This window comes from Oryza sativa, chromosome 7 (assembly GCF_034140825.1).
Source record: "Oryza sativa Japonica Group chromosome 7, ASM3414082v1".
NCBI classification, from domain to species: Eukaryota; Viridiplantae; Streptophyta; class Magnoliopsida; order Poales; family Poaceae; genus Oryza; species Oryza sativa.
Window position 1 is genome coordinate 16,958,812 of NC_089041.1, and position 52,197 is coordinate 17,011,008.

The window sequence follows — 52,197 nt, forward strand, 5'->3', positions numbered from 1 at the left end:
TTGTCGTCGAAACACATTGCAATCATTAGTAGAATGAGAATGAGAATCATGCCATTTACAATAAGCTCAACGTTTCAATTCCTCTTGAGATGGTATGACATGGCCTTTAGGTAATCTAATTTGTTTTTCTTGCAAAAGATAATAAAAAATCTTATCACATTTGGCCACGTCAAAACTATACTTAATCTCACTTTGCCGATCTTTACGAGGAGTCGGCATTAGATTAGAACAAACAAAAGGCTTATTTTTGTTAGTCCATGACCACTCAGCACCATACATCCCATGATCACCCTCATCATCAGAATCACTAGCCTCAGGGTAATCAATCAAATTAAAATTATGCTTTTTCTCATAGGGTCTAACAAATTTCTTACTATCCTTAACCCGGTTTTCCTGATCCAGAGCCTTTTGCATGAGTTGATTAACATCAAGAAATTGTTGGCCTTCTAATCTTTCTTTAATAGGAACAATTAAACCATTAAAAGCAAGATCAGCCAAATCTCTATCAGTTATATTCAAGCTATAACATCGGTTTCTAACATCCCTAAATCTCTTAATATAATCAATGACAGATTCATTGTATTTTTGCCTAACCATGTCAAATCAGTTAGCCTAAGTTCAGTTTCACCAGTATAGAAATAATCATGAAATATTTGTTCTAATTGAGGCCAAGTATGAATATAATTTGCCGGTAAAGAAGTAAACCATGTAAAAGCAGTACCGGACAAAGATAAAGAAAACAAGCGCAGTTTAAAAATATCAGAACTACTAGCCTCACCACATTGCGCTAAGAATTGACCTACATACTCCCATGTGGTCCTACTATCCTCACCACTAAATTTGGTAAATTTGGGAACTCTATAACCACGAGGGTATGGGATGTTGTCATAATAATCAGGATACGGCTTTTGGTAAACCTTAGCACGATTCCTAGATTCAACCCGAATTTATCCCTAATAATACCACTAATCGATTCCTCCATATTCTCAGGCCTATGTTGATTTGGTGGTGGGTTTGGTGGCCTAATTGGTTATGGTTGCGGCGCAATTAATTATATTGGCCATATCTAGTATCGGGAGGATATCCTCTAGTAGGATCATTGTAAACATTAGGGATATGTGGGGCAGCAGTAGATACATGGGGATCGTGGGCTCGGACAAGGTATAAAAGCCCGTTATTTGCCATTGGATCTACCCCCTGTATTGTGATAATTGCGCTGGTCTGACCGGTCCAGGGCCCGATCTGACCGGCATCCAGAGGCACGGTCAGACCGGTTTGGGGTCCGGTCTGACCGCCGGGGGAAAACCCGGCCTGACCAGCCATCTGGCCGGTCTGACCGGCGGTGAATGCGCGGTCTGGCTGGCCATTTGGCCCGGTCAGACCGACTGATTGCGCAGCCACTCCCTCGCCGGTTGTTTGCATATTCACTCCACCGGTTTTGCTATATATTTGATATACAGGAGGCTTGCTAGTAGTGGTAGAGGCTTTATCTTTGGATGAAAAATCGGCTAAGAAAGAACCGAATTTGTTCCTCAAAAAATCATCAAAACGAGATTTAATAGATGCATCTAATTTACTATTTAGAGTAGCAATGGATGAATCTATTGTACTTGCTATTTGTTGTTGGATAGGAAGTGATACCTCTTCAGTACTTACCACATCGAAATTAGGTTTAGGCAACTGTCCAGGCTTGAGCACCACACCTTGACGAGTCCTGGTGCATGTTCTCATCAATGCCTCCTGTGTGATCGTCTTAATGTACTCCTTCATGGCCTTGCGCGCTTCCCCATCAAGATCCTCCAATGAGATTGGCAACATATTAGATGGTTCCACCTCCGCCTTGGTTGATGGCGGCTTTGTCATGGCGGCGTCAACGTTGAGATGTCGTTGAGCATATTTCCCCAGCGGAGTCGCCAAAAATCGTGTTGGCAACTTTTTGTGACAAATTGACAACCACGATCGCAGCACCTAAAGCTTTGCGGATAGTAGAGTCACCAACCACCCCAATCTAGCAAGCACTAGATCAAGATGGGTTTTTATAAGCTAAACCGACGAGCGGAGCTGATCTAGATGAAACCGTAGATAACTATCCTCTCGTGGGCAAAACGGAAGGTTTTCAGGACAAACCTTGAAAAGGGTATCGCACTCTCGTAGCGGCGGCGGACAATTTACGGCGCAAATCGGCAAAGATAGACAAACTAAACTAGAACTAGAATCAAAAGTAAAATGACGATTCGATTGATTGATTGTAGATTGATTAGTTACAATTGAACCGGCGATGTCCCTTATATAGGGGTTGGTCTTGCCCTCTACAGGCCCTCCTCCATGTCCAACTTGGGATAGAATCCAAAAGAAACCCGAAACATGCCTTCCCGAGCAAGGAAACCTCGAGACCCGATGAAATAGACCCGGACTCGGACTCCGCCGGTAAGACCGGCCACACACCGCCGGTCTGGCCGACCAATTGTCGGCGGTCAGACCAGCCAACCAACGGCGGTCAGACCGGCCCAAGCAGAGGAAAACTGGCAGACTTCCAAACTTTGGCAATTTTCTCTATTTTATTTCTAGGTGCTAAATTTGGGTGTAAACAGGATTCCTATAGTACTGTTTGGGGAGTCGATAAGTTAATTCATATGGATGTCTACTTGCTGGGCTGGTGTGTTGTTCGGCCTGTGGCTGAGTTTAGTTACCTTCAAACTTCTAACTTTTCTGTCACATCAAATGTTTGGCATATGCATGGAGTATTAAATGTGGACGGAAAAAAACCAATTGCTCAGTTTGCATGTAAATTGCGAGACAAATCTTTTGAGCCTAATTACGCCATGATTTGACAATATGGTGCTACAGTAAACATTTGCTAATGATGGATTAATTAGGCTTAATAGATTTATCTCGCAGTTTACATGCGGAATCTGTAATTTGTTTTGTTATTAGTCTACGTTTAATATATCAAATGTGTGTCCGTATACGTCAATTTTTTTTTGCCAAAACAACTAAACACGGCCTGTATTGTCATGATGAGGACACAACTAGCTCGGATATAACCATGACTACCTTATGTATTAATCAACCAAAGGTGTATATATTTTAAATTAGATTTACTTGTTATATATTTGAACAAACGTTGCTACACAATGAGTTATGTGTGTTATCATTTGCAGAGTTACTTGCTTGGGTGAAAGAAAAGAGACCGAGCATAAGGAATGCATGGATGATTGAAGAAGTTTATTGGGGACCAAACCAAGACCTTCTCCAAGTCTTCTTTCATCTCACCACGTCACTTTTGGTCCATAGAAGACAAGAGATAAAATTCTATACGTTTTGGATTCGGATTCGGGCCTCCTGACAGCATCAACTTCAAATGGACCTAGCTGCTGATTTAGAAGGAATTTTGGGGCCCATAGTACTTGATGGAAAGCTTATGGAGTCTACTTTCAGATGGTTTTGGTCCCACGTCAAAATTCCTACCGAGCTGCCAGGAATCTGCAAAACAAGCCACGTATCTCATTCAGTCCGAATCTGATTTAAGTTTTGGGCCTTGTAATTGTGTCGTGGGCTTAGCCCAAGGGGGTGTGCGCCCTAGGGCAACCCTAGGACATCCCTAATCATACTAAATCAGGTGGTGCCACGGTTCCACTTCTACCTATTTGGTAAAATCAGGTGGCGCGGGGCATGTTTGACACGCATCCAAGGCGTCATCAGCGCTAATGACTCAGTGCTGGTGTCTTGTCCACGTCCTTTCAACCCTAGACTGGCTAGCGCTCCCCATAAACCTATTTCATTTATGGCCATCTCCTTAGCCGGTTTTGAGGTCGCGCGCTCACGCTTTTTGCCCCATAAACCTATTTCATTTATGGCCATCTCCCTAGCCGGTTCTGAGGTCGCGCCCTCACGCTTTTTGTGATGATAGTTCATCTGTTCTTAGGCGAGCTTCTCGAAGATGTCTTTGATGAATTGATAATGTATTTAATTTGTATGTTTTGACTTGCAGAAGAAAGTGGAAACTACAAGGACTAAGGTGTGCCCAGATCTTAGGACGGGGCAGTGTGACTTATAAGGACTAAGGTAAGGTGTGCCCGGATCTTAGGACTGGGCGGTGTGCCCAGATCTTAGGACGGGGCAGTGTGACTTATAAGGACTAAGGTAAGGTGTGCCCAGATCTTAGGACTGGGCGGTGTGACTTATAAGGACTAAGGTGTGCCCGGGACCCAGGATAAGTGTAACAGCACTCTCTCTAGAACCGAATAGCTAGCACATCCGACGGGCGGGCCCACTTACACATACCACTCCACTTACACTTTCGTCCTCGCTTTGTGTAAAAGGGTTAACCCAGGAGTGATATGGTTGGAGTGAAGAGGTCTTATAAGTTGGTTCCACTCGTGCTAAACTAGCAAGGTTGTACTAAACATGCACACACAGCTCACATGGGCCACCCAGGCCTCATCCTAATTGGGCCAGGTTATCACATACACCCCCCTCAAAGGACTCGACGTCCCCGTATGCCCAACTTACCCATGTAGCCACACAAGCATATAGGCAAATGTTCAGGAACACGCCACTTCTTAGCGCACGTCCGTACATCTAGTGTTGGCACTATATGCCATGCCATGTGCCTCACACAGAGTCCACATGTGCCATGCGCCATATGTCCGCACGCTGACCCATACACGCAACCGCGAGGGTCAGCTCTGATACAATTTGTAACAGCCCTCCCTCCAGAACCGCATAGCTAGCCCATCCGACAGGCGGGCCTACTTACAAATACCACCCCACTTACACTTTCGTCAATGCTTCATGTAAAAGGGTTAACATGGGAGTGATATAGTTGGAGGGAAAATGCCTTATAAGTTGGTTCCACCCGTGCTAAACTAGCAAGGTGGTACTAAACATGCGCATATAACTCATATGGGCGACACATGCCTCATCCTAATTGGGCCAGGATATCACAACAAGGTCGGGTCTGAGGCAGACCTTAGTATATTTCTCTTAAGATGTAGATCTTGTATGTCTCTACGCCCCTCTGACCAAGTAGCGCAGGACTTACAAGGGCCAAGGTGAGCCCGGAAGCCAAGACAAGACCGGGTCCGAGGCAGACCTTAGGTTACATTCTTAAGATATAGATTTTATAGGTCTCAACACTCCTCTTCACAGAGCAGTATGTGACCTAGATGAGCTAAGGTGAGCCCGAGACCTAGAGCAAGGTCGAGTCTGAGGCAGACCTTAGTCTACATTCTTATCCCGCAAACAGATAAAGGTGTGCCCCTAGCCACATCACCCTAGGGGTAGCTTTTTATTTTTAGGGATGGTTTAAGTATGCCATTTATTTTACTTCTAATCGTTTTGCCGGGTGAATGGGTACCCTGGTTCCCATTTCACCTACAGATGCACAATCCCAAACATTAAATCTATAATGAATCTAAGTAAAAGAGACTCAGGGCCTGTTTGGTAGAGCTCCAGCTCCCAGATCATCTTACCTTGAGCTTGAGCCCAACCAAATGGTCCAGATTAAAAAAAAATGGGAGCGGTGTGGGGTAGAGCGATCTGAAAAAGTGAATTAGAGTGATGGAGCGGGGTTAGTCCAGCTCCACTACTCCACTCCGAACCTAAAGATAGCGCTACACATCCATTTTCTCATAAATTACAGCAAATTACCATCGAACTACCCTTCCATCCCCCCATCCAACACCGTTTCACATGAACCCTTCCCCGAACTCGCTCGAGGAGAACAGGAGGCGGAGAGAGGGGTGCTAGGGCAGGACTCACCGACGCTGGCGGAGGAACCCTCCACCCCGGTTTTTCCCACCTATCTCGGCTGTGGCTGCGCACGGCGGCAGCGGAGTAGGTGCCCTCCCTCCCTGCGTCTTCCTACCCTTTTCCTCCCAATCCCAATGACCCGTGGCCCAGGTTGTCATGCTGAGTGAGGAGCACACAGGGCGGTGGCGGCGCTTGGCTGCGAGGCTGGAAATGTTTTTATTTTTTAGACTTTTTTATGTTTTAATTTTATTAATAGACCATTCCCAAAAGTATTTTCAAACTGAACCTTTTGGCCACACCAGCCCGTCTGGCGTGGCCAAACAACTCTATCACGCCACACTTAGCTGGAGTGGCAGTGCTGCCCTGCCACGCTAGCCTCTTGTCACACCACCACTGCTGGCTTCAGTTTTCGGAAATACTTTTGGGAATGGTCTATTAATAAAAATAAAACATAAAAAAGTCTAAAAAATAAAAAAAATTCGCGAGGATGTTCAGGACGAGCATGACGACTAAGGTTGCGAGCATAATAAAAAAACCGGACTAGGACTGGGCCAGCGGTCCAACCGGAAAAAACCGAACCAGCACTCCCACCGGTTCGGTTTGCTTTAAGACCGCTCATGCAATCGACCCGGTGTCCCGGTGTGAACCGGACGGTTTTTCGAAAAACCGGCGACCCGAGCTATATTGAACCGCTGGTTCGCGAAGCAGATGGGCTGGCTTCTAAAGGCCCACTTGGATTGTTGTGGCCCAACTACCTTTTATTGTATAAAATGAGAAAAATGGTGCGCCACATGGGATCGATGCTTGGCTGATGGGATAGAAGAGCATCAACCACACCACCAGGCTAAATTGGTAACCTTGTTTAAGCAAAATAATGTGTAATAAATGTACTGTCCGGTTTAAAAATTGAACCGGTCGACCCGCCGGTCCAACCGGTGACCCGGTGAACCAAGAGCTCAAGCGGTTCAGTGCCCGGTCCGGCTTTTTCTACTATGGTTGCGAGCGGCGCTCAAAGGTTGGTTTTTCTGATCGAATCACTAATTTTTTGTTTGACATAAATCAAATTCTAAATTTTCCTCACATGTTGAGTTTCAATCTGGTTCATTTATGTATGAATGATTTTACATTTTGATTTATTGCTTGGTATTATGCAATGAAAACTTGGGAAACTTTCATATCTGAAAATTTGCCCTTTAGGTGTGTCAAATTTCAGATTTAAGCACTTGTGACCATGAGCATTTTGTTTCACTGACCAAGTCCAATGTCCATAATTTCAGTTTGCATTTGAGAAGTGATTGAGAAATCTCAGATTTAGCACATGTTTGGTAGAGTTCCAACTCTCAGATCCTAGCTCCGAACTCCAACTCCAACGGAGCTAGCTCCTATAGGAGCTGGAGGTGGCTCTAAAGTGTTTGGCTATCTTGATCAACTCCAAAATTCCTGAAAGAAAGGAGAGGAGAAAGATGTACAATATTACCCTTAAGTATTTTGTTGTTTACTTGATATGTTATTAATAATAGTTGATTGTAGGACTTGCTATGTATATGTTTAAAATTTATAACCAATAAATCAATGTTAGTTCCCGTTAAGAACATGAACACGACAGGTATGTCCGTATGTAAGGTAAAAAATATATATATATGACAAATTGTAGTGTACACTCATCATTTCAATTCAGTACACGATGAATCATGTACTTCAACATCAAGGAAGTACTGACAAGCATACAATAAAGAAAAACTTGAGCTCAAATGCCTATTGATCTGAGTAATACTGGCATCATTTAATTATGAATAAGAAAACTTGGAGCAGAACTTTTACACGAACCCATAGCTGCATAAAGTCACCAAAAATTTTATTTTGGGATGAATTTATCAGGACGTGACAATCAACATGTAACATACCAGGATTTTCACCTAGGAAAAATTTTGAGGAAAAATTTAAAACCTTTTGAAAGCTAAAGCATTTAAGAGCATAATAGTTGATCTTAGAGTTTAAATCCTGTAAATAAAATTAAAACATAAAGATTTGTTGGGTCAAGGTTTAAAGCTAATCCAAAATTAGATTTTATAAAATCTTGGGTTAACAAATCTCAATTCAAATTAATAAGATGGTTTAAACTTTAAATAGAAATTTAATTATTTTGGCTTTGCATTTCAACCTAAGCAAAACATTTTTGAGCTAAATGAAAACAAATGGAGATATAAGATTTAAAATAATAAAAACTCAAAATGGAAATAAATATACTTGGTTGTATGTGCATTTATTATTTTAGGTTTGTTTTTGATATTCTTGGTGCATCTCATAATAGGTTTCATATGCATGTCATGTCTAAAGAAAACTCCTAAAAATAAATTATGCAATAACAAATTGCACTAAAATTCTCATAGATATTAAACAACATCCTAAGTCTACGGTAATTTTAGTTTGAATTAATCACATCAAATGGTATCTCAAATAATTCCAACAACTCATCTTGAAATCTGGAAAACAGCATACCATTTAGCCTATTTTACACCTTCACCAAAATTCAACCATAACCTATCTAGCTAAACCACTTGGTCAGAATGCTAATCATAGTGTTCTCTACCGCCTGGTGCAATGGCTTAATTAAATTCGAAATGTAACCACATGAAATAAGGCCACAAGTTGCTTAAACAATATTTAGACTGCAGTCAACATCGTAACTTAGACCTCTTTACTAAATCACCATGGTAACTCAAAAAGTAATTAAATCTTGGAACTTGGCACATTGAACCATCAAATCCTTGTCCACCTTGCAGCAACCTTGTCTCCCCAAAATTCTAAATTAAATGGAAGAGAGGAGAGGGATTAAAACCACATGATATAGTTTCAACACTTAGAAAATTTAGAGCTTTGTTTCTCCTTCTACACATCTCTCTCTTACATGTGGGGACTATGCTCTTGTGGGACCCATGTGTCATACACTCACAGCCAACACATCATCTACACACCTTTCATTTAATTATTCATTTGTTAATCCAAAAGTGAGAGAGTGAGATAAAAATCAATTTATACCTAAACTACTACTCTACCTCTCACATACACCTAGGATACATCAACTTGGACCCATTTATCATCCAATCTTCAGCAAACCACCTGGTTAGACACACCATTGAATCCACCTTGTATTTATCAAAAGAAGAAAGAGAGCAAGAGAGAGTTAAAAACCAAATTTCACTCACATTCTTCCCCATACCCCATCTTCCATCTAGGTAACATCTACAATTAAATCCCAGCTTCATGCTAGAATGGGTGAAGTACAAGTAAATCCCAGCTCCTCTAGCTTATCAACACCCTAAATTCGTGTCCTTGCCAAGGTTTGACACCTAGCTAACACCTAGCCACCTCAACCTTCACCATTTACCAAACCAACTAGCCACTGTAATCCCCATATCTTCCTCATCGTGTTCCACTAAGAAAACCATCAAGAACTCCTCGAAATCTCCAAGAACATCCACTTCTTTCTCTCATCCGAAGATGTTTGATTCGTCATAAATCTTCTCTGGTGAGCTTCGCCACAATATAATCCTGAGAACGTGATGTACAGACCATGCCTAATTATTCCTTTTATTTTTTCTCCCTTTGCATGGATCGAACACCTTGCGTCGAGCTCGTCGGCGTCCTCGGTGTCCAGAGCGCCGCCGTCGGTCGCTTCGCCGTTCCCGATGATCCGATGCATCTCCGACCGAGCCGCTGCGCCATGAGCGTCGCCAATGTTCCAGGAGAAGGCCTGCCAAGGGAATCGAGCTGAAGATCCGCCGAAAAGGAGATCCTCTCTTTCTTCCTCAAGTCCGGCCGCCGGCCAACGTCGTCCGTTCCTCGCTCTCGGGTTAGCTTCGGCGCAATTCCTCGCATATGAAGCATCCTTAGGTGATCTTTGATCCATTCCCCTCCTCTCCTTGGCAGCCCGAAGACCGGAACGAACCGTCGCCGTGAAGCCGACGCTATCCATCGCCACCGAGCCATCTCCTCCACTGTCACCGCTGTCCAGACCTTTTCAAGCCGCGGTAAAGCTTCGGTGAGCTTCATAGCACTTCCTAATGCCACATTCATACATCCATTTGATCACTACATGGCTATAGGCGCACATGCAGTAGCAGCCCGTGCACAGCCGTCGCTCGGACTCGCCGCCGGCGTTACTCCGATGTCCGCAATCCGAGAAAAGTAGAGGAATGGAATCGCGAGAGCGTTCTCTTCATTTCATATTTTGACCTCAACCCCAAACGAGCCACCTATTGCCGCCGGTGAGCTCGAGATCGAGCTCAGCCATGGCTCTGCTCAGCCTCTGCATCGAATGAATGAGGTAGAGAAAAGCAGGGAATTTGTTTTGAGAATTCGAACAACTGTAGGGACCAATATGTAAACATATTAATCACTAACAGGTGGGTCAAGAACTAAAACGTAAATATGAAAGAAAACGGAGAGTCTTTGTAAACTACTCCCTCCGTTCCAAATTGATCTACATATAGTTTTCTTAAGGTTATTCCTAAATGATCTACATATTTGTGTTCATTTATTAACTCTATTCGTTATTTGTGCATTTGAGTAAATGGACATTGATCCATGCATCCATGCACACAAATATTTATAACCCGCATGCAATATCTTGATTTGCTATTGGCTAGGAAATATTGGAAATGGTGCATGCATCAAGTTTATTGTTAGAGTAAATATAGTATGAGAGAGTTATTAGCTTTTTTTGTCTGAGTGTACCTATGAAATATTTAGATCAATTTGGAATGGAGGGAGTATGTCACAGACACGTTTTTGGACTGCGGGTTGATTCCCCCACACTCGAGGGACTTTTCTTTAAAAGATCTATCACTGACCAGTGGGCCCTATGTGTTTAAAATCTGGAAAAATATAAGGAAAATGACTAGAGAAGATATTTTGCAATTGAAAACTTGCCCAAATTTGTAAAATGCATATAAAATCCATTTTAGCTCATTTTGATATGAATCAAAATTTCTGTGAACTCAAAAATTATGGAATTTAATTTAGAAACATAAAAATTTGCACTTATAGTATAAGAAATAGCACTAATAATTCGCATAATAAACAATGAACATAGAGCAATCTCCAACTTAGAAATTTCATATAAAATTCATCTTAACTTAATTTGGAGTGAACCATGTTCCAGTATGCTCACAAAGCCATACTCTTAATTATCACAAACTAAAACTTGACACTTTCTGTAACAAAAGTATCACCAAATATTTATCTAGTGAAATAACTAGTGTAATGCAAACTAGAAACTATAAAATCCATAAGTAATTCATTTTAACTCCAAATGGGCCAAACTAAAATTTTGTTAGTTTCATAGAGGCATGTACATTAGTTTCCAAACAATTCTTAGAAGAAAACATATCTAGAAACATGACTAAAATTTAAATAATGAGTTAATATTAAAGAACGGTTTAGAAACTTCTGAAATTCATATCAAAATGAATACAACTCCAAATAAGGTGATTCCAGTTTTGTTAGATTGTCAAAATCATTTACTTAGTTTTTATAAAATAAAATATGACACAAACAGTACCCAAAACATATCTAAAATTCGAAATAACTAATAAAGACTATAGCATATGACCTAGTTTGTAAAATTCATAATAAAGTCATGCTAACTTTAAAAGTTGTGAAACCAACTTTGTTGAATACCTGTGAACATTCCCTTCACTGCAGTAAGCCATCAGTTCACAAATCTTGACCCTAAAATGCACCTAAGGACTTTTAGAGCTTAATTAATCTAGTGCTAGTATTAAACTTTGAAAATTAATAACTCCCAAATGCAAAGTGATAAAATAGAAATTCCTTCACCAAAAATCTTATCCACACAGCACCTAACCACACTAGTAAACTCATGCATTTTAAAGCATTTTAGATTTTTACATGTTTTAGCATTTATCGTTACCGTTATTCCTTTTAGGCGGCGAAAATCGTTATCGGTGAGATGATTGGTCTTATAGCTGATCTCAAGAAGGTCTTATACCAATCAAGGCAAGTGTTGCCCTTCCTTTGAACACATTGAATCCCATATTTTCGGGCTAAGTGTTTTGATTGTAAAGTTGCACGGGTATTTCTAACTATAGGTACTTTCAAAACTATAGATTATAGTTGTACCATTAAAAGATGCATGAATTCCCTTTTGAAAATAACCCCTTGCTGTTTTGAACCTTAGGATTAATTAGAGTACTTTAATTGTGCTCATATGAGTATGCTATGCTTTTATAAAGTGCAAATGCTTAGCCTTGCTTAGTAATAAATAAAAACATGGTTATGGATCACTTATTATACTTTTGAAAACCCTTTTGAACAATATGGACAGAGGTGATTCTCTGATTATTTGTGAAATAAAATGAGATAAAATGTGATTTTAGACTTTGGCGGTAAGTGGTATGCATATGGTAGTAGTTGCATACCGATAGAGGGAGTGTTCGCCTGAGTCGATTAAGGACCGAACATCATATCACCCATTGTGTTTACCGTACATCCACATGTGTCTTTATGGGGGGGTCTTGGCCTATTAAGTTAAACACTTGTCTAATCTTGCATTCGGGAGGCTGTTGTAGTATAGGTAGGGGCCACGAGTGTACTGTGGGCTACCTAGAGGAACTACCCATGTGTATGTTGAACCTTAGGACGAGTGTACTGTTCCTAAATGTGTGATCGTAGGATGATAAATTCCCTACGTGTGTGATTTCCGTGAGGGACGAGTGTACTGTTCCGCCTCACAGCATGGGCGTCTAAGTGTGTCCAATACAACGATATTGTGCCACATGGTGGGTTCCCGTTGTGTCCGTCACCACGGCGTTAAGTTTAAAGCGTGGGCCCGCCACTTAACGGTTCTAGGTCATATAACGTGTATGGCATATGGCCTAGGATAGAGGAACACGTATCTTGCTCATGCAAGATTAGACAATACTTAATGTTAAAGACTCGTTATGACCTCTAGACCACATTCAACATGAAGAGTGTGGTGGAGTCTTGCAAACTCAAAACAAACTAGAGTGTTCATATCATGTGGGTAAAGCTGTACAAACTCTGCAGAGTTCTAAAAACTAATCGATTAGCTGTGCTCACAGTCATGAGCGACATAATGATGTGCTATGGGTATAATCTCATGATTTCTAAGGGTGAGTTTGAGGAGAAGGAGATTGGGAAGATACGTAAAACGAGGTGAGCCATTAGCATATGATTAATTGAGTATTAACTATTTTAAATTTCAAAAATAGATTAATATTATTTTTTAAATCAACTTTCCTATAAATTTTTTTTTGCAAAAAGCGCACCATTTAGTAGTTTGGGAAGCGTGCGCGCGGAAAACGAGGTGCTTTCTCACCCTATATCACGCAAACGAACGCAGCCTAAAAGCTTTTGAAACTAAATGTTTTGAGATGATGATGAGATTGATATATGTGATATGATTGCCTTACTTCCCTTTGTGTTGTAAGGGAATGATGTCTATCTAATTATTTTTTTTACTGGAAATACTGCTAGGACTTTACCTCGCAGTGTGATTTTATAAATAGAAAGTTATTTACAAGAGATCAAAAGGGAAACAAAAAGATCAAAATATTACACAGTTTGTAACCAATCAAAAACTATCTGTTTTAGGGGATCCTTCATTCTGCACAAATGCAGAAGAACATCGGCTTTGAATAAAGCCCTCCAAGAACTGAATGAGGGAAGCTCATTTCGAAAGATTTTCCCATTCCTTTCTTCCAAATGTGCCAAGCAGCAATGAAGAAAATTTCCAAAAATCCCTTCTGACTGAACTGAATGCGAGCCAAAACCACCGTCTGAAAAAAGTCCAGATCAGGATTCTATCTAATTATGTTGATATCATGCCATGATTATTATGCCTTACACATTGCTAAAATGCGTTGCTTAAATTACGTTGCAAATGTTTTGTGAACTAAAATTTACTTTATGCTGAAAATTGAAACCACATATAGCCTTTCTTTGACTTAGAGCTTTCATGTATATAGGTTTGATAGTGCTCTTACCAGTACATTATGAATGTACTGAGTCTAGCCATGTTTTGTCTAATTTATGTTTTGTAGGAATAGACTTAGTTTAGTTTGAGTGATGTGGGTTTCGACTGCTTCTTTTAGGATTTGTACTTAATGGGGTAAACCTCTAGTTGGTGTGCTTGAGGATTGGGTAGTCAAGCTTCTGCTGCTCTCTGATATAGTTATATTTGGCCGGTCGGCCTATGTATCTATTTAGTAGTTGTAATCTGAATTTTATTTGCTTTAGATGTAATTTGCTATGTATATTCATGCTTAAGATGAAAGTGTGAATCTAGTGCATATCCTGGGAACTAGATTCACATGAGTATGAGTTAGGAATATTTCAGATGTTGTATATCTTTAGCTATTTTTATCAAGTCTCCTGAATGTGTAATACATCTGGTCGCCACCTTCGAGTGGTTTGACGGGCACATCTCAGGCTGAAGTTGATTGGTATGCTAAAGACCCAGCAATATCTCCAATATTCCTCTCTCGAGGCGTCAGATATTTCATTATGCTTGTTTGATGACTTGAATTATTCATTTCATTTCTCAATTATAATGGAAGGTCTGAAGAGCCTACGACAAAAAAAAGCGGACGACGAAAAAAAAAGAAAAATACGGTGAAAATAGCGAAAAAATACGGACGAAAAAAAATATGCCAGTAACCTTCGCTACGGGTAAAATGAACGGAGTTAACATCGTAATAATTTTCCAAGATAGATAAATTATTCATTGGGTTAATCATAATTAGGGTGAATAGAAAAAACTATTGCGCATTGATAGCATAATATCATTTACAAAATCGAACACAGACTCACTTGGAGATGCATCGTGTCACGACTCATGCGTGGACGATGGATGATGGATGGTGCTTGGACTCTAATATGTCGTGTTTTTCTGACGACGGTAAAAAAATACGTACTTAAAAATATCGATTTTAAAGTTTTTCGTTGTTATTCGTATATTGTCCACATTATGCACCACACACAATATCTGTGGACCCACATAGTGGCAGCGGGTAATCATGGGCTGGTGCGGCACGGCCGGATATGGGCCGGAAGATGGGCCGATTACACTTGCTCTGGATGCGCGAAGCGCGCGTCCCACGCTAGTATCTCAAAGGTGCCGGTTTAATACAACTCCTCGTTAGGCCATTCACAGTGCAGTGAGGTGGCGTGTGGCAATCGTTGTCCACGTTGGCAAAATGCATGTGTTGAGGAGAAATGGAGGTGGGGCCCATGACTACACCGGGTTCATGTACCCTTCTTTGGCTCCGAGAGCGTCAGTACGAAACAACTTTTGTCAGAGAAAAACGAATCACACGCATCGCTCTATGGCAAGAAAGCCAGAGAGGGAGGAGGGGAGGGGAGAAGCTCACTGGAGAGAGGGGGAAGGGGAGAAGCTCGCCGGAGAAACCGCATCCGCGCCGAGCCCGAGCTCCCGCCGACGCCGCACCATCGGTGAAGGAGAGAGCGGCGCCGACTGTGGGGAGGAAGAGCCGCGACGGCGGTGGGGTGAGCGGCCGCCGGAGAGGAGCTCGAGCTCCGCGCCATCCCGCCCCGACTCGCCACCGCCGTCGCCCGCCGCTTTGGCCGGCGCAGCCGCCGCTTGGACCACCGTCGCCGCCCGACGCTAGATCCGGCTGGATCTGGTCATCCCATCACCGATCTGCCCGGCGCCTTCACTGGATACGCCGGCGCTCCGTCCAGTGCTGGGACCGTCCCGCCGCCACTCTGTCAACCGCCTAGGCTGCCGCGTCTTCCACTTCCGTCGCCTGGGCCACCGCGTCGTCCGCCGCCGCTGCCTGTGGCCGCCGCTCCATCCTCCGCCGCCTGTGGCTAGGGATGAAAACGGAGCGGATACGGACGGATAATGCTCATACCGTATTCGTTTTCATATTTTTTACCGGATACGAAAACGAATACAGATAGCTCGAATACGGAAACAAATATGGATTATCTCGAATACGAATAAGAATCGAATATGATCGGACACGAATACGAAAACAATTTTTTCTCGGAACACGAAAACCAACTTCTAATAGAAACAAATATCAACTTATATAATTAGCTCACTTTATATTAAATGTAGTATAATTTATAAATATTTTTAAAAATTTAAATAATATTAATAGTGTGGACTAGTGTTAAGAGATAAACCACTATTAAAATCTAAAAATGTATATTGAAGGTCATAGAGTTATAAAGAAATGGGGTATGTCTCATGGCTTCTGCGGATATCCAAATAGCACTGTTCACCGGATATCCGAATTATTATCTGTATCTGACGGAAACCCCGATACCATATTCGTATCCGTATCCGGGAGAAAATATCCGTATTCGTATCTGTATCCGAACTATCCGAGAATTATCCGATCCGAAAGGTATCCGTATTCGTTTTTTGCCGGAGCGGACGGAAACTATCCGCTCCGTTTTCATCCCTACATGTGGCCGCCGCTCCATCCTCCGCCGCCTGTCACCGCCGCTCCATCCGCCACCGCCGCTGTCGCCTAGGCCGCTCCGACCGAGACTTCGCTCCCGCCGAGACCGCCACGGGGTCGTCCGCCGCCGGCTTCCGCGCCGCCTCGCCGCCGGCCAGCCGCCAGATCCAGAGAGGGAGAGGGGCGCCGGCGGCGCAGTAGAGGAGGGGGAGCGAGTGGGGAAAGGCAGAGAAAGAGAGGAGAGATAAAAAGTGAGGATAGAGAATGGGAGGGACCCACTGTAAAGGAAAACGTAGACCACATGCACTATGGAGTTTGTTGCTTACGAAGTTTTTAGTCTAGATGGAAGTTTTGGCTCCTCAAAAATTAGTGACACACTATGAGTGCCCTTAGCACCCGGAAATCCTATTGGGCAATCGATCGCCTGGGGCGATCAGATCCCCTCCCCCACGCAGTTTTCTTTTTTTGCACTGCTTTACTTTCCTATTTTAGTAAGTTTATACATCTAAAATTTGTATACCTAAAGTTTATATCTCTAAAGTTTATCCACCTAAAGTTGTAGAGCGAATGTTTATAGGTCAAAAGTTTATATACCCGATTCAAATTCAAATTCTGATTCAAATATTTTATATTTTCCTCTTCTAGTAAGTTTATGCACCTAAAGTTTACACATCTAAAGTTTATCCACCTGTTTGTATACCCGATTCAAATTCAAATTCGAATTCAAATATTTTATATATTCTATACATAAAGTTTATGCGTGCAAAATTTACGGTATAAAGTCTATGCACGTGAATGAGAGTATTATTTTTTTTCTATTTTTTTTACTAATTTTGTTTTTTTTTTTAAAATTATGATGAAAGGAGAGAAGGGAGAGGAGTACAGGGGGAAGGGGCGGGTTGATCGCTCTAGCGATCACCCGCCCATTAGCCTCACCCCTTAGCACCTCCTGTTGGGTGCCGGTTTCTAAATTCAGCATCACGTGGAGTTGATAACCGACAACTAAAGGCTTTTTTTTTAAGTAGTGTGTGCGCAGTTACAGAGTTAATCCGTGACCGTGATCATCTCCACTTCGATCGACCCTTTCGTCGCGGCCATGAAATCGCCATCAAAACTGCGGCATCCGATCGGGAAAAGGACATCCCCGTACACGAGCCCGACTCGTACCAGTTCACCACACCACACTACCCCGCCCCACGCTATAAATACAAGCGCTCCTCGTCCTCCTCGACCTCGATCGATCGTATCCCACCACCACCACCAGAGCTAGCGCAGCAACCGTGAGCTCAGTTCAGTTTTCATTTGGTCGTCGTTCGAGTCGTCAGCTAGCTTCGATTCAAAGAAGGCAAACAATGAGGTTCGTGGCGGCGTACCTGATGGCGACCATTGGCGGCAACGCGAGCCCGACCAAGGACGACGTGCGCGCCATCCTCGGCGCCGTCGGCGCCGACATCGACGAGGACAAGCTCGGCTACCTCTTCGACCAGGTCGCCGGCAAGGACCTCGCCGAGATCTTGGCCGCCGGAAGCGAGATGCTCGCCTTCGGCGCCGCTCCGGCCGCCGCCGCCGCCACTGCCGGTGGCGCCGCGGCAGCTGGGGAGAAGGAGGAGGAGGAGAAGGTTGAGGAGAAGGAGAAGGAGGGGGAGGACGACATCGTCTTCAGCCTCTTCGACGACGAATGAGCTATCGACCTTCGTCTTCAGCCCTGCATCTACGTGCCATAGTCTACATGTCGTCAGTCTAAGTTTGTACAAGTAGTAGTAGTATATATACTAGTAGTAAAATGCACATGCTTCGTTACGGGTAAAATGAATGGTTGAATGCTGTAAAGTACACAGTTAACATCATAATAATGTTTCAAGATAGATATATTATTTATTGGGTTAATTATAATTTGGGTGGATAGAAAATCCTTACGTATTTTTTTTATTAGGTATAGATATATATTGATCTTCAATCCTACGATATATTTATAGCCCATATCGCTTTTCAAGTTTGCAGTGTGTACAAGTCTCTCGGAAATGCTAATGAGCGATTGCTCGCCTGGCGACGGGGGTAGCGATCAATTCGCACCCCCTCCCCCTCCCCCTCCTCTTCCCTTCCTCCACCTTGTTTCCTTTTTTGGCACCGCATTACTTTCCTATTTTAATAAATTTATACACCTAAAGTTTGTACACCTCAAGTTTACACATCTAAAGTAGACCCAAAGTTTATAAGTCATAAGTTTATATATCCGATTCAAATTTGAATTTGATATTGTTTATATATAGTATTTCTATAAATCTAAAGTTTATACACCTAAAGTTTATAGACTAAAGTTTATAAGTCAAAAGTTTATATACCCATTTCAAATTTGAATTTGAATTATATCTGATTCAAATTTGAATTTGAATTCAAATATTTTCTATATATAGTATTTCTATACATCTAAAGTTTATACACCTAAAGTTTATACACCCAAAGTTTATAAGACAAAAGTTTACATACCCGATTCAAATTTAAATTTGAATTACATCTGATTCAAATTTGAATTTGAATTACATCTGATTCAAATTTGAATTTGAATTCAAATATTTTCTATATATAGTATTTCTATACATCTAAAGTTTATACACCTAAACTTTATAGACCTAAAGTTTATAAGTCAAAACTTTACATACCCGATTCAAATATGAATTTGAATTATATCTGATTCAAATTTGAATTTGAATTCAAATATTTTCTATACATCTAAAGTTTATACACCTAAAGTTTATAGACCCAAAGTTTATAAGTCAAAAGTTTATATACCCGATTCAAATTTAAATTTGAATTCAAATTTTTTATATATAGTATTTCTATATATAAATTTTTCTAACTTTTGTTTTTTTTAAAAATTTTTGTGGTGTACTGTAGTAGTAAGAGAAGAAGGGGAGGAGGAAGGGGAGAAGAGGAAGGAGGTATTGCCTATATGAGGGAGGGGGCGAATCTGATCGCTGGGCGATCGCCCATTAGCCCCTCCCCCCTCCCCCCCAAGTCTCTATCGTTCTGTACCCATCACCCAAAGCAAGAATAGTGCATTGAGTGAAAGCATGGTTATATCTCTATCCTTACCATACATTATACATATACTAAGTATTTAAAGCTCAACATGCGAGACAGTATTTATTAATACTCCTAAAGTCTAACATACAAGTATACCGTATCAACCAAGTAAACACTTAAAGCTCAACATGTAAAGCATAATAATGACATTTATAATTTATTAAATTCTAAAAATCAACATACACATGTTAAATTGTCATCCTTAAATTATTTCCATAATATTTCAGTCCAAATCCATCCATTGTTTATACAACATTTAACACCATTCAAATATCCCGCAACAAATTGTAGGAGTCACATTAGTACAGAAAGCATGTTTCCAAACGGTCAAATCCTATTTTTCGTGCGATTGAGCAGCCCGTCTGCTCAAAAGAGTCTACGAAAATCATTATTTTACCATGTGGGTGGCGAACCACACATGAGCATTGATTTCGCACGCGTGTGCTTATGTCACCCAAAATAAAATTCCAAAAATATAAAAATCCCTAAAAATCAAAACCCTAACTCCTATCTGCACCCAAATGCTGGCGGTGGCAGATCCAGCCGTCGTGGGACCGATGGAGGAAGATCCGCCCGCAGCTGACCGCTCGAGGTCACTAAGCCAACCGCACCTGCCGATGGCCAGTGAGAGAGAAAAGAGGAGAGGAGGTGAGAGAGAGGAGAGAACTCAGAGGAGGTTCAAAATAACGAGGAGAGGGGGTGAGAGAGATGGACAGAAGGTAAGGATGATGACTTTAAAGATTTTGAAGTGTTGAGAGAGAAAAGGAGGCAAGTCGAACTTCTAAGTGGATCCTTAAGAGACCTGCCTGTTAAAATAGACCCATTTTACATGCGGGTATGTTAAGAGATCCGTCTGCGAAAATCATTTTTTTCATGTATCTTAGTGGTTGTATGCAAAAATGTTCTCGATTTTTGTAGATGTGACCAGTTACGACCCATCTACAATTTAAAGGGGGGTCTTGTTCAGAAAAAATGTTTCTAGTAGTGTCAGTACATATATAGAAATAATTCGGATTTAATTGTTCTCCGACAATAACACGGGAAGAATTATCCTTAATATATGCCATATAGAATGCAGATGTTAATCTCTCGGTTGTGCTGCAAATGAGGCTACGAGTAAAAGAGACTAGGCTGTGTTCAGCAGCCATATTTCCTAACTCATCACCATCGTTTCTCACACGTACGATTTTTAAACTGCTAAACATTGTGGTTTTTACAAAGCTTTTCTATTGGAAAGTTGTTTTAAAAAATCATATTAATCCATTTTTTAAAAAATTAACTAATACTTAATTAATCATGCACTAATAAGTCGCTCCGTTTTACGTGCACGTGGGATAAGTTTTTACGAGGCCTTTGGGTGTCCTCATTTCACAAGAGAGAGTTGAGCTATTGCAGTCAGAACCCATGTGACGATGTTAGCAGCAGTGGCGATGTAGGCCTCAGAGCTGTCGTCTTAACAACGCTATAGTATCAAACAAAAGAACTAAGCCTACTAGAGGGAAAAGGTGAATTATAGGATCAACAAAAACCAAAAACTTATAGCGAAATTAAATGTCGCACTCGAAATCGATGGAGATCAATCAGACCAGCCTAACTGCTCCAGTCTGACCGGTGTAGATCGGCCGGTCGGACTGCCCTTCGTGCCGCCATCGCCTGTCGCCTCCTGTGCTCATGTAATGTAACCTTTCTCTCTCTCTCTCGTGAACGGCGGTGGTGGCGGCGACTGTTGTGCGTGACAGTGGAGGAGGAGGATTGGCGCGACGGCATCCACCAATCCCATCCCCAGTCCTTACTCTAGTCCTCTCCCCAAGTAGTGGCAGCGGCTCTGCCTGGGACGAGCAGCGACGGCACTATTATTATCTACTCCACTGTCTATTAAAGCCACTATTCCTTCTCCCGTTCGGCCATTCCCCATCCCTCCTCTCCCACGAGCAGCACCACTCCTCTGATGGTAAGTAAGATTTTTGTTCTTTGATTCATATTGTGCAAATGCCAAATATTATATATATATGTCATGTGCTATATTGTTCATGTAGAGTTCAATTGACCATGTGACAGTAATGTGTCATTTTTAGCCCAAATTTTGTCAAATTTTTCAATTTTTTTCCCTAGTATTTTCCAAAACCGCTATATTGCTTAGCTGCTGATATAGCCTGCTATAGATTTTCTTAGCTATTGGAGAGCTGATCCGCTAAATGTCTTAGCCCACTATTTAGAACATTGGTTTTAATCAGGCAATGTCATTGTTTTGTCGGCGTGTCCTTCTCAAAGGCTTCGTTTTAGTGGTTTTCTCTTGTTGGACCACTGTTCTTAGGTTGAGTGTCTCGGTCCGCATGTTAGCTCGCTTTTGTCAGTGCTAGGGTTTTTCTATAGTTAATCATATTGTTGTAAGGATGTTGGGTTCGATTTTCCTTATAAACTAAATCAGATATCTTCTTCTAACGGTGAATCACAGGAGCTTCCTGCCTGTTCCATCTAATTTGAGGAACTGCACACCGGTTAACTTGGAGGTTATAATTTTCCTAGAAATTATGGCGGACACCTAGACCTGATATTCTGTGTAATTATCCATGAGGGCATAAGCATGAACATGCAAAAGCAGTACCCATCAGGCTTTGGATGTTTACCCAATTATTGAACTATGTTTAGGATTAGATACAACAAAAAGATCTAAGCATTATTTTCAAACACAATGCTTTCGAAAAAACTTTACAGCGTAATATAATTTTATATAGGGAATACAAAACCCTCTTTGATGAATATAGTGATAAGAGAGTGAGAAGGGCATTTCTTGGATTTCAAAAGATTAACAGAAACTATTTCGTGGGTCACCACCGACCTTTTTTTTTCTATTTTCACATGTAGGAGCATTGTCACCTCATAGCAGTCCATATGCATAAGCATCGAGAGAACAAGAGATTTCATTTCTTTTTCTCAGGCCTGTAGTTTGCAAATGCATAAAAAGCAATGGCAACACATGGTTTTCCAATGAGTTAAGACAATGAAAGAAGAAGTATATTAAACAAAATAAAAAAGGCGCAAGACCATGTAAGAAATGGAGTACCAAAATAATGTCTATTTATGGCCTGAGGTCCTAGGGTGTTGGCGGGCTCAGATGGCCAACAACACAATGAAGAAAAACAGACCAACAGTAGGCACACCAGGCCTCCTATAATGCGCTCCATACATTCCATCAGATGAAGGGTGTTCTGATCTCCCCTCTTAGATAAATGTTTTCAGGGTTTCTATAAAAAAAATTGAGAACGAGTTTCTATTAATTATTGCATGCAAAAAAGAAAAGGGTTGTAGTAATTGGGAATGGGCAGTATCGAGAAAATTGCATGCATATACACTTCTAGTTCTAGCAGTAGAACCTAACAAAAATTTGGAGAAATAATTGAGCCCTGTAGTTCAGGACATGGTAGGCACTCTGCAGTTGAGAAAGGCAGCTATTGACATGCTTGTTAGTGTTTAGATCTGCTTCGCTGTTTGTAACAATTCATGGCAGTAGAACCGATTGGCTCAGGCCACAGTGCAGTGCTCTCTTTAAAGACAGTGAGCAATACACCTCAAGGCTCAGATCAGTAGCTACCCATTTCTTTCGAAGCTTAGGAAAATCTCATGCAATTATATGCTCGAATTGAAACATATCATTATTTCTTTGCTTTGCTTCAAGATCACATGGAGTCATGGACCAGAGATCAAATCGAACAAAAAAAAAGAAAAAAAAATGGGGGTGAAGAGAAACAGAGTGGTTACCCCCAGGGCATGTCGAGTTGTCGACTAATCTTGGTGCCACCGCCGGGTGGAGATCTCGCTGCTCCGGCGGATCCCGAAGGCGGGGAGCGCGTAGAGCCACGCCACGGAGGCGCACAGCGCCACGGCCGCCGCGATCTCGGCCGGCGACGGCCGCTCCGCGAGGCCGGCCCCACCGGCGCGCCACCGCCGGAAGAGGATGTAGAGGGAGGCGAGCGCGAGGGCCCGGAATACGCGGTCGGCGTGGCCTCCCGTCGCCGCCGCCGCCGGCGCAGGTCCAGCCTCGCCGGCGGCGACCTCGTCGTCGTCGTCGTCCATGCTCAGACGACGAGGTGGGGAACGGATTTACCGGTGTAGTTGAGTTCGCGAGGCCCAAGTCCGTCTTTTTTACTTGGGCTGAAGCAATCGGGCCCAAATTTGGGAGAACTATTGAAAACCCAACTTAGGGCCGTGTTTAGTTTCTCCTTCAAAATTTTTTTTTTGACATAAACGAAAACACATTCGAAGTATTAAATATAGATTAAAATAAAATAAATTAAAGATTTCATCCGTAAACTGTTAGAGGAATTTATTAAACAAGTAAACAACAAACGAGCCAACTCGATTTGTGTGTGTTTTTTTCTTGTAGTTGATGCCAACCAAAAATAGCTTTCCAATTTGGACAAATACTTCAGCACGGATATTGTGAATCTTTTGTGTCTCAAATGATGAGCACTTAATAGCCATTGTGTCCACCTATTAGCTGCTCATCACTCCACATGCTATATTAAGTGTTATTTTGTCACGCCCGGAATTTCTATCTAAAATTCTAAACGCTTACACGTATAGAAACCCTTGTCCAGAAATCAGCCGAGGTACATAATAACAAATTGATAATAGAGTACAATTATTACTCTAATTAATAAGAGAATAAAATGTCATTACAGAGGTAGATAGTTCCTCTCAATCAATAAAGTTCTAAGCAACGGAAAATAAAAGAAACAACGCAGGCGACTCCTCTCCACATGCAGCTTGACCAGGGCTACGCCTAATCATCCACTCCATCGGCATCACTGTAGAACTCCTCCTCTGATAAATGATTGCAAGGTGAGTATATGACATACTCAGCAAGCCACGCAGCAAATATGCAAGTGCACAGGATAACAAAGGATGGCATAATATTGTCTCATTTGCATAAACAACATTTAATAAATATTTCAGAATTTAATAAAATAGTTAAATAATATTTCAACAATATTAATCCAACGCTATACAACACACCCTGTTGCATAGGCCCAACCATACTGAACAACCAACCTCGGCTGTACAGTTCAATCTCCAAACCAGGAATTAACTATTCCAAACCAGGAGCTAATCAAGTCATTAACATCGTCATTTATTAGAGTGTAAAGTGTGAGACTAATCACGAAAGACATTGTTAGACCCGCCCATAACAGCGGGCACGGCTATTCGAATAGTTCAAACTCTGGCCAGAGGTGTACCACTGTACCCACAACACACAACCTCAACATCATGTCAACCATGCGTCACGATACTTGACAAGTACCCGAATAGAGATTGTGACAATACCCTCTATATAATACAATTCAAAGCAGTGCACCGTTCCCGGATCATAATCACTCCCTTATGAACAAGGTATGGACTCCCCAGCGACCCCCGTGGGCTTATCTCCGCCACTTCACAGTCTGGTGCTCTACTATGAACCATACTATATAGAAAATAAAGCCGTTGCCCACGCTGGCTTGTGGTTGGCATGGTAAATGTTTCACAGCCGAAAATCGTGAACCGGTCCTTAATTGTCATGAGCACGATCATCAAAACCATGTGCTCACAACCCACCATTATCAGGTTTTAGTTGGCAAATTAATTAATTAACCATTCATGATTAACCATCATGAGCTATCATTAATCCATCATTAAATAATAGTGAATCATAAGTTATCCCCGTAGTGAACTAATGCTTCTAAGCATGACAAAGCAATTATGTCTAATATCTAGCTGAACCATCATATAAAGCTCAACTAGTCAAATTATAATAGCCTAAGGTATCAAGGATTAAAGTAATCAAGAACAAAAGGGCCATAACAAACAATAGGTGAATTCCACCTAATTACATTCGAAAATAAATGCAATAGTTGAATAGAAACAATAGCTTTAAACGGGATCAACATGCTCAAAAGGTTGTTTGGGATTTGTGTGACTTGTCTTGCTGGCCTTGGAATTCCTCAAAGTCTTCTCCTGCAAAATCGGACTCTCCCGGAACGTCGAAATCTAAAGAGAAAAGAACAAAATCAATAAACCAGCACATAAATAAGCATGAATAGTACATGTGGATATTTTTAACATGTAAATCTCAATTTTAGAAAAATTTAGAGACTTGAACCAACTAAATCCGAGCTAAGATGAATTAATTATGAATTTTTGAAGATTAAATCGGATTAAATCATTTATATAGATTTTAATTGAATAATGACGCAATAATGAATTATTTTTGAAAAGGAAAAGGGAATTATTGCGTCAGCGGGTCAGGTTTACGGTGGACCGGGTGCACGGCGGCTGTTCACGAAAACGGACGGCCGAGATCGATCTAAGACGAAACGAACGGCCGGGATCGATCTAATCCATCGCGGTCCACGGGAGAAGACGACGATGACGTCGGCGGTGACGTCATCACCGGCGACAGCTCGGGTGCGCATGCTCGCCGGCGAACGACAGCGCGACGGCACAAACGGAGGACACCTACGCAATGCGGGCGACACAGCAAACCTTACCGAGGCACGAACGGCGGCGGACGGTGACCGGACGACGACGGTGACGAGGATGAGCGGCGATGACGATCGGGTCGACGACGACAGCGATATTCCGGCGGTCCTCGGCGTTGTCGGAGGGGTGGACAAGGTCAGCGGCCACTCGGCGAACACGGCGGTGGCCTTCCCGAGCGACGAGGACGACCGGAGCGGCGGCGGCGCATGGCTGGACGAACTACGGCGACGGCGGCGCACGGGCTAACGCGGCTAGAGCTCTACGAACGGCGGCGAGCGAAGGCGAAGGTGGCGGCGGGTAGAGGAGACACCGGGGGTCCTTATAAAGGGCCTAGGGGCGGCTGTGGAGGCCCGCGGCGACCGGCGACGGCGATGGAAAGATTAGGGTTGGGGGAAGAAAAACGAATCCGAATCAAACTCGAATCCGACGATTTCCAAAGGAAATTAGACAAAGTTCCTATAGAGGAAAAGATAGAGGAGATCAAGGGGATCCTTTCCCCTCTACCAATTTCACCGGAGAAGGAACGGCGCGACCGAATTGGAAAGGGGCGGTGGCTAGGGTTTCGGCCGGCGGTCTGCTGGAGGTGGACGACGACCGACAGGTGGGACCCACCTGTCAGCGACGGGAGCGCGCGCGCGGGCGGCTCAGTTTGGGCCGACATGGGCCGAGGGAGAGAGAGAGAGGTTTGGGCCGACTAGCCAAAAGAGAACTTTTTAAACCTTTTTCAATTTAAATTTTTCATGAAATGCAATTTCATTTATTAAAAATACTTCCTTAGCTCAAATAAATCCTAGAAAAATCTAGGAACTATAGAATTAAGCAAAGTATTTAATAAAATTTTATCTGGCCCCATTTTATATTGGAATTTATTAATTAAAAATTAGATCTTCTCTTCTAGGCTTTTAAAATAAATTCTAATAATTCCAATTAAACAACAATTTATATATTTGGGATTTTTAGGGTGTGACAAACCTGCCCCCCTTAAACGGAATCTCGTCCTCGAGATTCGGAAGAACTAGCGAACAGATGCGAATGAGCTGACTTTAATTCATCTTCTCGTTCCCAAGTGGATTCTTCATCTGAGTGATTACTCCATTGGACCTTGCAAAAACGGATAACTCTATTCCTGGTTCTTCTCTCATCTGTCTCCAAGATACGGATTGGTTTCTCAACATATGTCAGATCCTCTTGGACTTCTATCTGTTCAAGATTAGCCTCTTCGGTAGGTACCCTTAAACACTTTTTCAACTGCGACACGTGGAACACATTATGGACTCCTGCCAAAGATTGAGGTAACTCCAACTGATAAGCGACCTCTCCTCTTCTACTGACAATCTTGTAAGGTCCCACGAAACGCGGTGCCAATTTTCCTTTAGTGTGAAAACGATGAACCCCTCGAAGTGGCGTGACACGAAGGTACACATAATCTCCTTCTTCAAAACTTAGATCTCTGCGGCGATTGTCGGCGTAGCTCTTATGACGAGACTGAGCCACCCGCAGTCTTTCTTGAATGATTTTTACCTTTTCCTCTGCTTCCCTCAGGATATCAGTTCCGAAAACCTGACGTTCTACCGTTTGATCCCACAAAAGCGGAGTGCAACACTTCCGACCATACAGTGCTTCATAAGGAGCCATCTGGAGACTAGCTTGATAACTGTTGTTGTACGAGAATTCGGCGTAAGGCAAATTCTTATCCCAACTTCCACCGAAGTCTAAAGCACAAGCTCTCAACATGTCTTCCAATATCTAATTTACCCTTTCGGTTTGTCCATCTATCTGCGGATGATAGGCAGTACTGAAGTTCAGCTTGGAACCCATCTCCTCCTGAAGTTTCTTCCAAAACTTTGAAGTAAACTGGCTACCTCGATCGGACACGATCTTCTTAGGAACACCATGCAAACAAACAATCCTTGCCATATACAATTCTGCTAAATGACTTCCGGAATAGGTGATCCTTACTGGGATGAAATGAGCCACTTTGGTAAGTCTGTCGACTATCACCCAAATAGAGTCATGACCTGACGACGTTCTGGGTAGACCAGTGATGAAATCCATACCGATTTCCTCCCACTTCCATTCAGGAATCTTCAAAGGCTACAGCAAACCTGCGGGTTTCTGATGTTCTGCCTTGACTCGATGACAAACATCACATACTGCTACATATTCCGCGATCTCGCGCTTCATACTTGCCCACCAAAATCTTTCCTTGAGATCCTGGTACATCTTAGTACTACCAGGGTGAATGGAGTATAACGTATCATGGGCTTCCTTCAGAATTGCATCTTTCAAATCTTTGTTGTCTGGGGGACACAGATTCTCTCACCCAACCATACAGTTCCTTGCTCATCTTCCAAGAAACCGATAGCTTTACCTCTTCTCATATTCTTTTTGATCTCATGAATATCATGATCATTGATTTGGGCTTCTCTAACTTGATCAATGAGAGTAGGCTTTGCTTCCAAAGCTGCAACAAAGCCTCTACTGATAATTTCCAGATTCAATCTTTCAAATTCCTTGCACAATTCCAATGGCAACTGTTGTCCTTCCATAGCATTACAATAGCCTTTCTTACTAAGGGCATCTGCTACGACATTAGCCTTTCCCGGGTGATAATGAATTCCCAGGTCATAATCCTTAATCAATTCCAACCATCTCCGCTGTCTCATGTTCAGATCCGGCTGGGTAAAGATATACTTCAAACTTTTGTGATCCGTATACACCTCTGTTCGAGTACCAAAAAGATAGTGGTGCCAAATCTTTAATGCATGAACCACTGCGGCTAACTCAAGATCATGAGTAGGGTAGTTCTTCTCATGCGGACGTAGTTGACGAGATGCATAGGCAACCACCTTTCCATCTTGCATCAAAACACAGCCTAACCCAAGCTTGGATGCATCGCAGTACACTTGGAAACCCTTCTTTGGATCAGGCAAAATCAAAATGGGAGCTGATATTAAGCGACTTTTCAACTCTTGAAAACTCTGCTCACATTCTTCTGACCACTTGTACTTCACATCTTTCTGAAGCAGTCGTGTCATGGGCTTGGCAATCTTGGAAAAATTCTCTATGAATCTCCGGTAATATCATGCGAGGCCTAGGAAACTGCGAATCTCTGAAACGATCTTCGGTTGTTTCCAGTTGGTTACGGATTCCACATTACTAGGATCAACGGCAACTCCTCCGGCTGAGATGGCGTGACCCAGAAACTTCACTTCAGACAACCAGAATTCACATTTGCTAAACTTGGCATACAACTGATGTTCTCGCAGCTTCTCTAATGCAAGGCGAAGATGTTCTTCATGCTCTTCTTTGGTTCGGGAATAAATGAGAATGTCATCAATAAAGACTACCACGAACTTATCCAGGTATTACATGAACACCTTGTTCATCAAGTTCATGAAGAAAGCGGGGGCATTGGTAAGTCCAAAAGACATAATGTACATTCGAACAACCCATACCGGGTGGTAAAAGCTGTCTTAGGTATATCTTCTTCTTTAATCCTTAACTGGTGATATCCTGATCGAAGATCTATCTTGGAGAAAACGGTGGCACCTTTGAGTTGATCAAACAAATCATCAATTCTCGGCAGCGGGTACTTATTCTTGATAGTCACATCATTAAGGGCATGATAGTCCACACACATCCGCTGAGTATGGTCTTTCTTTTCTACAAAGATAACAGGAACTCCCCATGGAGATGAACTCGGTCTGTTGTATCCTTTCTAAAGCAAATCATCTACTTGCCTTTTCACTTCTGCTAATTCATTGGCTGCCATTCTATAGGGTCGTTTATGGATCGGAGTTGTTCCTGGTACTAGATCTATTCGGAATTCTATATCCCTTTTAGGCGGCATACCAGGTAAATCATCAGGGAACACATCTAGGTACTCCCGCACTATGGGAATCTCTTCCAAAGTTATTTGGTTCAGGCTTGACCGTAGAGGTCCAAAGGGCAATGCATGAACGGTTACAACTTGACCATCATTGCTGGTGAGAGTTACTTTTCTACTGGCACAATCTATCACACCTTTATATCTGGCTAACTAGTCCATCCCTAGGATGACATCAAGATCTTTGGATTCTAACAGAATAAGGTTGGCCAGAAAGGGTACACCTTGGATCTCTATTCTGACAGAGGGGCTACTGTGGACCCCCGTTTTTATAACAGGAATCATTCGTGTAAACAGTACCATTTCCCTGGATCAAGTAGTTTGGTACACACGAGTTCATAGCTGAAATACCAAATGCACATACACGAGAGTCTAGTGCTAATTATTACACCATAAGCCCTCAGGCATTGTCTTAAATCATCGGACCGAGTGGTCCGGAATACATCCAAAAGCAGAAATAGATAAGGCAGCGGAATTTAGGCAGCGGCATGCCATTGCCACAGGCAACGGCCGTACTAAGACCTACTGAGCGCCATCGTCTTCATCTCCCTCCTAGTAGTAGGCATAGGGATCCTCCGGAGCTTCATCTCCCGCTTCTGATTAAGTTTATATTTGCAAAGGTGAGTACCAACCGTACTCAGCAAGCCACCACAGCAACAATGCATATGAAAGGGGTATTTCAAAGGATGGCTATGGTTCTTTTGCACAAAGCAAGTTTTGTAATTCTTTTCACAAGCCTAAAACCTAGCATTGACTGATCAAATTTTAGTACCATGTTTGTATTTAAACAACGACGGTTCTGTCCACCATCCATTGTGATCCCAAGGATAGCTTCCCGCCATTGAGTCGTTATGGTTTTCTGAGGACGCCTACCTTCCCTCTTCTCAGGAAGTGGCTCCAACAGCATAAAAATTCATCATGCAACAACCCATCCCACACAAGTTAATAATTTAGAGACTAGCCAAGTGCAATACATGTCCCGGTGCTCAATAACCGCGAGCACGGCTATTCGAATAGATTTGGTTTACTCACACTGCAGTGGATGTACACTTTACCCACACTCCGCGACTGCCCAACACATGAGCCTTGTCTCAACACATGAGACGCGTCACAGCAAAGCTTTTCGATAACCTCGCATTGGCAGTACCCGCTCCATGAACTTTTCATCCTCATGCACTCTAGGCGTACACAGTTTCTAGCAGTGAGAGGAGTTCTGGCGCACCCGGGAAGGGAAGTTTTACACCCATGTAATTAAGTTATAACTAGGTTCAACTCAACACACGACAGTCCTAGCAATGGCGACACCATTGTAGAGCCCCTGCCTTACACATGAGAAACCACTATGCATGGATACTGCCTCCGCTCGATTATTTACTCCACTAGGTCTATCCCCATTCGAGAAATGTGGTTGTACGGGGTCGTTTCATGCTTAACTTCATGGCTTGGTCCTTAATTGACCGGGGACGGTACTAGCCTTTCCCGGATACCACCCAAATCCACCATCCGCCCCGGTCTAAAACAAATGTTTAATTCCTTTCATGTCACCATTATCATGGCAATGTGGTGCTCATGTCTCCACATGCCGCATCTCAATTACCTTCCCAAAGGTAATTGCCTAAGCATATAATATTTGATAAATATGAATATGCAAGCTTCTAAAGTGGCATCTCTAAGCAAGTGTCATAATTGACTAGGGACTCATACGTAATTATGGTTACAAGGATTTAAAGGTGAACAATAAACAAGGCATGGCATAATCACAAATAGGATGTTCATCATTGCATGCAATCTTATTTGTAAACAAAAATTAATTGCGCAATTGGGATCAACGTGATCAAAGAATAGTGATGACTTGCCTTGCTCTAGGTCTTGTGGGTCTTGGCCTTCACCCGGATCCGCGGCTCCCTCGGTCTCTATAGTTACGTGCGTAAGAACAATTTGAATTCGATTAGAATTCAAACAAAATCCAAATAATGACCGAATTGAAAAACGAGCGCGGGAGGTGAATTCTATATAGGCTACTTTATTTGCGAAGTGGAATTATTCTTCTCCCTAAGATATTTTGTAATTTATAGTCATGTCCTAAGACTCATCGAATTATTGAGTTCTTAATCACATGTAAATTATTACCGCGAAATTGATTTCTTACGGAGATTACTAAAAATAATCTATAATCTATAGGAGTTCATCCAATTATATTTTCATTAATCCTATATTTAAATGCTAGTACTTTAGGTATTTAATTAGTAAGAATTCATCTAACTATATTTTCGTTAATCCTATAATTAAATGCTAGTATTTTAGGTATTTAATTAGTAAGAATTCATCTAACTATATTTTCATTAATCCTATAATTAACTTTCGCAATTTTACGACTATAATTAACCTACGATTAAATTCTTAACTATTTTGAATTTTCTAAACTTCTAAATTTTACTCAAACGCCTATTTATTTTCTCTCTTTCTTTCTTTTCTTTTTCCCCTTTTTTTTCTTCTTTCCTTTCTCTTTTCTTTTCTCTCTTTTTCCTCTCCTCTCTTTCTTTTTCTCTCTCTTCTCTCCCTCCCGGCTCCTTTCTCCCTCTTTCTCTCTCTCAGCTTCTTGCCCTCCCGGGCGGCGACGACGATGGACGCAAGGGGGGGCGGCGGCTTACCGACGGCGGCGACGGCGACGGCGACGGTGGCGACGTCGCCGCAAGGCGCGGCGCGGCGCGGCGGCTTCGTGGCGGCGGCAGCGCGGCGGCTCTATACGACGCCGCGGTGGCGTGGAGGCGGCGGCGCGGCGGCGTGGAGGCGGCGGCGCGGCAGCGTGGAGGCGGCGGCGTGGTGGAGTGGGTAGAGGAAAGGAGGTGAGGATGGAGGGAAAGAGTGGGAATAGTGGGGCTTATATAGGGGAGGAGAAGAGATAAGGGGGAGAGGGGAGAGGGGAGAGGGGAGAGGGGAGACGCGACGGCGGCGCGGGGCGCGAGGTGGGGGCGCGCCGCGCGAGGCGACGCGACGGCTGTGCGGCGCGAGTGCCGCGCCGGGCGAGCGGCAGCGGCGGCGCGCGGCGCGGCGCGGGGCGCATGGCGACACGACAGCGACGGCGACGCGCGATGTGACAGCGATGGCGACGGCGCGCGGCGATGCAACGGCGATGGTGACGGCGCGCGGCGCGGCAGGTGGCAGCGGCGCGGCGCGGGGCGCGAGGCGCGGCAGGCGGCAGCGGCGCGCGGCGACAGGCGGCGGGTTAGGGCTAGAGAACACGATCGAACACCTATAGCGCAATGAATAGTGCTGTTTTCTATTTAACCTGATTTAAGCCTATTCATTTATTTAAAATTGATTCTATAAACCTAAATTTTGTACAAATGAAGTTCACTCAATATTTGTATTTTTCCAACCAATGGGTCCATCCTTGATTAATTTTACCCATATTTTATTTTTATATAATTTTCTTGAATTTAATTAGAGTTAATTCTTATTCCAACACTTTTAAATTTAATTGATACAAATATAGTCGTAATAATATTTTACTCATTTCTATCCTCACCAAATATTATTTTAAATTGCACTTTAATTATTTACTTTGTCAATTTACTTTTCAGGGTTTATTCCTAACTAATTATCCATTATTCGCGATTTATAAACTTCGAAATCAAAATCCAATAAAATAATCGAACAAAATCGGCATGATGCAATTTTATTTAAAAAGTTTTTGAAGGCCCATATTTTTGGAACTTTGATTTTTGTTGGTCGAATTTTCAGGGTGTTACAGCTACGTTGTGATGAGAGTGCTTGGTTACTCGGAGTAGTAACCATCAAAGGACGTCTAAGCTCTTCTACCTCCATCCCATGATTTCCCGCAAAACTCATAGATAAAAATGAATGCGTAGCACCAGAATCGAAAAGCACTGTTGCAGGAACTGAGTTAACAGGGAACATACCCAAAATCACATCTGGAGCACCTTGAGCTTCTGCGGCAGCAACATGGTTGACACGAGCCTTGGCTGCTGGTGCGGAGGAGTTGTTTTGAGCAGGGACGACCTTCGCGCGACGGGGCTTCGGACACTTGTCAGCATAATGTCCTGGGTCTCCACAGTTGAAGCACACACTGGGCTTGCTGCCTTGCTCCCTCTTGGCAGGCTGTTGCTGTGATGGAGCTGCAACAGGGCGTGGAGCTTGATTGCGGTTGTTGTTGCCCGTGTTGTTGTTGAAGAACTGACGCTGCGGACGAGCAACAGATGAAGAACCTCCCTGTGGCATGGACTGGGGTCCCAAAGCAAGTCGCAGCCTCTAACTATTTCCCTGTTGTGCCTTGAAGTGAGCGATCCGGCGTTTCTTCTGCTCCATGCGGTTATACTTGTCCTCCTGACGAATAGCCTTATCCACTAACTTCTGGAAATCATGATAATCCCCAGCCATGAGTGGGTAAGAAAGCTCATCATTAAGTCCTTCCAAGAACTTCTCCTGGCGCTCTTCATCAGTGCGCACATCCTCCGGAGCATAACGAGCCAGACGATTGAACTCATGCAGATACTCAGTGACTGTGCGGGAACCCTGTGTGAGCGACCTGAATTTCTTCTTCTTGAGAGACACCACTCCCGATGGTATGTGCGTCTTCCGGAAAGCAGCGGTGAATTCAAGCCAAGAGATAGGTTCAGCAGTAGTCCTGTTAAGGCGGAAGTGATCCCACCACTCCGATGCAGGGCCATGCAGCTGGTGTGAAGCAAAAGAGACCTTCTCCTGGTCTGTGCACTGAAGCAGATCCAACTTCTTCTCTATGGCGTGCAGCCAATCGCCAGCTTCAACAGGATTAGTGGTGCTAGACAAAACAGGTGGCCTCACGCGAAGAAACTCTGCCAGCTTGTTTTGGGGAGGTGCATGATTGTTCCCTTGGTTCTGCTGGTTTTGGAGTTGCTGCATCATCAAATTCATCAACTGTGCCTGGTGAGCCAGGACTTGAGCAAGCATGGGATTCTCTGCATTGTTGTTGTTGTTGGGGTTGGGGCCATTCCCATTGCTGCGAGTGAGCACCATCTGACATAGACAGGAGCACAAGAAGAGAAACAGGGGAAAACTACTTAGGACAGGGAATTAAATTGATTAACTTAACTTTTATTGATTTTAACTGAGTTTCATTATTACAAAGCTGAAGACTCTCACACCACCTAACTCACCAACATCCTAACACTCGAAAGCAAACAAAGGCATGCATTTACATCCCACCAACGATGTAAACACATGCAAGACCCACACACACAACCAAACTTAAGCAAGCAAACTAACATAACGATCTAAGACAACGACTTAGCAAAACGGTCTAGGTCTTCCGGGCATCGGAGTTGATTGAAGGCTCATTCGGCACGTCCCCATCATCTTGAGTTGGTCCCCACTCGATCTTGGAATGGGTACGCTTGGATTCTTCTTCATCATCATCACTTACGTTGACGACCGGAGGATCCGCTGGGGCTGGGGTAGCTTCTTTTTCCACAACCCGAACCTTTGGTGCCAACTGGTAGCGAGGGACGAATAGAGCTCTCTTCCTTGCGGTAAGACGAACTCTGGCCTTCTGCGGTGGTGCTTCTCCCTTCAATGCAGCTAGTTCCTTCTCCAAACGATCCACCTTGTCTTCTAGCTTGCAAATCTTGTCGCAATTCCGGTCTTCACGGTCTTGAGCGGCTATCACAATCTCAGCGCGGGTTTCATCCTAGCCCACAGCATCTCAACCAAATGCCTTGTGGTAGCATCATTCTCGATCCCCGCAGGTTCAAGGTAGCTGCCACGGTCACTTCCCTAGGGTTGACGAGGATGGTAGCGATACTCGGTGTCGGCCAACCGGTCATTGTAGCTTTTACGGAGCTCTCCTATGGCGATCCTTGCCACCTCCTGACAAGCATGAATGTAGCTTCCTCCTCCAGCCTCGAACATTACTGATGGAATATCTTCACGATTGCTGTTCAAGGCGACTTTGACCCGGCACTTCTCTTCATCACGATCATGAGGGATCTGGGCATACAAAGGGGCAATCCCAAATCCTATGAGGAAGGACATCGTACGCAACTCTTGGACAAATCCTTCGGTACCGAACAAATACTCAGGCTTGTATCGCGGCATCTAAGACAAGTGAAAGGAGGGAGTTAAGTCATTTATCCAGTTAATAGCACAAGTTTTTGGGTTAGCTTGAATAAAAATTAGAAAATCAAAGTAAGAGGTAAATAAATAAAATAAAACAAACTTGCAAGATAAGATGAAACAGTTAGAAACAGGTTCACAAACTTTGCACTTTTGAATAACAGGTTTTAAAAGAAATAAAATAAAAGAGAGTTATAAAATCATTATACTAAGCTTAGTTCATTGCAGCAAAATTAAATAAAGCAATGTTATAAAACTTTTGATGGTAAATGGGCCATTAGTACGGTAATAGATGTACAGTAGTAACAACACAGGAATAATAAATAAATTTTGAATGAGAACAATTAAAGAGGTCATGCATTGCATGTGCCATTAGTTTGATTTAATTAAAAGAGAAAGAGGAGAGAACATTGCTACTTTTCCAATATTTTTAGAGGGCTTCTATAGGTAACCATTTGGCATAACCTAGGGTCAAGGAGGCTCTGATACCAATTTGTCACGCCCGGAGTTTCTATCCAAAATTCCAAACGCTTACATGTGTAGAAACCCTCATCCAGGAATCAGCCGAGGTACATAATAACAAATTGATAATAGAGTACAATTATTACTCTAATTAATAAGCGAATAAAATGTCATTACAGAGGTAGATAGTTCCTCTCAATCAATAAAGTTCTAAGCAACGGAAAATAAAAGAAACAGCGCAGGCGACTCCTCTCCACAGGCAGCTTGACCAGGGCTACGCCTAATCATCCACTCCATCGGCATCACTGTAGAACTCCTCCTCTGATGAATGATTGCAAGGTGAGTATATGACATACTCAGCAAGCCACGCAGCAAATATGCAAGTGCACAGGATAACAAAGGATGGCATAATATTGTCTCATTTGCATAAACAGCATTTAATAAATATTTCAGAATTTAATAAAACAGTTAAATAATATTTAAACAATATTAATCCAACGCTATATAACACACCCTCTTGCATAGGCCCAACCATACTGAACAACCAACCCCGGCTGTACAGTTCAATCTCCAAACCAGGAATTAACCATTCCAAACCAGGAGCTAATCAAGTCATTAACATCGTCATTTATTAGAGTGTAAATTGTGAGACTAATCACGAAAGACATTGTTAGACCCGCCCATAACCGCGGGCACGGCTATTCGAATAGTTCAAACTCTGGCCAGAGGTGTACCACTGTACCCACAACACACAACATCAACATCATGTCAACCATGCGTCGCGATACTTGACAAGTACCCGAATAGAGATTGTGACAATACCCTCTATATAATACAATTCAAAGCAGTGCACCGTTCCCGGATCATAATCACCCCCTTATGAACAAGGTATGGACTCCCCAGCGACCCCCGTGGGCTTATCTCCGCCACTTCACAGTCTGGTGCTCTACTATGAACTATACTATACAGAAAATAAAGTCGTTGCCCACGCTGGCTTGTGGTTGGCACGGTAAATGTTTCACAACCGAAAATCGTGAACCAGTCCTTAATTGTCATGAGCACGACCATCAAAACCATGTGCTCACAACCCACCATTATCAGGTTTTAGTTGGCAAATTAATTAATTAATTATTCATGATTAACCATCATGAGCTATCATTAAGCCATCATTAAATAATAGTGAATCATAAGTTATCCCCGTAGTGAACTAATGTTTCTAAGCATGGCTAAGCAATTATGTCTAATATCTAGCTGAACCATCATATAAAGCTCAACTAGTCAAATTATAATAGCCCAAGGTATCAAGGAATAAAGTAATCAAGAACAAAACGGCCATAACAAACAATAGGTTAATTCCACCCAATTACATTCGAAAATAAATGCAATAGTTGAATAGAAACAATAGCTTTAAACGGGATCAACATGCTCAAAGGGTTGTTTGGGATCTGTGTGACTTGCCTTGCTGGCCTTGGAATTCCTCAAATTCTTCTCCTGCAAAATCGGACTCTCCCGGAACGTCGGAATCTAAAGAGAAAAGAACAAAATCACCAAAACAGCACATAAACAAGCATGAACAGTACATGTGGATATTTTTAACATGTAGATCTCAATTTTAGAAAAATTTAGAGACTTGAACCAACTAAATCCGAGCTAAGATGAATTAGTTATTAATTTTTGAAGATTAAATCGGATTAAATCATTTATATAGATTTTAATTGAACTATGACGCAATAATGAATTATTTTTGAAAAGGAAAAGGGAATTATTGCGTCAACGGGTCGGGTTTACGGTGGACCGGGTGCACGGCGGCGGTTCATGAAAACGGACGGCCGAGATCGATCTAAGACGAAACGAACGGCCGGGATCAATCTAAACCATCACGGTCCACGGGAGAAGACGACGATGACGTCGGCGGTGACGTCATCACCGGCGACGGCTCGGGCGCGCATGCTCGCCGGCGAATAACAGCGCAGCGGCGCAAACGGAGGACACCTACGCGATGCGGGCGACACGGCGAACCTTACCGAGGCACGAACGGCGGCGGACGGAAACCGAACGACGACGGCGACGAGGATGAGCGGCGACGACGACGGCGATGTTCCGGCGGTCCTCGGCGTTGTCGGAGGGGTGGACGAGGTCGGCGGCAACTCGGCGAACACAGCGGTGGCCTTCCTGAGCGACGACGACGACCGGAGCGGCGGCGCGCACGGCTGGACGAACTACGGCAACGGCGGCGCACGGGCTAACGCGGCTAGAGCTCTACGAACGGCGGCGAGCGAAGGCGAAGGTGGCGGCGGGTAGAGGAGACACCGGGGGTCCTTATAAAGGTGCTAGGGGCGGCTATGGAGGCCCGTGGCGACCGGCGACGGCGATGGAAAGATTAGGGTTGGGGGAAGAGAAACGAATCCGAATCAAACTCGAATCCGATGATTTCCAAAGGAATTTAGATAAAGTTTCTATAGAGGAAAAGATAGAGGAGATCAAGGGGATCCTTTCCCCTCTACCAATTTTACCGGAGAAGGAACGGCGCGACCGAATTGGAAAGGGGCGGCGGCTAGGGTTTCGGCCGGCGGTCGGCTGGAGGTAGACGACGACCGACAGGTGCAGCGACGAGAGCGCGCGCGCGGGCGGCTCGGCTTCGGCCGACATGGGCCGAGGGCGAGAGAGAGGTTTGGGCCGACTTTCGGCCCAAAGCCAAAAGAGAACTTTTTAAACCTTTTTCAATTTAAATTTTTCATGAAATGCAATTTCATTTATTAAAAATACTTCCTTAGCTCAAATAAATCCCAAAAAAATCTAGGAACTATAGAATTAAGCAAAGTATTTAATAAAATTTTATCTGGCCCCATTTTATATTGGAATTTATTAATTAAAAATTAGATCTTCTCTTCTAGGCTTTTAAAATAAATTCTAATAATTCCAATTAAACAACATTTTATATATTTGGGATTTTTAGGGTGTGACATCTTTGACTAACCGGCGTCATGTACACCTATCTCTACTGCTGGCTGTGTTCTTTCGATTGTGAGTGAGTTTGTTTTGTTTTCAGCGCACACGCTTCCCGTATTATTAAACGGTGTATTTTTTGCAAAAATTTTCTATTGGAAAATTGCTTTAAAAAATTATATTAATCCATTTTTGAAGTATAAAATTGTTAATACTCAATTAATCATGCATTAATAGCTCACCTCGTTTTATGTATCTTCCCAATCTTCTTTATCTCCTCCTGGAACACAGCAACATGTATGTAACACTCTCTTACACCCCCGCGTCACTCCGCTCCAGGGCGACACGGGCGGCGAACACACCAGCCCCATTGTCAGCCCCTCTCCCTCCTTTCCTCAGCATCGCCGTTAGCAAAGTCAGGCGGCTGTAGGGATGGTGGTGCCAGAGCCGTCATCCTTTAGTTTTGCTCGTGGTCACGACAGTTGGGGCACTAACGAGACCAGGGCAGAAACTTGCAGCGGGCAGGGCGCTGGTGGACGCTCCTATCTGCAGATCCAGCTCAGGCTGTGCGTGCACTAGTGAGGGTGGCAACAAACACGTGGGGCTGGTTGACACCGTGTGTAGCAATGGGGACGGCCAGTCTTCGGTACCTCAGCCAGATTCATCGTTCCTACACCGACGGCGAAGGCGACCACAACAGGCCGTGGAGACAGGGAGTGGCCAGGGAGGTGAAGCAAGTAGGGCAGTGTGGCATGGTGAAGTGCCAAGGCAGCGGTAGACGATCATGACATGTTGTGGACGGCAGCAGCGGATATCGATGGGAAGCTGCGGCCGGCGGCGGCATGAGGAGGCACGACCAGCGGCTATGGGAGGCCGGCGCGGGGGTCGGTGTGGGTGACGGCACGGAGGCTGGCCTGGCCGACGGCACGGGAGGATGCGGCGATGCATTGCAGGGAGGCCGACGTGGCGGTGTCAGGGAGGTCAATGATGGCTGGTGTGCCACGGCCATTAACTGTTATAAACTTAAAATTTTGATTTAGTTCATTTTTTAAAACAACTTCTACATACATATTTATTTTCAAAAAAAGTAAAAATTTGAGAAACGTGCTAAGGGAATACGAGAAAGTTAAAGTTGGCGGTTGAAGATAAGAACATAGCCTAAATTGACAGGAGCGTATGCCTATGGAACATGCACAAATATGTGTAATCCTAAAATTGCTAATCGGTGTCAACAATTGTGGAACCAATTCGTTCCAAGTGTTTAAGTAAAGGAAAAAAATCCAAATTACCCCCATTAACTATTACTGTCGACCAAACTACCTTGTTCAACTTAAAAACCACACATTTTACACTCAAAAGCTAGACAAATACCGCATTCCCCCTCCCCAGGTTATTCCGGATGGTTTTTGTCTATGTGATAGTCCAGTTAGCAAGTTTTTTAAAACAAATGGTCAGGCCCACCTATCAATTCTCTCTCCTTATCTCTTTGACTCTTTCTTGTCTTCCCTACGGCCACAAACAACATCGCTGCCACTCCTCTTCCTCTCTTGCGTGGTGGATAAGGAGCTCGCGAGCAGCTTGAGCTCGGCTCGTCGCAAGCTCGGCTCGAGTTCGACTCGGCAAGGATTCGAGCCGAGCTCGAGCTTGTCTCGAAGCTCGCGAGCTCTACCGAGCCGAGCTCGAGCTATTCGGCAAAAGCTTGAAATTTTCACTCCCGCTACCCATCCCAATTTCTCCCGCACTCCAATTCCAAAATCCTACCACCAACAGCAGTCCATCACCTAACCATTTATTTCCCTTATATCCCCATCCCGTATCCAAACCCTAGCTCATTTGCTCTCTTCCTCGAAACATTTCTCTTCTAGATCTACAATCCTAGGCTGCTCTAGTGCTCCACTGACCACTGCTGTGGATCTAGCCAAGCACCGTCCATCCTTCGCCTCTCCTGTCCAGGAAGAACCCCATGGAGGACAGCAGCAGCCCACCGCCTCCGCCGTGAGTGACGAACCGACGACTCGGATCTGAGTAAGTTTCCTCTTCTTTCTTTGTTTTACATTTTTATTTCTTTTGCACCCACATGTATCTAGGGCCCTACATGTATTAACTGTGTAGTGTTTAGTTGCTTGATGGATGTTATTGATTTACATTGAATTTTATGGACTAGGTGGAGACATGGAGTAGTACTTATCTTGCTGTGCTCCTCTTCTGAAGAAAGACTGAAGGTTGCAGAACACCATGTGTTTGCCATTTGCCAAGGTAAATTGATGGCAATGCTTTTCTTGTTGTACTTGTTTGATTCCTTCCCTTGTGCAGAATATATATTGATAGCAGTTGGTATTTTTAATTTTTGTAGATGTTTGTAAACCTGCAAAGACAGCTATCTATAGAGATCGAGTCACCGAGCAATAGGGATGGCATAGCAGCAACAGAAGCACAACCGAATCAGCAGCTAGTACCAGGTGAAGTAAGGGGAGAAGAGGGCCAAGAGGGAAACCCAACTAAAGCCACCAGGAAAAAGAAATCTCCATTGTGGGATTTCTTTGAAGAATGCACTGTGCCATCAAAGAAGAAGAAAGGAGAAATGGAAAATAAGGTCAAATGTAAGGCATGTGAAACTCTGCTCACCAAGAATAGTAGTGGAACTACAACACATTGGTGGAGGCATTTAGAGCAGTGTGATTATCACAAGCTTCAACAAAAATCCATAAAACAACAGAATATCAATTTCCCTAGCCTTGATGAAGGTGATGTTGATCTTGATGCTCCTTGTGTTTCTGTCCCTGGTTATTATGATCCTACAAAGATACGTGAGCTTATTTGCAAAATGATCATTGTTCATGAGTTGCCATTTTGCCTTGTGGAGTATACATGGTTTAATGTTTTGCTAAAGAGGTTAAACCCTTCTTACAAAAAGGTCTCTAGAAATACCATTAGAAGTGATTGTATAAGGCTTTATGAATCTGAAAAAGAAAAACTGAAGAGGACTTTCAAAGATGTTAGAAAGATAAGCCTCACATGTGATCTTTGGACCTCTAACCAAACAATTTGCTACATGAGCCTTGTTGCCCACTACATAGATGCTGATTGGTCAATGCATTGTCGTGTTATTAACTTTCTTGAGTTGGAGCCTCCACATACTGGTGTAGTTATTGCTAATGCCATTTCTGATTGTCTTCCTTCATGGAGAATTGAGGACAAGATAGCTAGCATCACATTTGACAATGCCTCAAGTAATGACAGTGCTGCTAACCTGTTGCTTGCCAAGTTTACAAAACATGGTTCACTTTGGTTTTATGGAAAATTCCTTCATATCCGCTGTTGTGCTCACATTCTGAACTTAATTGTCCAAGATGGTCTGGCTGTGATTAAGCATATAATTGACAAAGTTAGGGACACTATCAAGTACATCAAGAAATCAAACAATCGAGCATACAAGTTCAGTGCTGATATTGATTCTCTCAACCTTAAAAGTGACATGGGTTTGGCTATTGATTCCTGCACAAGGTGGGGCTCAACCTTCAAAATGCTGCAATCTGCATTTTTTTATAGGTCTGCCTTGGATGTATATGCTGCAGGAGATGCAAACTATAGGTGGCTGCCAACACCAGAGGAATGGAATCTATATTGTGAAGTCAATGATGCCCTTTCTGTCATTCATGCAGCCACTGAGGAGTTCTCAGGTTCAACCTACCCAACATCTAACCTTTTTTATTCTCACATTGTCGATATTAAGAGAGTACTAGGTCAGTTGTTGAAGTCCAAAGACCCAATTCTTAAAGAAATGGCAAATGCAATGCTTGAAAAATTTGAGAAGTACTGGGGCCCAGAATGCAATACTTTGTTTGCAGTTGCTTTGGTTCTAGACCCAAGGTTTAAGATGGGTATGATTAACTACACATTCCCTGCTTTGTATGAAGAAACTGTACTTCCTAAGAAACTTGCAAATGTGGAATCCACATTGAAATCTTTGCATGCATCATATGAAAGTGAACTCCAGAGCACATCAAAGGAAAATGATGCAACCACTCAATCTACTAGTACATCTCTAGGCACTACTAGTAGTCATTTCTCTGCTGCTAACCAATTTCATGAGTATATGAAATCAAAGAATGCTGCTAGTCTTCCTAAGTCAGATTTAAAGAGGTACTTAGATGATCCTGTTGAGGATATTCCTGCAAAAAGTTTCAATCTACTTCAGTGGTGGAGGATGAATGAATTAAAGTATCCAATTGTGGCAAAGTTGGCCAAGGATATTCTTACTATTCCCATCACCTCAGTCTCATCTGAATCAGCTTTCAGCACAGGGGGTCGAGTGATTAGTGTTTATCGCAGCTCTTTACTCCCATCAACAGTACAAGCTTTGGTGTGTACATCTAGTTGGATTAGAGGAGGCCACCACAAAAGCACAGATTTAGTAAGTTCTTATATTTTCATGTTTCTAACCAATTAATAGAGATACACAATCTAATAATCTGTGTTTACTTGTTTGTTGCATACTAGGAGGATGATACTAATTCTATTATCCTTGTCCCAAATCAAGCTTCAACTGCAAATTCGGTTGTGGGCAGCAATTAGACTCGTTTGTCAGGTATATGTTTGAGGTTATATAAATTATCTATTGCTACCATATCAATTCCTCATCACTGATGAAACATTACCTATAATCTTTGCACATGGTTTCAGATTTAACTTTACGAAACATTAATGCAGGCATATAGCATAGCATCAACAATTAGTTTGAAGAAAGTGCTTGGAGGTTTCACATTGGCGTACTGTCATTGCCAATAGTGGAGTAAATATTTTGTGACAGTTGAAATTTGAAGTACGCTGTGTTAGTAGTATAAGTAATATTTAGATATTAGAGCTTTTAGATGGAACATATGTTGGGAACTTCCGGTGGGCTACTTTTGATGTTAATTGATGCTCTATGTTCTGTCAAGTCATTGACACATGATATTGTAATGTTTCTTATGGTGTTATACACACCGGTCTATTATAAAGTAGTAATCCTATTATGACTTATGCACTACTATGAATTTGTAATCTTTCTAGTATATACCTGTCGAGAAGCTATTATATTCTATTATGAATTTGTAATCCTACTTTGGCTTGTTAAGAAGCTTTTATTGGGAGATAAGTTCAGATTGCTGAAGGAAACAGTCTTAACGAGCTTCTACGAATCGAGCTCGAGTCGAGCCGAGCCTTGATCGAGCTCGAACTGAGCCTACCTTCAAGCTCGAAGGTAATGCTGGGCTCGGCTCGAGCCTGTACCGAGCTCGAGCTTAGGTAGGTAAGCTCGCTCGAGCTCGGCTCGTTGACAGCCCTAATAAGGACCATTTTACATATAAAGAGCAACTATATTTGTCTACTATCAAACTCTCTATGATTGTTGAAGAAAAACAAATAATGTCACATATGCTCCAAATCTCATTGAATTCCTTTCACACCCTAGAATTTTGTTCCATCCTTAATGATGACTATCTCTCTCGTGACCTGATCTTCTGGTAAGGGGATAACTCTCGTTTTGATCGAGTGCGATGTTTGCGATGTGGTTATCAACTAGAATAAGTCCAGAACCATGTGCAATCGCTACACCACAAACGTTGTCATACCAACCGTGACGCACAGCTAATGATCCCTGCAATGCAAATGAGAGAACACTGTAAGGACAAAATAAGATGCAATCTAAATATTGTGAATAGGTAATTAAGCGCAAAGGAGTAGTAACGATTGAAGTGGTAGATCTAATCGACCCGACAAATCAACACACCAATTATTGGGAGCTCTAAATTTGTAGTCGTTGGCTAATCGAGCGAGGCCTAGAGAAAAGGTGAATGGCGCTTGGCAAAATTCAACTAAATAAAAATCAATTGTTCTAGAGGGTGTACATAGACACTTATAGAGGAAAATAGATCTAGGGTTAAGTGTTGGTTCGTAGAGATGGAGGGAGACACTTCCGAAATAGGCCTAATCTATTACAAGGCTCAAGGCCCAAATACAGTTTCAGTAACAATACTATCTTGTTTGGACGTTTTCCATTGACTCGGGATGAAATTTGATATGAGACCAGATGCATTTGAAAGGTGACGACATAAGCTCCCAACAAGTCCAAAATTTCTCAAATCGGAGTTGGAATGAAGGCGCTAGGTGTGTTTGAAGTCAGTGTTGCCTCAAAGGCCGAACTGAATTCCTAAACTCATTGGACTTGAATATATTGTAGATCCTCCATTCGTCCGATGTATTCTTTGGCAATGTTTTATATTTCTCATGTTTGGTTGTATGCCTATACTTAATGGTCACAACACTTAATGAGATGCATCACCATCTTTTTCATCTAATTTCACCCTCAACTATCCTCCCACCTCTAACCGCCCCTCATTTTAATGAAGTACTCTCTCTGTTTTGTATTATGACAGTTTGACTTTTTTATGTTAAATTTCTTTAATTTTGATTAAATTCATAGAAAAATTTAGCAACACTTACAACGCCAAATTAGTTTATTAAATCTAACATTGAATATATTTTTATAGCATACATGTTTTGTGTTAAAAATGTTAATATACCTTTTTTTTTATATAAACTTGGTCAAACTTATTTAAGTTTGAAATACATCTTATAATGTTTTCATAAGTTTTTTTGTGGGGAATGTTTTCATAAGTTTGACTAGAGAAAAGTGAAAATGTCATATACTATGAAATGAAGAAAGTACTTTGTTTCCTTCACCTTACTCTTAAAAAAATACTTAGAAATACTCAAATACAGATGGAGAGAGTTGGTATGTAGTATTACTCATAAGTCGTAAGTAGCTATATGCGTGGTATTTTTCTCCATTTTTTCCTCTCTCTTTTTTTCGTGTTTACCACACCTAACACGGCAATAGAACATTAATTGGCTCAAACACGTGACCAAAGCACTGCATTCCGCCTATATATAGGTATCCATGTTCATTTTAACTTATGCCTTCCCAATATCCATGTGTGTGCGTGGCTATGAAAACTTTATTTTAATATCACTAGATTTGTTGTGAGAAATGCTAGCTACCCCAAATCATAATTACGTTATTATATAGTAATGTAAAGTAATGAAATATGCACTGGTGGAGAAACCGTTTGTAGTCCCGGTTGGTAACCCCCTTTAGTCCCGGTTGTCCAACCGGGACTACGAATCCGGGATTAAAGAAAGCTATCTTTAGTCCCGGGTGAAATAACCGGGACTAAAGATCGAGCTGACCTTTTTTTTTTGCATGGCCCTGTTTGCTGCATGGTTGATTATATATATATATATATATATATATATATATATATATATATATATATATATATATATGTGTGTGTGTGTGTGTGTGTGTGTGTGTGTGTGTGTGTATGTGTATGTATAAATCATATATATTAACACAAAAGCAAATGTGTACATATATAAATATATATATACATGCATATATAGTACAATTCATTTGCTCGGTAGCTATAGCTACGACTTCGACTTCGACGCCGGCGTTATGTCAGAAGAGGAAGGACCGACGTTATGAATTGTTGATGATCCGTCGTAGTAGAATTCACCGTCGGGATTAAGGACTTCTTCGTTGATGAATCTCATCAGTTGTTCTTGAACAGCCATGATAAAATCCTTGTGTGGGAGATTATCCCTCATGTGAATACGCTATCATTCGAAAAATAATGACGTATCAATATATGAAATTAATAAACAACTTAACAAATCGATACGCAATGAACTTTTGAATGGTTTATGTATACGTACATCGAGCTCTCGTGTTGTGCATATTTGGTTTGATAGGCAGTGGGCATACTCGCATACGTAGTAGACGCATAAGTTAGTTCCCTGTTCCTGCTTTGCACACTACATGAGAAACGAAGAGAGATTTAATATACTCTTTATATTAACTGTAATTAGAGATTCAATTCAATATAATTTTGGATCATGCATGTACTCACTGGAAAATGAAACCTCCGTCCAAGTTTTTCTTTCCAAGTCCCGCGGACCAATTGACGGAACCGATCCCAAGCCCTACATATGCAGTTGCAAGCTATGATTAATTAATTATTATCTGAGATCAACATAATAGCAATAGATTCCCCGCGACTTTGGAATAGATAGCATTATATTACCTGTCTATCAGTTTGAAGACCTTGTCAAAAATCTTCTCCTATTTATTCATTGAGTCGTACACAGTGACTCTGCATGCATCCAAGTCGAAGAATTACAGGACCCAGTGGAATCTGGAATATGCGTGAGATGAGATATATCTGATCGAAAATGTACATGCTATATGTATGGGAATGAAATTTGTTCGAACGACAATAAAAACTCACTCTGTGTTGTACGGCAGTAGTATGTACGTCTTGAAATGCTGCTGCGTTAGGAGATGGACGAGATTGTCCTCTGTGTCTTTCTCGTACTTGTCGATCATTTCGGTGTTGATTTTCCGAGGGTCGATGAACCCAGTATCGTAGACCCTCCGCCGTCGGGCCCTTTGAATCTCCATTCTACAACGATGAAAGGAAAGTATTATTGCTTACATATATGTCAGGAGCTAATTATTGAACGAAACAAATCGAACTCAAAGATACTCACAAAATCCATGCGCTCAGGAGAGAGACGTCGAGGGCGTCCAACTGGTACAGATCGAAGAGATCTTTGAAATGGATCCAGAGAACATCGTCTCCTTGCAAGAAGTCGGGGTTTCTGATCCTCGCCCCAAACATCTCTCTACCGTTGGCGCTCATTTCCATGTACCGTTCATGGAATTTGTACATCTGTGTCGGTAGGGACTCCAGCTGTTCAGGTTTGACAAGCGGTTTACCGAGTTCAAACTTGTATGCCACTTCCGCCTTCGGGATTGGTGCGGCTCCAACCAACTAATCCACAGATAGACCGGTGTCTGCAATGAAATCCGTTATGCCAAAATCTTCACCGGTCACCAACGACTCGACCTCTTGGTTTGGTTGTTCTCCAAGCTGAGGGACTGGTTTGGACTTCTTGTGATAGGCTCTCTGAAGTGTTCGGTCATAGTCCGATATCTGTAACGCCTCCTTGTTTGTTTTGGACATTCCCTTGAAGAAGTTCTTCACGCTCGGGTCAATAGGTATCCTCTTTTCAGGACTCTGAGGCTTGAGTTGCCTCTTCACCTCTCCTGCCACATAAGCATCAAGCTCCTCTTGACTGCAATCGTATGGTGGCTCCTTGTTTTTGGTGGCGTCAACTTTTGCCTTCTTCGTTGCCCTTGTGCGGGCAGGCGGTGGAGCTTGGCGAGACCTTGTCTTGGGAGGTGCAGGCGGACACGGTGGAGGCGGAGGAGGCGGAGGAGCCGGAGGAGATGGTGCAGCAGGAGGTGGCGGAGGAGCCGGAGGAGATGGCGGAGCCGGAGGAGATGGTGCACGAAATGCCACTTGTCGCCCAGGAAGGATGATGTACCGCTTGCGCCATAGTATGATGGCGTGGCTTGTGTCTCGTAGATGCGTCTCACCGTCCCCTCCTGGGTAGTCCAACTCGAGGTCCTCGTACGCGGCTTCCACTAGCTCAACTTCGACCCTCGAGTATCCTGCTGGAATCGGCCTGCAGTGGTAAGTCCCGGAAGGGTCCGTTGGGATGGCCATTCCCGATGCCACCTTCACGTGATGAGAGGTTATCTATTAGTAATCAACCTAAGCAGCAACTTGCGGAATGTACAAGTCAAAAATCATCAAACTACGAGCATACCTTGATTGATAAGTTCTTGAAGGGAATATGCAGCTCACATGGTGTCCGCTGCGTGATCTCATCAACGGGGCAGGAGGTTTCGTCCTGGGTTTGCATGGCGTCTATGCTCTATGATCCGACCTGCCCGGTTGAGGCGCAGCTGCTACGATTGCCTGATGGGCTGACCATTACAGGATGAATGTACGGCTGGGGATCTTGGGACCGATGTGCGGCCATACGTTCATCCACCTTCCTTGCCACCTCCTCTTGCATGCTAAGCTCGTAGCTCGATACCCTATACTCAAGATCTGCAATCTTCGCCTCGGTATCTCTCTTGTTCCTCATCCGACTCCTGTATGTGTGGATGTCCTCCTTAAATCCAATCTTCCAGGGAATCACGCATTTTCCTCGTGTTCGTCCTGGATGCTCGGGAGTCTGTAGGGCGAGTGACAGCTCATCCTTCTCTCTATCGGGTCGGAATGTGCCCTGAGAAGAGGCTACCACTGCGTCTGTTAGTCGACTGGCAGCCTCGCGTATCTGATCGCTTAAGACAAGGGAGCCATCAACTGGGTTAAGCGTTCCACCGTGAGCATAGTACCAGAACTTCGATCGATCCGGCCAATTAGCGGTGGCCGGTTCGATACCCCTCTCAAGCAAGCTAGCCTCCATCTCCTCCCACTTCGGCTTCGCGACGCTATATCCGCCTGACCCCAAGTGGTGATGGTACTTCTTCTTGGCAGCATTTTCTTTGTTTCTGGCCATCATCGCTTGCCCTTGTTGCCCTGTCTTGTAAGCAACGAACTCGTCCCAATGATCCCTTAGCTTTGGGAATACGTCGAAGTTCGGTGTTAGTCCCTTCAGGATGTATTTCTTGTAGAGATCTCCCTTGAAGCTCTGGAACTGTTCTGCCATTTTCTTCAGAGTCCACTATTTCACTAAGTTATCCGTACCCGCGGGTAGCGTGAACGTCTCGAGCATTGTGGTCCACAACATCTCTTTCTCTGAGTTCGGGACAAAGCTGTCATCATCCCCGCGTGCCCTTGTTCTGCGCCAGTACACCGTGCTGACAGGCACGTTGTCCCTCACAACCCAACCGCTGTGGCGTACAAAATTCTTGGCTGCTTCTGCCGGTGCACTAGGTCAGTCGTCTTCGTCCACCTCAGTTATGATGTGCCGACCCTCTATCTTCTTCGCGGCACCTCGTTGTCCGCGTGCCCTCTTCTGTCCAGCAGAGGGCTGACTTCCACTAGCCTCCTTTGCATCGTTCCCCTCCTCGTTCCCCTCCGCATCCCTCTCCACGTTCCCCTCCTCGTTCAAGTACTGGTTTGGATCCTCGTTCCCCTCTTCTTCGTTCCAGTACTGGCTGCTTCCCTCTGCGATTGTATCGTATAGTATCTGTTCCTCATCGCGATCGGCCATCTGTGCATACAAAAAATATTTGTTAGGTATATAGGATGTATTTGCTAACCGTAATATTGAAACTCTGCTAATCTTATATTAAATCTCTTATAATCTTATATTAAATGGCTACTAATGTCATATTAAAATTGTAATAATCATTTATATATGCTAAGTCTAACAATCTTATATTAAATCTCTAACAATCTTATATTTAATCTCTAATAATCTTATATTAGAATTGTAATAGTCATATATATATATATGCTAAGTCTAATAATCTTATATTAAATGGCTACTAATCTCATATTAAAATTGTAATAATCATTTATATATGCTAAGTCTAACAATCGTATATTAAATCTCTAACAATCTTATATTTAATCTCTAATAATCTTATATTAGAATTGTAATAGTCATATATATATATGCTAAGTCTAATAATCTTATATTAAATGGCTACTAATGTCATATTAAAATTGTAATAATCATTTATATATGCTAAGTCTAACAATCTTATATTAAATCTCTAACAATCTTATATTTAATCCCTAATAATCTTATATTAGAATTGTAATAGTCATATATATATATATATATATATATATATATATATATATATATATATATATATATATATATATATATATATATATATGCTAAGTCTAATAATCTTATATTAAATGGCTACTAATCTCATATTAAAATTGTAATAATCATTTATATATGCTAAGTCTAACAATCTTATATTGAATCTCTAACAATCTTATATTTAATCTCTAATAATCTTATATTAGAATTGTAATAGTCATATATATATATGCTAAGTCTAATAATCTTATATTAAATGGCTACTAATCTCATATTAAAATTGTAATAATCATTTATATATATGAAGACTAACAATCTTATATTAAATCTCTAACAATCACTTATTTACATCACTTGCCTGCGCGAATTCCTTCGATGGCTAGCTACCACTTCGGCTTGAGGGACGACGCCGACGTCTTCTTTGCAACATTACCAGGAAAATGTATTAGTCTAAACGGGCCAAATTACATATATAATCATATATGTATTACCAGTAAATCGTATAAGTAGAAACGCGTTTGTTCTAACACTTTTAGTACAAGTGCATTCACGTTCGTAAGCATTTCGTGCAAGTTCGTTCGTGTTTCGTAATCGTATCGTTCACGTTCGTTCGCGTTCGTCCGCGTTCGTTAACGTTTCGTGCATGTTCGTTCGCGTTCGTTAACGTTTCGTGCACGTTCGTTCGCGTTCGTTAACGTTTCATTATGTTCGTTCGCGTTCGTTAACGTTTCGTAATCGTATCGTTCACGTTCGTTCGCGTTCGTTAACGTTTCGTTACGCGTTCGTTAACGTTTCGTTACGTTCGTCCGCGTTCGTTAACGTTTCGTGCATGTTCGTTCGCGTTCGTTCAAAGGTCGTGCACGTATCGTTCACGTTCTTCGCGTTCGGTCACGTTCGAGCGCGCGCGGCAGTGGCGTGCAGTGGCGGCGGCGTCGGGGCGCCGTGGGCCGGCCCGGCGGCGTGCGGGCGCGCCGGCGGCGGCAGCGTGGGGGCCCGGCGGCGTGGGGGCGCGGCGGTGGCGTCGGGACCAGCGGCATGCGGGCGCGGCGGCGGCGTCGTGGGGCCCAGCGGCGTGCGGGCTCGGTGGCGGCGCGCGGCGGCCGCGGCATGGCGTAGCGGCAGCGTGGCGAGCTCGAGGCGGTGGCGGCCGAGTGGCGTAGCGGCGGCGTGGCGACCTCGAGGCGGTGGCGGCCGAGTGGCGCAGTGGCGACGGTCGGCGTGGCGTCGCGGAGGCGTGGCGTAGCGGCCCGGCAGCGTGGCGTGGCGGCG

The 52,197-nt window shown here is 43.0% G+C and overlaps 4 protein-coding genes and 1 long non-coding RNA gene across 6 annotated transcripts; 3 read left to right on the plus strand and 2 right to left on the minus strand.

The window, feature by feature from the left end:
* The first annotated feature begins 9,055 nt into the window (after positions 1-9,055).
* On the plus strand, positions 9,056-10,255 carry LOC136357503 (uncharacterized). The gene is made up of 3 exons (XR_010742824.1): positions 9,056-9,607; positions 9,685-9,785; positions 9,861-10,255. It is a non-coding gene; the product is annotated as an uncharacterized lncRNA (long non-coding RNA).
* A 7,190-nt stretch (positions 10,256-17,445) lies between these two features.
* On the plus strand, positions 17,446-18,054 carry LOC107276117 (large ribosomal subunit protein P2A). Its single transcript, XM_015790149.3, has one exon. The coding sequence runs from the start codon at positions 17,585-17,587 to the stop codon at positions 17,912-17,914; it is 330 nt and encodes a 109-aa protein (XP_015645635.1). The 5' UTR covers positions 17,446-17,584; the 3' UTR covers positions 17,915-18,054.
* A 3,933-nt stretch (positions 18,055-21,987) lies between these two features.
* On the minus strand, positions 21,988-23,431 carry LOC4343194 (uncharacterized). 2 transcript variants are annotated; one of them, XM_015790151.3, is made up of 2 exons: positions 23,076-23,431; positions 21,988-22,256 (listed from the first exon to the last, which is right to left on the minus strand). In XM_015790151.3, exon 1 carries the CDS (start codon positions 23,388-23,390, stop codon positions 23,100-23,102), a length of 291 nt encoding a protein of 96 aa, XP_015645637.1. In that variant the 5' UTR covers positions 23,391-23,431; the 3' UTR covers positions 21,988-22,256; positions 23,076-23,099. The 2 variants fall into 2 exon arrangements, with proteins under 2 accessions (XP_015645637.1, XP_015645636.1); XM_015790150.3 differs by lacking the exon at positions 21,988-22,256 and adding an exon at positions 22,271-22,561.
* A 1,795-nt stretch (positions 23,432-25,226) lies between these two features.
* Positions 25,227-35,817, minus strand: LOC136357428 (uncharacterized). Its single transcript, XM_066312683.1, has 9 exons — positions 35,508-35,817; positions 35,204-35,382; positions 34,195-34,740; positions 33,600-33,957; positions 28,982-29,142; positions 28,207-28,753; positions 27,941-28,135; positions 27,357-27,547; positions 25,227-25,343 (listed from the first exon to the last, which is right to left on the minus strand). Exons 1-9 carry the CDS (start codon positions 35,815-35,817, stop codon positions 25,227-25,229), a joined length of 2,604 nt encoding a protein of 867 aa, XP_066168780.1.
* Positions 35,818-41,478: 5,661 nt separating this feature from the next.
* On the plus strand, positions 41,479-43,818 carry LOC136357429 (zinc finger BED domain-containing protein RICESLEEPER 2-like). The gene is made up of 3 exons (XM_066312684.1): positions 41,479-41,499; positions 41,597-43,606; positions 43,744-43,818. Exons 1-3 carry the CDS (start codon positions 41,479-41,481, stop codon positions 43,816-43,818), a joined length of 2,106 nt encoding a protein of 701 aa, XP_066168781.1.
* Positions 43,819-52,197: the final 8,379 nt, after the last annotated feature.

Coding starts and splice junctions, on each gene's coding strand:
- LOC107276117 (XM_015790149.3), top strand. CDS start 17,585: ATGAGGTTCGTGGCGGCGTACCTGATGGCGACCATTGGCGGCAACGCG.
- LOC4343194 (XM_015790151.3), bottom strand. CDS start 23,390: ATGGACGACGACGACGACGAGGTCGCCGCCGGCGAGGCTGGACCTGCG.
- LOC136357428 (XM_066312683.1), bottom strand. CDS start 35,817: ATGCCGCGATACAAGCCTGAGTATTTGTTCGGTACCGAAGGATTTGTC. Junction 28,754..28,981: donor ATCCTAGTAATGTGGAATCC/GTAACCAACTGG, acceptor CCTGATCCAAAG/AAGGGTTTCCAAGTGTACTG. Junction 27,548..27,940: donor AGAACATCAGAAACCCGCAG/GTTTGCTGTAGC, acceptor CTTGTGCTTTAG/ACTTCGGTGGAAGTTGGGAT.
- LOC136357429 (XM_066312684.1), top strand. CDS start 41,479: ATGTGTTTGCCATTTGCCAAG. Junction 41,500..41,596: donor TGTGTTTGCCATTTGCCAAG/GTAAATTGATGG, acceptor TAATTTTTGTAG/ATGTTTGTAAACCTGCAAAG. Junction 43,607..43,743: donor CATCAACAGTACAAGCTTTG/GTGTGTACATCT, acceptor GTTGCATACTAG/GAGGATGATACTAATTCTAT.